Genomic DNA, 71,585 nt, shown 5'->3' with positions numbered 1-71,585 from the left:
GCAGGGCTTTGCTTCAAAATCCTAAGGGTCTATGTTTTGATTCACCAATAGGGGCCTGCCAAAGACTCCAAACAGCATCTCTTTCTGCCCTTGACACTTCAAGCACCGTTGGATCATCCAGATCATATGGCCCAAGTGGCAGAGCAGCTTGCACAGCAGCCTGAATGTGCTGCAGAGTCTTTGCTTGTTTTGGTCCCCACTTGATAAATAGGCTGGAGTAGCACACCGAAATGAGGAATATGTTGCCTCCAAAATCCAAAGAGGCCCACTAAGCACTGTGCCTCCTTTTTAATTCTGGGAGGAGCCAGAGGCAATAACTTATTCTTCACTTTAGAAGGACTATCTTGACATGCCTCACACCACTGGACCCCTAGAAATTTCACTGAGGTAGAAGGTGCCTGAATTTTTGTGAGATTAAATGTTTTCCCAGTCAGTTCATAGTCACTGACACATCTTCCTTACTAGGTCCAATCAACATAATGTCATCACTGTAATGGACCAATGTGACATCTTGTGGAAAGGAAAGGTGATCACGTTTCCTTTGGACTAAATTACGGCATAGGGCTGGAGAGTTGATGTAGCCTTGAGGTAGGCAACTGAAGGTGTATTGTTGGCCTTGCCAGCTGAAGGCAAACTGCTTCTGATGGTCCTTCAAAACAGGTATGGAGAAAAAGCCATTTGCCAGATCAATAGCTGCATACCATGTACCAGGAGATATATTAATTTGCTCAAGCAATGAAACTACATCTGGAACAGCAGCTGCAATTGGAGTCACCATCTGGTTAAGTTTTGATAATCTACTGTCATTCTCCAAGATCCATCTATTTTTTTGCACAGGCCAAATAGGTAAGTTGAATGGTGATGTTTTGGGAATCACCATCCCTGCATCCTTCAAGTCCTTCATGGTGGCAGTAACCTCTGCAATCCCTCCAGGAATGCGGCATTGCTTTTGGTTTACTATTTTCCTAGGTAGGGGCAGTTCCAATGGCTTCCGGTCGGCTTTTCCTACCATAATAGCCCTTACTCCATTTGTCAGAGATCAATGTGGGAGTTGCTGAGTATATCTATTCCAATCATGCATTCTGGAACTAGAGAAATCACTACTATGAATGACCCATATTAATAACCTCAGCCTGATCCATCTTTTTGTTCCTTTCACCATTATCCCACACCCTTAGTAGCCATTCCCACATGTATTCCCCAGGTTTCTGTTTGTACATTTTAGAAAAGTCAAGCACTTCTTTTGGAATGTAGTGTACCTCCTCCTGGGTCACACTTCCTACCTCACCTTTTGGGGCTCGCTGGGACTTCAGTCTAGTTATAGGTCTAGAAGCCAAAATTGGTAGTAGGGAAGTGTTTTGAGAACCTTCATCATAGTCTTGTTAAGCATATGCCTCTGGCAATGCCCAAAGAAATGATTCAGACAAGGCAGCTGGGCTAATCTCATTAGATGGGAGTAGAGGAGCTATTGGTTTTACCTGGCAGGGTGGTTTAGCAGCAAACATGGAGAAATCTCTTCAGATGGGAGTAACAGGGCCAGTTCTGTTGGTGGGAGCAGTTCAAAAGAATTTAGGGGCTCATTGTCTCCAGCTTCCTGATTATTTGCCCATGTATCTGCATCCCATGTTTCAGGATCCCATTTCTTCCCAATCAATGCCCTCACTTTAACTTCAAACACCTCTCTAGATTGGCAATTGAGTTGGCATTGTAATTCAGCCACTTTTACGATAAGACTCCGGATTTCGTTTTTGGCAATATCAGCTCCGTTACTACAAGAAATTAGGCTTTTTTCAAAGCACAAGTGGAAACTTTAAGGTTGTTTATGCAGCACTTGAACTTTGACTCTGAAGCCCTGAGTGCATCTCTTTCTTTCACCAGTTTGCCCAGCGAAAGTAGGACCAACCAACCAGCTTCCTTATGCTTCTCGTTCTGACAAAATTGTAGAAAGGTGTCACACATGCAGTCACACAGAGCCTCGTCTTTCACCAATACCTGATCTATTGGCGGTGATATGTTGCATATTTGAATTGCCACCTCATGCCATGGATTAGCACTTCCCTCTTTACTACTGGAAGGAGAGTCAGCAAAATCTTTAAAACTAACCAAACTTAAGAACAAATTTGGAAAACTCATCCTCACAGTTTTGTTTCCCTAGAACCACTCTTGGTACCAAATGTCTTAGGCTGGGCTCTCTTATATCAAGGAAATGGCTCCCATGATTATAGACGCTGGAACATCCCAAGTCCATGGGTCAGGATAGAGGCCTCTCCTAATGCATGTAGCCACAGGGGCTGGAAAACCCAAGATCAGTAGGTTGAAGAGAAGGGCTCTTGCACACAGGCTGTGAAGATTGATGAATCCCGAAGATCAGCAGACAAGGGCTCATGGAAACTGCTAGCTCAGGTCCCAAGAATAGGAGATCAGATGAACAGGAGCCAGCTGCAGGATCCAGAACAAGCAAAAAGACCCAAGCCTTGCCAGAATATCCACTTACAGTCAATGCAAGCCACACGCCCAAGGAAACTCCCTTTCAGCTGACTGGCTAGTCACAGCAGAGCCCATCATGGAGGTGATGACATAATATTAAATCTCATCATGGAAGTGAACACACCATCATATGCCTATCAAACCACTGAGAATCATGACCCAGCCAAGTTGACACACAACCTAACCCTCACAGACTTGAATAGACATTTCACAATAAAAGATATACAAACAGCCAATAAGCACATGAAAAGATGTTCAATTACTCATTAGAGAAATGTAAAAAAAAAAAAAAAAAAATTTTTTTAAAGCCACGATGAAATACCACTGCACTCACACTGGGATGGCTATTATCAGAAAAATGGAAAACAGTAAGTGTCGGCAAGGACGTAAAGAAATTGGATCCCTCATCCATTGTTGGTGGAAAATGGTGCAGCTGCTGTGGAAAACAGTTCGCAGTCCCTCAAAAAGTTAAACATAGAATTATCACATGATCCAGCAATTCCATTCCTAGGTATATGCCTAGGCTTGAAAGCAATGACATAAACAAATACTGGTATACTCATCAATATTCAATGCAAAGTGTTCACAATAGCCGGAAGGTGGAAATGACCCAAACGTTAATACAGCAACAGATGAATGGATAAACGAAACGTGGTATATACATACACTGGACTTTTATTCAGCCACAAAGAGAAATGAGGTTCTGATACATGCTATAACGTGAATGAACCTTGAAAACATTACCAAGAGTTGCTGTTGAGCCCATTCGAATGCATGGCAACCCCATGTGTGTCAGAATAGAACTGTGCTCCATAGACTGTTCAATGGCTGATTTTTGGGATGTAGATAGCCAGGCCTTTCTTCCAAGGTACCTCTGGGTGGACTTGAACCTCCAACGTTTCAGTTAACAGCCGAGTGTATTAACCATTTGCACCACCCAGGGACTCCTTGAAAACGTAATGCTAAGTGAAGTAAGTCAGACAAAAAGACAAATATTTTATGATCCCACCTATATGAAATATGTATAATAGGCAAATTCATGAAGAACAAAGTTTATTAGTGGTTACCAGGGCAGGTAGGAGGAGGAAAGAGGGAGTCTTCGCTCAGGGGGCATTGAGTTTCTGTTAAAGATGATGAAAAAATATGGAAATGCAAAGTGGTGGTGACTGCACAACATGGAGAGACAGAATTAATATCACTGAATTGTACATGTAAAAATGATTGAAATGGCAAAATTTTTAAAGGTATATTGCATCACAATGAAAAAACTTAAATCACTTGCACATCAAAGGACACTATCAAGAAAGTGAAAAGACAATCACAGAATGGGAGAAAATATTTGTAAATTGTATACCTGGTAAGGGTCTACCATCTAGAATAAGCAAAAAGACAAATAATCCAGTTAAAAGTGGGCAGAAGATTTGAATGGATATTTTTCCACAGAAAATATACTAATGGCCAATAAGAACATGAAAAGATGCTCAACATCATTCATTACTAGGAAAATGTAAATCAAAACCACAATGAGATACCACTAAGGTGACTATATATAAAGTTTTCTAAATTAAAAACATGAAATAACATGTGTTGCTGAGAATTGTAGTAACTGGAACCCTCATACATTGCTAGCAGGAATGTGAAGTGGTGCAGCCACTATAGAAAATAGTTTGATGGCTCCTCAAAAAGTTAAATATAGAATTACCATATGATCCAGCAATTCCACTCCTAGGTATACAGCCAAGAGAGTTGAAAACAACCTCCACACAAAAATTTGCATGCAAATGTTCATTTATAGCAGCACTATTTGTAATAGGCAAAAAGTAGAAACAACCCAGGTGTTCATCAAGTGATGAATGGATAGAGAGATTGCAGTATATTCAAATAATGAGATATTATTCAGCCATAAAAGAGAATGAAGCCCTGACACATGCTACAACACGGATGAATCTTGAAAACATGCTAAACAAAAGAAGCCAAACCCAAAAAATCTTAAATTTTGTCATTCCATTTACATGAAGTGCCCAGAATAAGCAAATCCATAGAAAGAGAAAGTAGATTCAGTGGTTGCCAGGGGCTGGGGGGGCAGAAATGGGAACTGACTGCTTAATGGATATGGGGTTTCTTTCTGGGATGATTTAAATGTTCCAGAATTAGACAGCGGTGATGGTACACAACATTGTCAATGTACTGGAAATCACTGAATTGTACACTTGAAAATAGTTGTTGTTTGTTGTTAGGTGCCATCAATTCGATACTGACTCATAAAAACCTTATGTATGACAGAATGAAACGTTGTCTGGTCCTACGCCATCCTCATAATCATTGCTTTGCTTGAGCCCGTGGTTGCAGTCGCTCTGTCAATCGATCTCGTTGAGGGCCTCCTTCTTTTTCACTGACCCTCTTTTTTACCAAACATCATGCTCATCTCCAGCGATTAGTCCCTCAGATGACATGTCTGAAGTAACCAAGATGAAGACTCACCATCCTCACTTCTAAGAAGCATTCTGGCTGTACTTTCTCCAAGACTGATTTGTTCATTCTTCTGGCACTCCACGATATATTCAATATTCTTTGCCAGCACCACAATTAGAATATTATTCTGTCTTCCTTTTTCATTGCCTAGCTTTCATATGCATATGAGGCTGTTGAGAATTCATCAAAGTGACATCTTTGCTTTTTAAGATTTTAAAGAGGTGTTTTGATGCAGATATCTGCTCAATGCAATACATGGTTTAATTTCTTGATGCTGCTTCCATGGGCATTGACTGTTGATCCAATAGAATAAGACCCTTGACAACTTCAATTTCTTAACCATTTATCATGATGTTGTTTATGGCACCAGTTGTGAGGATTTTTGCTTTCTTCACGTTCAGGTGTAATCCATACTGAAGGCTGTCGTCTCTTACCTTTATCAGTGAGTGCTTCAAGTCATCTTCACTTTTGGCAAACAAGGTTGTGTCATTTGCATATCACAGATGGTTAATGAGTCTTCCTCCAATCCTGACGCTGCTTCTTCTTCATATAGTCAGTTTCTCAGATTATATGCTAAGTATACAGATTGAATAAGTATGCTGAAAGGATACAACCCTGATGTGCACGTTTTCCAATTTTAAACCATGCAGTATCCCTTTGTTGATTTCTGTACAGGTTCTGCATGAATTCAACGAAATGCTCTGGAATTCCCACTCTTCATAATGTTCTACATAATTTGTTATGATCCACACAGTTGAATGCCTTTGAGTGGTAAATAAAACACAGGTATTCTCTGCTTTTGGCCAAGATCCATCTGACATCAGCAATGATATCCCTTGTTCCATGTCCTTTTCTGAATCCGGCTTAAAATTATGGCAGTTGCCTGTTAATGTATGACTGCAGCCAGTTTTTTAATTATTTTCAGCAAAATTTTGCTAGTATGAGATATTAATGGTATTGTTCTATAATTTTCACATTCCATTTAATCACCTTTCTTTGGAATGGGCACAACTATGGATCTCTTCCAGTTGGTTAGCCAAGTAAGCTGTCTTCCAAATTTCTTGACACAGACCAGTAAACAAATGGGGAGTTTTGTCTTATGTGAATTTTACCTCAAAAAAAGTGTGTGTGTGGGGGGAGACAACAGCAACTGAGATATGTCTACAAAAACTGTGAAGCTGGAGAACAGATGAATAAGGGCTAGATGAATTGGTAAAAGGCCAGAGAAAGTAGAGATGTAACTACTTATGGTGAGAGTGGAGAGAAGGGGAGAAAAGTGTGAACAAGAAGCAAGTCCATTAGTCATTCAAACCCAAAAGCAGCTCAGAAATTAGAGGTGCTGGATACTTCTGAAGGCAGGGTTGTAAAGTGGGGCTGAAAATACGAGTCTTGGATGAAAGGATAAGGAGTTAGAGCCTTAAATCTCCTCCCTCAGCCTCTGTAGCCAGATGACTTCCCTCTCCCAACCTGGCAGGAGTTGAGCTGAGAAACTCTGTATTTGAGAACACCAGCCACAGCTAAGAATGGTAGTGATAGACTACTGAAAACAGTGAGATTTATTGAATCACAAGGCCCACTTATCCCACTTCCCCTTCTCAGGTCCCAAAACACTGGCAACCAGGTTTATACCCTTGCACCTAATAGAATATTAGAGGAGTTCTCTATGAGGAAATTAAAAGACCCACAGGTACTGACAGTTGAGGAGTTCCACCTCCATCAATAAAACCACCAGATACCTGGCCAATAACCCTTTAATGAAGCCAAATACTCAACACTCCCCTCTCCTTCACACACACATAGAGCTTTCAATAGGCTTTTTAGTATAAATTGGAAACTGACAGTAGGGATTATCAGACATTTGATGAAAACTTTTCACAGAAAAAAGTAGGGAGCAAAACAAACAGAGGAAATTTCACAGAAAATACAGAATACAGGGAGCAGAAGCAAACTTCAAAATTTTTAATTAATACAAAAACTATTATTAACCACCTCAGAGTAGAACAAAGAAAAAAATTGCATCCATGAAAAAATCACAGGGCTCCACAAAAATTGAACACTTAGGAAACAACAAAAAAAGAGCTCTTAAAAATTAAAATATACATAATACTAAACAAAAAAAAAGTTTTAATCAATAGAAGCATTGGAAGTTCAAGAACTCTCCTAGAAAGCCAAAAGAAACACAAAGAGATTAAAAAAAAAAAAAAAAAAAAAGATAAAAGGAAAGACTAACAGGAGTTCCAGAAAGAAAGAAGAGAGGAAATGGAGGGGAACATTTTCAATGCATGGGTCTCCAGGTTAAAAGACTAAAGACAAAAAATGCAAAGAGTCCCACACCAAGGCACATCATTGAAAAAATTTCATGAAACCCAGGGCAAAGAGCACATTTAATAGCTTCCAGAAAGAGAAAACAAATCACATATAAAGTTCTGTAAATCAAATAATATCAGTCTTCTCAATAGGAATACTGTTGCTAAGAAACAGGAAAGCAGTACCTTAAAAATTCTGAGGGAAAATTATCTGCAATCTATTATTCTATACCCAGCCAAACTATCAACAAAATATGAAAGTAGAATAAAGACAATTTCAGAAGTACAAGGTCTCAAAAATTTTACCCCCCAAGTACCCTTTCTCAGACAACTAAGACATGAAGAATGTGCAACACCATAGTGAGAAAGTAAATCAAAAACCAGGAAGAAATGAGCTACAGAAAACAGGGGATCCAACACAGGAGAGAAGCAAAGGGAATTTCTAGAGTGGTGGTGAAGGGAAGTTGCAGGATTACAATTGTGTAGCAGACAGAGATCAACCAGTTCAGATTGGAGCAGGAAAATAAAGGTCTCCAAGAAGGATGTTTCCAAGAAAAAAAAATGGAACTGTTAGATTACCTGATGTTTGGCCACATCAAGTGATATTTGTAGCTCTGGTGGGAATGTGTAGGGTTAAATTCATAATACATACATAGAAATCTAAGCACAAAGAAAAAAAAGTTTAACTCTGAAAAAATTGTATTCGAAAAGAAATGTATACTACACCATATTCATACAGTGAAAATACTGTAAATGTTAAATATTTATTTAAAAGTTGGACTAATTCTATTGAGAAGATAAGGGAAAACTATGTATGTTGGGGTGGGAAGAGAATTATAAGAGCTACATATTCTTCAATACGAATGGCTAACAAGCACGTGAAAAGATGCTCAGCATCATTAGCCATTTCAAACTCACTTATATAGAGTCAAATTTGACTCATAGCGACCCTATAGGACAGTGTAGAACTGTCCCGCAGATTTTCTAAGGCTGTAATCTTTACGGAAGTAGACTGCCACATCTTTTTCCCTCAGAGCAGCTGGTGGGTTCGAGCCGCCGACATTTTGGTTAGCAGCTGAGTGCAGCTGAGCTGCACCAACAGGGATCCTTCATTAGGAGATACAAATCAAAACTGCAGTGAGATACTTCACCTCCACTAGGATGGCTAAGATTTAAAAAAAAAAAAAAAAGGAAAACAACAAGTATTGGTGAGGATGTAGAGAAACTGGAACCCTTATCCATTTCTGGTGGGAATGCAAAATGGTACAGCCACTATGGAAAAGAGTTTGATGGTTCCTCAAACAGTTAAACACGGAATTACTATATGGACTAGAAATCCCACTCCTAGGTATATACCCAAGAGACCTGAAAGACCAACACAAACAGACACATGTACACCAGTGTTCACTGCAGCACTATCCGCAATTGCCAAAAGGCAGAAACAACTTAAACATCCACCAAAATACTGATGTATAAGCAAAATGTGGTATATACATATAATGGAATACTACTCAGCCATAAAGAAAAATGAAGCTCTGCTATATGCTATGATATGGATGAACCTTGAAAACATTACTCTGAGTGAAGTAAGTCAACCACAAAAGGATAAATATTATATGATCTCTCATATGAAATATCTAGAAGAGCAAATGTATAGAGACCAAAGTTTATTAGTGGTTACCAGGGACAGGAGGGAGGGGAAAAAGGAAAGTCATCGTTTAGGAAGCATTGAGTTTCTGTGTATGGTGATGGAAAATTTGGCAATGGATATTGGTGTTGGTTGTACAACATGATTAATGTAATTGATGTCACTAAATTCTACACATGAGAAATCTGTTCTATATATATACGTATATAGATATTTCCCCCATGTGTCTGTCAGTTTGTGGTACTGTGGGGGCTTGTGTGTTGCTGTGATGCTGGAAGCTATGCCACCAGGATTCAGATACCTGAAGGGTCACCCATGGAGGACAGGTTTCAGTTGAACTTTCAGACTAACACAGACTAGGAAGAAGGACCCGGCAGTCTACTTTGGAAAAGCATTGGCCAGTGAAAACCTTATGAATAGCAGCGGAACATTGTCTGATATAGTGCTGGAAGATGAGCCCCCCAGGTTGGAAGGCACTCAAAAGATGACTGGGGCAGAGCTGCCTCCTCAAACTAGAGTCGACCTTAATGACGTGGATGGAGTAAAGCTTTTGGGACCTTCATTTACTGATGCGGCACGACTCAAAATGAGAAGAAACGGCTGCAAACACCCACTAATAATCAGAAATTGGAATGTACGAAGTATGAATATAGGAAAATCGGAAATCATCAAAAATGAAATGGAACACATAAACATCGGTATCCTAGGCATTAGTGAGCTGAAATGGACTGGTATTGGACATTTTTAATCAGACAATCATATAGTCTACTATGCTGGGAATGACAGCTTGAAGAGGAATGGTGTTGCATTCATCGTCAAAAAGAACGTATTGAGATCTATCCTGAAGTATGATGCTGTCAGTAATAGGATAACATCCATACGCCTACAAGGAAGACCAGTTAATACGACTATTATTCAAACTTACTTGCCAACCACCAGGGCCAAAGATGAAGAAATAGAAGATTTTTATCAGCTCCTGCAGTCTGAAATTGATTGAACATGCAATCAAGATGCATTGATAATTACTGGTGATTGGAATGTGAAAGTTGGAAACAAAGAAGAAGGATCAGTAGTTGGAAAATATGGCCTTGGTGATAGAAATAATGCCCGAGATGAAATGATAGAATTTTGCAAGACCAACGACTTCTTCATTGCAAATACCTTCTTCCACCAACATAAACAGTGACTATACACATGGACCTCGCCAGATGGAACACACAGAAATCAAATTGACTACATCTGTGGAAAGAGGCGATGGAAAAGCTCAATATCATCAGTCAGAACAAGGCCAGGGGTCGGCTGTGGAACAGACCATCAATTGCTCATATGCAAGTTCAAGCTGAAACTGAAGAAAAGCAGAACAAGTCCACGAGAGCCAAAATATGACCTTGAGTATATCCCACCTGAATTTAGAGACCATCTCAAGAATAGATTTGATGCATTGAACACTAGTGACCAAAGACCAGATGAGTTGTGGAATGACATCAAGGACATCATACATGAAGAAAGCAAGAGGTCACTGAAAAAGACAGGAAAGAAAGAAAAGACCGAGATGGTTGTCAGAGGAGACTCTGAAACTTGCTCTTGAGCGTCAAGCAGCTAAAGCTAAAGGAAGGATTCATGAAGCAAAAGAACTGAACAGAAGATTTCAAAGGGCGTCTCAAGAAGACAAAGTAAAGTATTATAATGACATGTGCAAAGAGCTGGAGATGGAAAACCAAAAGGGAAGAACACGCTCAGCATTTCTCAAGCTGAAAGAACTGAAGAAAAAAATTCAAGCCTTGAGTTGCAATAGTGAAGGATTCTATGGGGAAAATGTTAAACAATGCAGGAAGCACCAAACGAAGATGGAAGGAATACACAGAGTCATTATACCAAAAAGAATAAGTCGATGTTCAACCGTTTCAAGAGGTGGCATATGATCAGGAACCAATGGTACTGAACGAAGAAGTCCAAGCTGCTCTGAAGGCATTGGCGAAAAAGAAAGCTCCAGGAACTGATGGAATATCAATTGAGATGTTTCAACAAACAGATGCAGTGCTGGAGGTGATCACTCATCTATGCCAAGAAATATGGACGACAGGTTCCTGGCCAAGTGACTGGAAGAGATCCATATTTATGCCTATTCCCAAGAAAGGTGATCCAACTGAATGTGGAAATTATAGAACAATATCATTAATATCACATGCAAGCAAAATTTTACTGAAGATCATTCAAAACCGGCTGCAGCAGTATATCGACAGGGAACTGCCAGAAATTCAGGCCAGTTTCAGAAGAGGACGTGGAACCAGGGATATCATTGCTAATGTCAGATGGATGCTGGCTGAAAGTAGAGAATACCAGAAGGATGTTTACCTGTGTTTTATGGACTATGCAAAGGCATTCGACTGTGTGGATCATAACAAATTATGGATAACATGGAGAAGAATGAGAATTCCAGGACACTTAATTGTGCTCATGAGGAACCTTTACATAGATCAAGAGGCAGTTGTTCAGACAGAACAAGGGGATACAGATTGGATTAAAGTCAGGAAAGGTGTGCACCAGGGTTGCATTCTTTCACCATAGCTATTCAATCTGTATGCTGAGCAAATAATCCAAGAAGCTGGACTATATGAAGAAGAACAGGGCATCAGAATTGGAGGAAGACTCATTAACAACATGCATTATGCAGATAACACAACCTTGCTTGCTGAAAGTGAAGAGGACTTGAAGCACTTATTGATGAAGATCAAAGACCACAGCCTTAGTATGGATTACACTTCAACATAAAGAAAACAAAAATCCTCACACCTGGACCAATGAGCAACATCATGATAAACGGAGAAAAGATTGAAGTTGTCAAAGATTTCATTTTACTTGGATCCACAATCAACAGCCATGGAAGCAGCAGTCAAGAAATCAAAAGACACATTGCGTTGGGTAAATCTGCTGCAAAGGACCTCTTGAAAGTGTTGAAGAGCAAAGACTTCACCTTGAAGACTAAGGTGCCCTGACCCAAGCCATGGTATTTTCAATTGTATCATGTGCATGTGAAAGCTGGACAATGAATTAGCAAGACCGAGGAAGAATTGACGCCTTTGAATTGTGGAGTTGGCGAAGAATATTGAATATACCATGGACTGCCAAAAGAACAGACAAATCTGTCTTGGAAAAAGTACAACCAGAATGCTCCTTAGAAGCAAGCATGGCAAGACTGCGTCTTACATATCTTGGACATGCTGTCAGGAGGGATCAGTCCCTGGAGAAGGACATCATGCTTGGCAGAGTACAGGGTCAGCAGAAAAGAGGAAGACCCTCAAGAGGTAGATTGACATAGTGGCTGTAACAATGAGCTGAAGCGTAGTAACGATTGTGAGGGTAGCTCAGGACTGGGCAGTGTTTTGTTCTGTTGTTCATAGGGTCGCTATGAGTTGGAACTGACTCGACGGCACCTAACAACAACAACATACGTATTTACAACCATAAAAATAGCTGTATCTTTCCTTCTATTGCAGGATGCCAATAGAAATTTTAAAATCAGAAAAAAAGTAGATTATGCATTTTGGCTAAAATACAGAAATAAATATTAGGAAAAATACAAAACAGCTGAAAGTGTAGTTGCCTTTGGGGGGTAGCAATCAGAGGTAGTAAGGGAAGGGCAGAAGCCTCCTTCTTAATTTTTTTTTTTTTAACCTTGTCATAAGCCTGGGTGATTTTTTTTAAAGTTATGTCCACGTATTATTTGGATTTAAAAATATGTTTTAAGAAGAATGAAGGAAGTTAAAAGCATAGAAAAATTGAGTGTCCCTTGGGTAGCATTTGCTCCCTTGGTGAATTCATCACCATCCTGGATCCAGACATCAGCTCAGAAACCAGAGTTGTTGGTCCTAAAAGCAGCAACATCTCTATGGAACAGACACACATTAACCAGGCTCGGGAGACTGAAATTTCAAATCAGATGCCAATTCATTAATTTATAAGGGGAAGCAGGGCTCTGAAGCAGACAGGATTTTGCCATTCGTTGATGACTGCATTCTCTCCCTGTGGGCAGACCACCAGGGGAAACTGAATGGTTTTCAGCAGGTTGCTTGGTGATCCAGGGCATGGGCAAAGTCGGGAGGGGGGTAAATTGAGTGGTTCCAATGCCAGTGAATGATGCCTCCATCTCTCCTGTTCCCAGATCAGCAACCTTGTCCCCAGACAGTGCCATGATGGACACTGCTGGTGATTGCTTTGGTAACTCTCCTTGGTCTCTGCTTCCTTTGCTGCGCAGACCCCTCCTGACTGGCACCTTATTTCTTTAGCTGCATTAATACCTTTATCAAATTATAGTCTAAACTGGGCCTGAGAGTTATTCTCTCTCCATTAGGTAGGATGGCTCATCTCCACTTTAAAGCATTAGAGGTTTGTGTTCAGTCAAACAGGTAACACATTTACTAAGGGCCATGATGTGCTGGGCTCTGTTCTAAGCCCTGGGGTTACAGCATTGAACAAGACTGGCACTTACCCCTGCTCTCATGGAGTTTACAATCTAGTGTGAGGAAGACAGATATTAAACAAACAAAATTAAAAGTGTGCAAAATGAGGAGCACCCTGATTCCCAGAAGATAATTTCCTTTTTCCTAGTTTTTGGGTGGGAGCAGGCACCTCCTAGTTGCTCTCAGATATCACCTACAGACAATAAAACCAAAAAAGGGGGGAGTTGCTGAGTGAAGGGTCTAGTCTAGATAGAGAAAGAAGGCCCATTTTCCATGCATAGATTCTCAGCCTTCTGTGGTACCTATATCCAAAATTCTTCTAATAACATGATTTTCTGCTTAAATTTATTTAGGGTTGATTTCTGTAGTTTGTAACCAAGAACCCTGCCAGCAAGCATTTCAGACATCTGTGGACCAGAGAATCAATCACCAAGAGGCAGTTCCAATCCCTTTGCCTCAGCGTTGGGACCAAAACTGGAACTTTTCTGATCTGTGCCCGGGATTTAGCACAGAGCAAGAACCACACGCAAGGCTGTCTCAATAAAATCTGGTTGCCTGAATCACTCAGGAAGTCAGTTAACAAGTATCTGCCAGAAACCGTTCTAGGTGCTGCGAATACGAAACAAGTAAGAACTAGTTCCTGCCTTTAAGGGTGTTCCACATGTGCCTCAGACCCAACATGTCCAAAACTGAGGGTATCAACTTCCTTGCCTTCTCTCCCAACCCGTATATCAACTCATACCTTAAGCCCATACTCCAACCACATTGAACTGCTTGCACTTCTCACTTCCCTCTGCTGGGTTTGGTATTCTTAGACCACACGTGTGGGAAGGAAAGAGAGACAGCAAGAAATCAGACTAGAATGCCAGGTGGAACCTTCTAGATGTATTGGCTCCTGTCCCAAATTACTTCCCTTGGGCCTATAACTCAGACTGGTGCTGTAGCTTAGTAGCTTTTCGTCTTTCACCGAAGGTATTTTGCATAGAAGATGACACAAAGGGCTTATGTGTTCATCATTTTGGCCTGAAATGCAGGACCAGCGATGTTCCCGTTTTACAGATGAGCAAACAGAGCTTCAAATGACTTAGTTCCATAGTCAGCATATGGCAAAGCAAGGGCTTGAATGAAGTTTCCAGACTCCAAATGATCATTGTCTTTCCTCTACTGGGACAGCAGCTATAGAGTGTTTTGTGTAGGCGTGGGAAGAAGGAAGGTTTCAGTCCTAGCCTGGGCCCCGAGGGGTTGGGGAGGAGTTCTCCCTCTCTGTTGGCCCCACCACCTTATCCTGTTCTGCTTGTCTCTCCTCCAGGGCCGATACCCTTTGCTGGATGCTCTATTTAAATCCTCACAACAACCCTGTGAGGTAGGTATTAGAACTCCTTCATTTTATATATGAAGCTGAGGCTCAGAAAGATTAAATTTTAGGATCCAAAGCCCGGAGTCTTCGCCACTTCGTTCCTCTGCGGTCCAGCCTTTGGCTACAGCGCTAAGAGACGGGTGATGAAGCGGATGCAGGCAGCCAGCCCGAGCTCACGGCTGAGGGCCGCCAGGTGGCGCTGGTGGAGGCGCAACTGCCCCCCGCGGGCCGGACGCACCTGAACCGAGCGGGGCGCGCCGGAGGAAGCAGGCTCGCGGGGCGGGATGAGGAGCCGCTTTATTCCTCAGCCCACAATAGGCACGGAGTTTTAGTTCAGCCTGCTGGGGACCGCTGTGGTTTCGTTAGAGAGTCCACCAGGCGACCGCCGGGCTGCATCAGCTAGCCGCCTGCTTTGCACTTGCTAGCGCGCAATTAATTTTGGGAAGCAGAGCCCGAGAGAGCGGCCAGGAGGGGTGAGGCCGCGGCTCTGCAGCCCCAACCTGTCGCTGCAGGGAGGGGCGGGACAGGGGGCGGGCCCTGTCCGGCAGGGCCCGCCCCCCTGTCCCCGAGCCCGGGGCGCGCGACCAGATATAAGGCAGCCGGGAAACAATGCTCCTGCAGCTCGCGCTCCCGCGCCGATCCCGGGAGCGTCCGGGCCGCCGTGCGCGAGCGAGGGGGAGTGCGCGCGGGGGGGAGCGCGCTCTTGAGTGTGGGGCGCGCGCTCGGTGGCGCGCATGTTCGTGTTTGCGGACTGCCGGGCTGACCCGAGCCGGCGGGGAGCCGGTCTGCTCCTAGTGGCTGGCCGCCGGAGCGAGGTGAGGCGGCGGGCGGCCCGGGGACCGATCTGGGCGGGGGTGGGGGGGCAGGCTGCCTTCTGGACACAGTGCGCCCCCGCTTGGCCCAGCCCGACCCTGTGAGCTGCGCTCCGGGCGGCGCTGGCAAAGTTTGCTTTGAACTCATTCCCCGCAGCCTGGTCTAAGCGCACTGAGTGGCTTCCCTGGGCGCGCTGACCCAGGGTCTGGCTTCCCAGGACTCCGAGGCAGGGCGCGGGCTGCAAGCCGGTGGGGCTGGGGAAGGACCGGAGCCCGGCGGCCGGCTGTGCTGAGGAACCCAGGGACGCCTCCCTCCCCCGGCCTGCACCCGGGTCAGCACGTCCCCTCTTCCCTCTCGCAGGGAGCGGACATGGACTTCGACTCGTTCCAGCACTATTTCTACGACTATGACTGCGGGGAGGATTTCTACCGCTCCACGGCGCCCAGCGAGGACATCTGGAAGAAATTCGAGCTGGTGCCGTCGCCCCCCACGTCGCCGCCCTGGGGCTTGGGTCCCGGCGCCGGGGACCCGACCCCTGGGATTGGTCTCCTGGATCCGTGGCCCGGAGGGGGAGCTGGGGATGAGGCGGAATACCGGGGCCAGTCAAAAGGTTGGGGCAGGAACTACGCCTCCATCATCCGCCGTGACTGCATGTGGAGCGGCTTCTCGGCCCGGGAACGCCTAGAGAGAGCCGTGAGCGACCGGCTAGCCATCGGCGCGCCCCGCGGGAACACGCCTAAGGCGCCCACCGCCCCGGACTGCGCTCCCAGCCTCGAAGCCGGCAACCCGGCGCCCGCCGCCCAGTGTCCACTGGGCGAGCCCAAGACCCAGGCCTGCTCGGGGTCCGAGAGCCCTAGCGACTCGGGTAAGGATCGCCCCGGGCCACCTAAGAGGGGGCACCCTATGGGTGGCCAAAGTTCTACCGCTGACTGAGGTCAGGCGCTAGGTTTTGGCAAGCCCTTTACCCACCTCCCCTATTCCCTAGCTGAAGCTGCAAGTGTAGCCCCCAGCAGTGTCTGTCTGACACGTGGGTGTGTTAGTAAACAGTTTGGAGAAGTGGTGTGGGAGTCAGCATCCTTTTGATGATGATTGGAGCCCCAGGGGACAAGACAGAGAGTGTTGGCACTTGCAGAGGACTATACTGGTGTTGGACTGTGGGGGATTTCTGTCCTTGGGAGGCTGGAAGGGGTCCCTTAAGGATCACTCCAGGCTTGAAGCATTTTTGTCACTTCCTCTTTTCTCTGGGAAACTCACACCCTCCCTAGGGAGGGAGGAAGCTGAGAAACCTTTTGTGCAAAACTGCCTTCATCCTTTAAAAAAAAAAAGAAAAGAAAAGAAAACTAGGTCTCCAGCCCACTTTATTTAAAAATGCCAATAATGCCCTTCCATGGCACCTCCCACCCCTTACCATGGTCCATCCTCACCACCACCCACCAGACAAGCTGGGGAGGAATGAACACTCCTCATCGACAGATGGAAAAACTGAGGCTTAGAGATAGAGGAGTCCCTAGAAGTGAGCCCCAGCTTCCTGCCGTCTAGATAGCCTTCTTTCCCCAACCCTCCGTCTCAACCAGGCACGTTGATTTTTAGTCTTCGTTGTCACTTACCTGAGAAGGTTGTACCTTGCCTTTTTGCCTTAGCCTGAGGTGGAAAGGTGTCCCAGCTCCCTCCCCATTCATCTGAGGGCTTCAGTTGCTCCCTGGCCTTCAAGCAATGTTCATGGGCCCCTACTTTGTGCCAGTCTCTGAGCTAGGTGCTGAGGCCACAGACGTGGCGCTCCAGTCCTTTGGTGGAAGTGCAAGCCTCACTGAGGGCAGGCTCTGCAGCATCCTGTGCACCAGATGACGTTGTTCTTAGCCCAGCCCCTCAGACTCATGGGAAATACTGGAGAGGATACTTTGGTAGGGTGCAGACCAAGGCTGGCTCAGGTAAATCAGGACCGAAAAAACTCACTGTAGCTTTTAAGAATAATTTTTAAATGACCATTTGAGAGGAAACTGAGGAATGGGGTATGGGAGTTGTCACACACTTGAGGGGAATAAAAAGGACAACCAGAAAAATTAAAATTCACTTTTTTTTTCAGTCCTCTGCTTGCTTTCTATACCAAAAACTTGTGTTTGTTTAATGGCTTGAATAAGAATCCTTGATATCAAGAATCCAATAAAGATGTATCCTGCCAAGCCTGGTGGAGTGGTAGTGTGGAAACGGCATTCTTTGAGGACTCTGGAGATCTCAGTTTGGGATCCAGAACATCACTAAAGTGATGTGTGGACTTGGTTCTGGGCTTCAGTTTCTCTCTTTGTGTGTTAAAGGCCTGTCCTGATGAAGTTCTTATCTGCATAAAGAAGAGTTAGATACTTGCTACTCTGAAAAAGAGAATGGTGTGTTAAATTATTTCTTTCTCAGTCATGGGGTTTAACAGTGAAATATTAAAGATATGGGATCAGGGGAAGCCTCCTGAATCATTTTCTGACCTGCCCTTTAACCTGAACCTGGTTGAGGCTCCTGGTTCACTCACAGGCCACATGGCCCAGAACAAAATGCAACAGATTGCAAACAATGAGGGGGGTGGGCAGAGTGACTGACGGCAGAGCTCAGCCAATAGGGACTAGGGGCTGGTTAAAACAGCATTCCAAACACAGCTTAGCCAGCCAATCACAGGCTTTGGGGCCAGGAGGGATGAATGGTCAGGTTTTATTAATGGAGAAATAATGTGATTGTCCACACAATGGAAGCCTTCCTGACAAAGGGGCTCTAGCATCCTGAGATGCAAAGTAGGCCGAGAACCGAGCTCTTCTGTTGTCAGGCTGAAATGCATTAAGGAGGCCTCCTCTGTGGGGCCTGCAAAATGTGTGGAACACGGAGTGTTTTCTCCCAATTGCCCCTCTCTTGGCTGGGGGTAACCTCAAAGACTCGGGCCAGGAAATGGTGGGGCCGGTTCAGGTGTCTATCCAGGTTCCTGGTGGTTTGGTCCTTGTAGCAGGACATCATCCTGCTGCTCAGTTTCTGCTGTGGTAGCTTTGTGACGTTCCTACAGCTTTCACCGACCTGTGATTACAAATCCAACCCTCTCCTGGTCCAGGGAAGGGGGTGGGGCCGTCGACCTATAAATGATGGATGACTTTAGAAACCCGTTGAACCCAGGAGCAAAATGCTCCTTAGGGAAACCCTATCCCTCCCCTCTGTGGGTGAGGAAGGCTGGGTTGTGGCCCTCCCTTCTCTGAATCTTCAGCTGAAAGGGCTTGCAGAGTAGAGAGGTGGGGGAATAATAGGATTTATAACTTGTGAAAAGTAACAATTCCCCAAGTGCAGGCTGTGCTGGGCAGGAACAAAGGGCAGCTCTGCCCACAGACCCCTCATTTACAATTCTGATGGGGCATGAAAGAGCCCGACTGAGGAAGATCTTTATAACTAAACTTTGTCCCAGGCCGGTAGCTCTTTCTCTCCATCCCCTCAGTGGGGGAGGGTAGAGCCTGTGCAGACTGGGGGCTGTTGGCTTGGGTTTGTCTTTTGTTCTTATCTAAGCCTTGCTGTGCAAAAGGAAATTGGAGAATATTTTCCTTCTTGCTTATTTCCCTTCCTTTGCTTTACACTGCCCTTACCCAATTACGAATGGTTCAGCCGGCCTTCTCCTCACTTCAATTTATTTATATCTAAATTGGGAAAAAGTCACCTCCCTTCCCCAGCTCCAGCATAGAGAGCTCAAGCTGTAGCGTCTGTGTATGTGTTTCTCACGGGGTGTGTTCCTTCTCTTGCTCTCTCTTCTTGGACAGAGGGGGAAGAAATCGATGTTGTGACAGTGGAAAAGAGACAGTCCCTGGGTGTACGGCAGCCGGTCACCATCACAGTGCGCGCAGACCCTTTGGATCCCTGCATGAAACACTTCCACATCTCCATCCATCAGCAGCAACACAACTATGCTGCCCGTTTTCCTCCAGAAAGCTGCTCCCAGGAAGGGGCTCCAGAGAGGGAACCTCAAGAAGGAACTCTGGAGAGACGTGCTCCAGAGGAAAAGGAAGATGAGGAAGAAGAAGAGATTGTGAGCCCTCCACCCGTGGAAAGCGAGGCTCCCCAGTCCTGCCACCCCCGACCTGTCAGTTTTGATACCGAGGATGTGACCAAGAGGAAGAACCACAACTTCCTGGAGCGCAAAAGGCGGAATGACCTCCGGTCTCGGTTCTTGGCCCTGAGGGACCAGGTACCCACCCTCGCCAGCTGCTCCAAGGCCCCCAAAGTAGTGATCCTAAGCAAGGCCTTGGAATACTTGCAAACTCTGGTGGGTGCAGAGAAGAGGATGGCCACGGAGAAGAGGCAGCTCCGATGCCAGCAACAGCAACTGCAGAAAAGAATCGCGTACCTCAGTGGCTACTAACTGACCAAAAAGCCTGACTTCTCTGTCTTACAAAAACACAAATTTATTTTGTATCCTTCCCCCTCCCCCTTAGTAATTTGCACATTTTGTTTACGGCGGGACAGTCTGGACAATAGATCTCAGAATGCATTGTAGCCAGTGCACACAATAAGGGCTTGCATTCTTGGAAACCTTGAAACCCGGCTCTCTCTCTTCCCTGACTGGTTGGAATGCTGTGTCTTCTCTGGCCCTTTGGCTTCTCAGGCAGGCAGCTGACTGTGGAGCCTTGGGGTCTGCCTAGCTCACTAGCTCAGAAGAAAAGCCTGACAGATGCTATGCAACAGGTGGTGGACGTTGTCGAGGGGCTCCAGCCTGCATGAAATCTCACACTCCGGATGAGCTTTAGGCTGGGAAAAGATGCTCCCAGTGGGGTCTCTGGGGTGATGCTAGGACAGCTGGGCCTAGATATTCTTCCTGAGGCTCCTTTTTCCAGGAGACACATGAGCTGTCTTAGATGGAGACAAGCTTGCAGACTTGATCAACACGGACCATTACCTCACTGTCAGACACTTTATAGTAGCTGAGAAGTTGGTAAACCTTTGAGATATATTGGTGTATATATAAACCTTTTACCTAAACTCTCAATGCTGTGACCTTGAGAACTTTTAAAGAGCTTGCCTTCTAGATTCTTTGTCTCAGAGCTCTCTGGGCCCTTTCCTCTGAGGGAAGGACCATTCATTCTGTCCTCACAAGGGACTTTTTTTCTATTTCATTCTACCTTTGTTATGCAATGGAATCTACTGCACTTCTTTCCCACAGGTCAGAAATATTTCCCCAAGACACAGAGAAATTGGTCCTAGCCTGGGTTATTTTCTGAGGGGCCCTTGAGGCTCATGTTGGAATCTTTTCTCCAGGCAGGCGTAAGGCACCTGAGAAGGGAGAACTGTACCACTTCCTCTTTCCCACCTCCCTCTCATTTCAACTCCTGATTGTTAAGTTTGAAGTTCTATGGAACCATGCAAAGCTATCCTCATGCAACCAACTCCAAGGAAAACAGACTGGCTCTGTGGTCACCCTTGGGCCCCCACCAGCCTGCCGTGAGTCAGATTCTTTTCCCAGAACCTGGGCCTTACCGAAGTTCTGGGGAGAGCCACTGAGACTCATCTGGTGGAGCCAGTGCTCCAGAAGGTGGACCTGCTTCCTGGTGGGTTTTAAAGGAGCCTCCAGTAGCTCTGTTTAGCCAACCATGATGTATTTTGTCCCAGCTGGACTCTGTAGCTCCAAGTGGAGTCTGGGTGCAGCCTCCAGCGTAGGAAAAGCACCCAACTCAACAGGTGTCATACAGGCAACCTCAGGAGCCCCTAGGTCTGGTTTGAAAGAAGGACCAGCCCCTCTAGAACTCTGCCCAGTGCAACAGGTGCCTACTGGCAGTGGGATTGAAAGTGGGGGTGGAGGTGGGGTGGGGTGTGGTTGGCAGAGCTCTATCTGTGGCTCTGGAAAACCAGCTGCTGCTCCCAAACCTATTGTCCATGATCTGTTTCTGAGATTGCTTCCTGATCTCAAAGAACCCCAGTGGAAGTTTGCAAATAGTTTCTGTACATTCTGGAGCATGGTTTTCCGGAACCAACTGACCCTTGGAACTGTCTTTGGAGGATAGGTGGGATGTAGGTTACTGATGTCTCACCTGAAAAGCTTGCGTTTTATAAGCTGCTGTTGGGTATTATGCTGGGGGCAGTCTTTTTTTTTTTTTTTTCTTTTATATACTGTATTTTTGTATGACTTTTGCAAAGTGGTGTTAATTGTTTTTGTACAAGAAAAAAACTCTTGGGCAATTCTCCTGTTGCAAGGGTATGATTTATTTTGAAAGACAAGTTTACCTGAAATTTTGTATTTTCTTGTGGTTATCGATGGCCTGATTTTAAATGTTGCCTTCTGGGACACCTCCTTCTAATAAAAGATTTCTCAAACATGTCAGAGTTGGGGCAGCTTATACCATCTGAGTTCCTTAAACCAAGGAGAACTCTTTCAGCGTAGCCACAAGTGATCTACAGGGCTACATTTCCTTAACTATGTTGCTAACCTGGTCATTCCACTCTGGGTTCCTGAAATGCCATTTCAGACATGTCTAAACAATGTAGGCTCAGTACTTGGTGAATGTGAAATTCTCTTGTGAATTGCAGAGTGCTGAATTTGTGCTTTAAAAAACCAAAACCAAACCCACTGCCATTCATAGTGACCCCGTAGGACAGAGTACAGCTGCCCCATAGAGTTTCCAAGGAGCATCTAGTGGATTCAAACTGCCAGCCTTTTGGTTAGCAGCTGAACTCTCAACCACTACGTCCCCAGCTCCACCACTTACCTGTTCTGTGGCTTTTTAGCTTTACCTTTCTGAGCCCTATATCCTTATCTACAAATGGGAGTAACTGCTACTTCACAGAGTTTTTGCAGGTATTAAATGAAGTAATAGACTTTAAACTGCTTTATAAACTATAAAGCCTTATATTCTTTTTTTTTTCATTTTTTAAATTGTGCTTTAAGTGAAAGTTTACAGTTCAAGTTAGTTTCTCATACAAAAATTTATACACACATTGTCATGTGACCCTAGTTGTTCTCCCTATAATGTGACAGCACACTCCTCCTCTCCACCCTGGATTTCCTGTGTCCATTCAACCGGCTCCTGTCCCTTTCTGTGTTTTCATCTCGCCTCTGGACAGGAGCTGCCCATTTAGTCTCATGTATCCATCTGAGCTAAGAAGCACACTCTTCACATGTACCATTTAATGTCTTATACTCCAATCTAATCCTTGTCTGAAGAGTTGGCTTTGGAAATGGCTTTAATTTTGGGCTAACAAAGAGTCTGGGGGTCATGCCTTCTGGGGTCCCTACAGTCTCAGTCAGACCATTACGTCTGGTCTTTTTACTAGAATTTGAGTTCTGCACCCCGCTTTTCTCCTGCTCTGTCAGGGACTCTCTGTTGTATTCCCTGTCAGGGTGGTCACTGGTGGTAACTGGGCACCATCTAGTTTTTCTGGTCTCAGGTTGATAGAGTCCCTGGTTTATGTGGCCCTTTGTTTCTCCTGGGCTTGTATTTTCCTTGTGTGTTTGGTGTTCTAAGCCTTATATTCTTTAGGGTGGCATTGTCCTTATCTTGGTGATATTTTAAAAGTCACCCTGATGTAATGTGATTTTTCTAACAGAAAGGGAGTTTATTTTCTTTCTCCCAGCAGTAATGAAAGAAAATTAAGGCTCTGTTTCCCTCCCATGATTCTCATAAACTTGCCATAAATGTAAGAGGGGAGAATTTAATAGTAGTTATTCCTGATGGGGAGCCCCTGGGTGATACAAATGGTTAACACACTGGGCTGCTAACCGAAAGGTTGGATATTCGAGTCTCCCCAGAGGTGCCTCAGAAGAATCAGCCATTGACAGCCCAGTGGGGCACAGTTCTACTCTGATATCGTGGGGTCTCTGTAAGTTAGGGTCAACTCCACAGCAACTGGTTTGGTTTTTTAGTTGCTGATGGAGCCCTGCCTACCTCTAGGTACTCTGCACCTTTACAAGCATGGGCCAGGGCTACAGAGGAGGAAACCGAGGTTCTGAGAGTGAAACAAGACTGCCCAGGGTCCCACAGCTAGTAAGTAAATGAGTTGGGATTTGAAACCAGCTCTGCCTATCTCTAGAGCCAAAGTCTTAACCACTGCATTGTAATGATCAGCATGTTTTGTTAGCATAGGGTGTGTGAAGGAGGTTAACAGGGGATTCCATCACTTAATTGCTAATTTGAATTCTCTCTCCTTGGGGCCACTGAGCCTGGCATTTGTTGGGATGAATTACAGCGTATGTTCCATGACCAACCTCTCTGCAGCATTTGTGGGCAGAATGGGATAACCTTGCCCCACAGAGGCCTTTTCTGAGACTGTGGAAAGAAAACAGTTGCTGTTTAGAAAGGTCATGAGCATTGAGTCAGGAGAAGGCCGCTTTGCCTCTGCTCATCCCACCTTACATCTAGGACCTGGGGTCGGTGTTGCCTGCCTGCACTCCGATGAAGCCTGCGTAGGGTCAACAAGCTATTCTTAATTTCTTATATTTACAAATGGCCCTCTTAATGACTTTCACCATAGCCTGGGAAGTAAGCAATACCAGCCATATGGTACCGGAGCCAAGAAAGGTCATTTCTCGCTCAAGGTCACACAGCAAGATCAGGATTCCAAGTCCAGTCTCCCATCAGGTGAACTTTCCACTCAGTCTCCACTGCCCTCCGTCACCAAACCCGCTTCACGGGTAGCTGGTTGATAAAACAGACTTGGGTTACGGGAACTCTTAAAACACTTTCTCTCTTTTAGTAATAGCCACCCTGTTTCCCATGTATTCATCCCCCTTTCTTGAGGCCATTTGTCAAGAGGCAAAGGTATAGAACTTTTCTTAACTTACTGGACACTCAGTAAAATGGTAGGTGCTCCTGGGTACAGGCACTAACACTAGCTATTTTACATAACTTAATTTCTCACGATAACTTTGAGAGCAGAGTGGTATCAGCCCCATTTCACAGATGAGCACACTGAAGCTCAGGGACATTTAAATCATTTGTCTAAGCCCACACAGCTAGTTACCAGCTGCCTGACTTCAAGCTTCAGCTCCTTTGAGTCCCTGTTTGCTGAAAAAGGAGTGGGAGAAAAGCTATCTCCTGGGGGAGAGGGGGGTGTTTCTGGAATGTGAGGTATTTTAAGCTCCTTTCTACCTCATTTCTACAGACTCCTACCTCTATCTTTGTCTGAAAATAGCAAAGAGTTTATTCCTGAATTTCAGAGAACAATTTCTACAAATTAGGTTTGCCTCTGAATAGTACACCTAAGGGAATACACATCCAAATCAAGAAAGTAAACAACGACGGGTGGCCGAGAAGGCACACTGATATAAAAAAGAAAGGTCATCTCCCCATTAGATAATTACACGCTAAAGTGGGTACTTAACTCCTGTTCCTACTTTAGGGGACGGAGACAGGTTGAATGATCTATGATGTCTGAATTTGTCTGAAGTACCCCAGGGTAAAGATACTGCAGAATATCCACTTTAGATGGGTGAAAGGGGAGTATCTTTGCTGACCTGGAAGGAGATAGTAGGGAATGAGAGAGGCTCCTTTCCAAGGACGGGAATATCAGTTGGGAAATGACTGATGGCTGGGTACCCTGGGGTAGGGATGTTCTAAATGTCAGCTGAAGTTCCGGTCAGCCTGTTGGTATGTGGGCATTTCTACTTTCAGCCCAGTAGGCAGCTTTTGTTAATGTCTGTTTATTTAGAGCTTCTCCTGCCAAGGGGATCTGTGTTAATTTTACCATTCTCTTGGCGAGGAAATGTAAATATGTTCTTAAAAGTCTCTAATCAGGTGTGTTATTAAATGATTAGGCTCAGTGCCAGAGGTCCAGTAGGTGTCCAGTAAATTTTGGATTGCCTTTAACTTTGAGGGAGTCAGTATGGTTAAGTGGTCAGCCCTACCAAGTAGATCTCAGTTCCAAATCTTGGCTCTGCATTTTTGAGATGCATGACCTTGAGCAAGTTTTTAGCCTCTCCCAGCATCAGTTTCCTCATCATGCAGGTATAAATAATAGCACCTGCAAGAAATAGTAAGTGCTCAGTAAATGGTGGTTGTTAGCTGCCGTCAAGTAGGTCCCAACTCATAGTGACTTCGTGCGGAACAGAACAAAACGCTGCCCAATCCTGGGCCATCCCCGTGATCAGTTGAGGATCAGATCATTGTGATTCATAGAGTTTTTATTAGCTGATTTTTGGAAGTAGATCACCAGGGCCTTCTTCTTAGCCTGTCTTGGTCTTGAAGCTCTGCTGAAACTTGTTCAGCATCATAACCATATGCAAACCTCTACAGACAGATGGGTGGTGACTACACATGAGATGTACTGGATGGGAATTGAACCCAGATCTCCCACATGGGAGGCAAGAATTCCACCATGGAACCACCCCTGCCCCCATTAGTAAATGGTTAGTGTTATATAAACTATGTTAACAAGTCACACCTAAAATGCAGATTAAATAGTCGTAGTTGAAAGGAGGAACAGAAGCAATTGGTAAGAGAAGAACTGCTTCCCAGAAGTACTTAAGGTAATCTGGAGTGCACACGTTGATGCATAAAGAGGCAGTAAATCATCAGGGGGAGAGTAGCCAGGGTTTTGGATGATGGAGATAGGTGGAGGAGGAAGAGAGGGCAAAGACTCAACCCTCTAACTGGTCCAGGCATCCCATAGTGCAGGGGTTGCGTGTCTGTAATGCTGGTATACACATGGGCCCTCCATTTGTCCTCACTGGGCACTGTGGTGCCTTCATACTGAACTGGCGTTGGTACCAGGACTGACTCCATTCAGTCACTAAATACTCTAACGCCTATTTTGTTAAGGCAGTGATTCTCAACCTGAGTGTGTCTTAAGAATCTATTCCCTCCCCTCTCTCTCTTACCTTGCCCCCAGACCCTGCTGCACTAGGTCTGGGCCAAGAATCTACATTGCTAATAAGCTCTGCAGGGATGCAGAATCCTGAGACCACACTCAGAAAAACACTGGTATAAAGTGTTGGAGCCAGATTCTGCAGAGATACAAAAGTATTCACAGAAGGAACTGTGTAATGGTTAAGAACTCTGACTTGGGGTTACTTCCTATGTGATGTTGGGCAAATCACCCAGCCTCTCTGGGTCCTGGAAGTCTTCTTTTGTAAAATGGAGATAATGGTAATACCTAACTCACAGACTGTTGTGAACATTAAATGAGTTATTACATGTAAAGTGTTTAGAGCAGTGTCTGCCATATAGTAACAGCAATATGTTAGCGATGATATATGCCTTCCTTCCAGAGGTTTATGAACGTGCAAACATGATCACAAAATATGGCAGTATGTGTCTTAGACAAGGGCTACAAGCCTCAGAAGAGGAAGAGAAAACTGCAGTCATTCAGAGAGTTCTTGTTGGAGGTACTGTGACTTCAACTGGGACTAGAAATATAGGTGATGTTTGACTAAGTGAAGAGGAAGAAGGTGTTCTAGGCTAAGGGAATAGTTTGGGGAAGAGGGATTGGGGAGGCTGCATCAAATCTGGGGAAAGGGAAGGAATCTGGTCTGATTTGCTGGCTGGAGGGGCTCAAGCAAGGTGGATTACGCTAGACTTCTAAGAGAATCTCTTCAGTAGCAAACATTCTCTGTGATTCTTTGAAATAAGGAAGCTGGGGTAAGAAACTATTGTGGTTTTGGACACAAGAAGACTGAGGTGATGGGGTCATAAAAAGAAGCACCCAACAGGAAGTTGGAAATGTGACACTGATGCTTTGGAAAGGGGTTTGAATGGAAGATACAGGTTTGAGACTCCCCAGAATAGAAAGGTGATAAAGGATCAGAATGCCAGGTGACGGGAAATGGAGGGAGAAGAGAAGTAGAAGAGAGGACTTCAAAGAGCCATGGGATTAGATCTGGAAAGGATTTCTGAGGGCCAGCCTCTTTTCCCCTTTTGCATCAGCCCAGTCCCAATTTTGCAGCCTTTGGGGATCCCCTGTAGGTGTGCAGACCCTCTTAGAGGGCTGAGCAGGCTGTAGCAAACCCTACCACTCAATTTCTGGTGTAACACAAACCCTGTAACATGGTGAGCTCTACTCTGTACTTCCCGTCACTTGTTTTGAGCAATTTTCATGCTCCCAAATTTGACTTGGCCAATCACCAATGAGAACAGCAATGTAAACAGCAAGGCATCCAACCAAAGTAAGGTATTATGATTACTAATAGGCATCAAGTTCATCATGAACTATTTCCTACAGAAAAAAACACTTTTTTTAGAATGTGGTGTCTTAGTAATTTGGTGCTGCTATAACAGAAATACCACAAGTGGATGGCTTTAACAAACAGAAATTTATTCTCCCACATTTTAGGAGGCTAGAAGTCTAATTCAGGTGCCAGCTCTAGGGGAAGGCTTTTTCTCTCTATTGCTCTGGGAGAAGGTCCTTGTCATCAATCTTCCCTTGGTCTAGAAGCTTCTGGGTGGAGGAACCCTGGGTCCAAAGGACATGCTCTGCTCCTGGCTCTTCTTCCTTGGTGGTAGGAGGTCCCTCTACCCTCTGCTCCATTCTCTATTTTATACCTCAAAAGAGATTGACTCAAGATACAACCTAATTCTGTAGATTGAGTTCTGCCTCATTAACATAACTGCCTCTAATTCTTCCTCATTAACATCGTAGAGGTTAGGATTTACAACGTATCGTATAATCACATCAGATCACAAAATGGTGGATAACACAATACTGGGAATCTTGGCCTAGTCAAGTTGACATACATTTCTGGTAGGCACGATTCAATCCATAATATGTGTGATAGCTAAATAGTATTGACAGCTGGGCTCAAAAGGCATCTTGGGTTGTACCAAAAAGCTAGTGTTTGTCTTTAACCCAACTCTTTTCCCTTATATTGGAGATAGCTGCTTCAGACCTTCTTTGGCATGTTCTTCCTTCTATCCTGAATCTCACAGCACCCTCTAGAATTCCATCTTAGACATTCGTGTTTCTGTATGTTCTGCTTGAAATGGCCCTTCCACTGTAATGGTTTCACCTTTCACCTTCTTCTACAATTCTTTCTCTAAATAAATTTTTTAAATGAATTATTTTAAACATATAGAGGACAGGAAATAATATAATAAACACTAAAGAGCCATTGCCCAGATTTTTCTCCCTACCTTTCTGCTGCCCTCTCTTTCTCCTTTTCTGCTATATTCCCATCTGCACCCCACCCCATGGACTGCCCTCAATTTCCTAAAGATGGTGAGGTAGGTGCAGCGGAGCCCCGACCTGACTACATAGCTACCCCAAAGGTGCAACACACCCACGCACCCCTCCTCCCCGCCCACACACATTGGAGTGAGAATTAGCTGGCTGATTGCAGACATTCAGAAGGGTAGGCAAGGAATTACGACCCTCCAAGTAATTTGAATATCCCTATCATCTTTTTTTTTTTTTTTTTATCACCTTACTCTTGCATTTTAGATATGTTCTGCCTACCGACTGAACTTATCCTGGCGTTTTTGCCTTTAAAACTAGATTTCTTTGCCTAAAATAATCTGTAATGACATCTTTTTTTTTTTTTATCACCTTACTCTTGCATTTTAGATATGTTCTGCCTACCGACTGAACTTATCCTGGCGTTTTTGCCTTTAAAACTAGATTTCTTTGCCTAAAATAATCTGTAATGACATCTTTTTTTTTTTTTTTTATCACCTTACTCTTGCATTTTAGATATGTTCTGCCTACCGACTGAACTTATCCTGGCGTTTTTGCCTTTAAAACTAGATTTCTTTGCCTAAAATAATCTGTAATGAGTGTAATATGTCAGAGATGGACTTCTGCAGGCTCCATGCATACACTCTGCTTAAATGAGAGAGTACCTTTCCTCTTCAGCTTCCTTTTCACAATAGATTAGACTACTTTCCACCTGGCCTCATAGAAGGAAGAGAGAGGGATCAGTGTTAATACCTGGGCATGACTACAGAGCAGCTTTTCTGACTCCTTTTTGCCTTCTTTTGTCTCCTTATTACCTTACAAAGCTTCCTACTAGAGTGTTCATAGACTTCAATCTACCAATTTTCCCCTTGAATTTAATGTCTCCAATTAGAATTTTAAGTTATAGATTATCATTCTGGAAATATTTTCAGTACAATTTAGAGTTGAGGATCATTAGGGATACAAGTAAAATAGCTTAAACGTATTTTAAAAAATGTATTTCCAGTTCCTTTTGATAGGACTGGTAGAATAACAAGGAATGGAAATGATACTATGTTTTTCTCACTGCTCCACATTTGTTTTGGACCACAGGCTCCATTTTGATTTAGGAGTCTTTCCTGTTCAGCATTTCAGTGATAATTCTCCCCATGGTCTACAGGATCCCTGTTCTCCTTGTTTCTATAGCAACAGTCCTGTGTTGCTTGGCTAGAAGCAATTTTCTACTGCTGTGGTGAAGCCCCATTTTTTCATTCCTTTCTTTCTCGTTGCCTTGGTAACCAGCCTCTCCCTCTTCTGGTCTCTTGGTGGTAAATTCCAACCCAACTCCCCTCCCTTCAATTTTATTTTGTTTCTCTAGTAACAGTCACCTGCTCATGGCTTGAACAGTGCTTTCCTACCTGTGAGTGTGGGTATTCTGTTATGGTCAGATTGTCATCATGAAATTGGCCTTCCTTTTCCTTTATTTGCATAATTTCTCTGGCCTGCCATCTTTCTGGTGGTTGTCATGGTAACTGTACCCTCTGAAAGTCTCCAGGCCAAGGCTCTACAGTTAACAACCATCATATAAGAGTGTCTGCCAATGTGTGGCCACATATCTCCATTTTAAACCCAGCTCCAGGCGGGTGCCACAAATTGACAGAATAGAGCTTTCGATCAAAGCAAGCTGAACTGAGAAAAGGACTTACTCACAGGGGAGCCAAAACTGGAAACTGGTGTTCTCCAAATAATATATGTGGCTACATAGTTTAGGCTGGGTCTGTAAGAGCAGCCATTAGTCATTATGCCAACCTGTGATCCAACTGATTGAGAAATGTACTGGCAGTGATTTCAGGCAGGACCTTCATATGCTCTAAACTTCCAGTGTGGACTTCTCTGGCACAAGGGGTCCTGGTGATATGACCCGAGAGTTAGGCAGAGTCAGGTAATCTCAGGGAGAAAGCAATTACGACTCTTAGGTTGGTTAACAAGGGCTACCAGAATGGGTATTTAGGCACTTTCACATGTACTGAAAATTTCTCTGCCCTTAGACTGCTGCTTTTACTTCTTTAGTGAGGCAGGTGGGGTATTACTATTATAATAATACAAAGTTTTCAACAAATGGTGGTTGTTATGTGCCAGGGCATTGTAGCAGGCAGTTTTCAGACATTACTTCCTTTTGACCACATGGCAATCCTGGCAGGTATTTAAAGATAAGAAAACCAAGACTAAGAGGTGAAGCAAATTGCAGGAGATCACACAGCTGATCAGTGAACCCTGTCTGTCTGATTCCAAAGACCTTTCTTAAAGGTTGTGGAGTCTCCAAAATTTTGGTCCTTCTGGCCCTACTCTTCCCGACCCCCACTTTAATCTGAGGGTTGCTACCCGCTTTATCCTCTTTTTCCCTAGTTATATTTTGCAGGTTGTTTGATTGTTTTTCTCTGTTCTCACCCCATCTCTTGCATCCTTTGGTAAAGGAGTTGGAAAGTCTTGTCCTGCCTTTTGGTTGCTTCTGAGCTTGTATTCTGAGATAAAAACAGAGTAGCTGCCCTTGCCTGAGAGCTGGGCAGACCTGATCCTGGAGAACACTGGCTCACTGGCTCCAGGACTACATAGGCAAGCCACTCTCCTCTCTATATATAAACAATTACTAGGGGTCTATTAGGTACCAAAGGAGCCCTGGTGGTGCAGTGGTTAAAGTGCTTGGCTACTAACCAAAAGGTTGGCAGTTCGAACCCATCAGCTTCGCAGGAGAAAGATGTGGTAGTCTGCTTCCTTAAAGATTTAAGGAAGCCTTGGAAACCCTGTGGGAGCAGTTCTACCTTGTCCTATAACGTCGCTTTGAGTCGGAATTGACTCCACAGCAGTGGGCTTGGGGTTTGGGATATTCGGTACCAGGTACTCTGCTAGGTACTGGAGAAAGCTATGACCTAGGCAGACTTCGTCCCTTGCCTTTATGGAACCAACGACCTGGAGTAGAAGTCAAACAAACAATTCGTAAGTCCTAACTGGGTTTTTGGGTATGAAGAAAAAGAACCAGGTGCATAAAAGAGAGAGTAATAGGGACAGATCTATTTTATATGGGGCTGCCATCCCCCATTTAACAGAGGAGATAGTTGAGGCTCGGACACCAGTTATCGATCATAGTCACGCTGGGAGCCTCTTAAGATTGGAGACCTAACCTTTTACGTTCTCCCTACAGAGCCAGAACGGACTCGACCGCAACGGGTTACAGAGCCCAAAGCCCACGCAGGCGTACTGACGGTTGCCATGGGAACAGCTGCTTCGGCGCATGCGCAGAAGTATTCAAGATGGCGGCGGTGGCGGGCGCGCGAGCTGTTTCTGTGGGTTCTGGCCTCCGGGGCCTGCGACGGACACTGCCTCTTGTAGTGATTCTCGGGGCCACTGGCACCGGCAAATCCACTCTGGCGTTGCAGCTAGGGCAGCAGCTTGGTGGCGAGATCGTGAGCGCTGACTCCATGCAGGTATGGCAGTGCGGCTGGCCCCGGGCCTATGAAATCCAGAGGCCGCGTGCAGGCCTCCGACGGGGTTAATTCTCTGTCGCGTAGTCGTGTTGAGTGAACCCCGAGGCTTGTGAGGGTGGAGGGGGCAGGTGAAAGGAACTCATAATGACTGGGTGCCCACCATGTGCCAGATAAAGTCCTGGGTGTGTCACATTTATCATCTCGTTTACTTCTGATGACATTATTATTTGGTAGGTACTACTATTCTCTTCGAGGAGCCTTGGTGGCGCAGTGGTTAAGAGCTCGGCTGGTAACCGAAAGGTCGGCGGTTCGAAGCCACCAGCCGTTCTGCGGGAGAAAGGTGTGGCAGTCTACTTCTATAAAGATTACAGCCTCGAAACCCCTATGGGGTTGTCCTATAGGGTCTTTAAGAGTCCGAATCCAGTAGACGGCAATGGGTTGGGTTAGTGTCTTCATTTGTGGATGTGGAATTGGGGCCTAGGGAGAGACATGAAGTGACTTTGTGTCACATAGCGAGTAAGTGAGAGACTGTATTTTAACCTAGGTTTGCCCGAAGCCTAATACAAGGCTTTCGTATAGGCGTCCAATAAATATCTTTTGAATGGAAATTACTTTAGAGGTTTTGGTATTTAGAGTGATCCAGCGAGATCAGGGTAAATTGGTTACCATCTCTGAGTGTCTGCTGGCGAATGGAATAGGGTGGATAGTCAGGAGACAGGGCTTCTAGTTCCAAATCTGCCACTGGCTGTGTGTCCTCGGGTTAATAATTTCGTTTACTTGGACGTTATTTTTTTTACCTGTAAAGTGGAGAAAATGCCACCTACCTCACAGAGCTGTAGTGCTTAATAAATAAGATCGTGAGCGTTAGGGTGAAGAGCAGGGTGGCCTGACCTGGGCAAGACCAAGCCCTTGGTAAATGGTTGTTGCAACTGAGGTTTTTAACCGTGCTTAGCTTGATCAGGGAAATCCTGGTGGTGTAGTGGTTAAGAGCTACAGCTGCTAACCAAAAGGCTGGCAGTTTGAATCTACCAGGACTCCTTGGAAACTCTATGGGGCAGTTCTGCTCTGTCCTATAGGGTCGCTTTGAGTTGGAATGGACTCTTTGGCAACGGGTTTTTTTTTTTTTTTTTCCAGCTTGATCAGAGTCGAGGGGGACTTTGTCCTGTTCTTTTAGCCAGGGAGAGACCCAGAGAGGTATAGTACTTACCACTCCTGGAGGCGTTTGTGCTGGACTGAGAGTGGTAAATCTCTGGGTGAATTTGGAATAAGTGCCTGATGGAAGAATTGCGATAGCTATTTGTTGAAGAGAATTGACAGTTATGAATGTTCACAGAGTAAATGAGATGCTAGAAATGAAATGCCTGGTACGAACCTAGCACCTGATGGGTACTCAGCCAAGAGTCCTTGCCCCTACTCTACCCAATAAACCTCCTGGCATGGTTTCTGCTCTCAGTAGTTCATTTGGGGTGAGAAGATCGTCAGTACACATGAAATGATTAGGATAGTTTCAACAAAGACTTGTTCAGAACCTACTTTATGCCAGCTTCAGGAGACAGACTTTGGCTCAAATCTGAGCCCTGCGTTTTCCAAGATATGTGACTTAAGCCTGACTTCTTCGTGCCTTCGTTTTTTTTCGTGTAAAATAGGAAGAATATCAGTGACACAATGTTATTGTGATGATTTGATTAGATAAAGTATGTAAAAAAAAAAAAAAAACAGTTGCTGTCAGTTGATTCCATAATGTGTTAGAGTATGGTTGTGCTCCGTAGGGTTTCAAGGGTTGGCTTTTCGCAGGTAGATCTCCAGGCCTTTCTTCAGAGGTGCCTCTGGGTGGATACAATACAAAATATGGCAGAGTAAGTGCTAAAAGTGTGGTAGCTGTTGTTTTCTGTAAGGCCCTGTGGGAGAGACAAAACCATAATCCCTGTCTTCAAGGAGTTTTAGTTCAGCTAACTATGAAACAAGGCAGAGTTAGTGTGAACAGAGCTATTAATGGTGCTTTGCAAGGTGGAGGGGTTGGGGAAGAGAGATTTTATGAAAAACTATTAAGTACAATAGAATTCTGAAAAGGAGAAATCAGGGAAGGTTGGTGTAGTCATGAAAAGTTCTCTGAAAAAAGGCTTGAAAGAGATGTAGTTTGAATAGATGAGAAAGAAAGGAAGGCAAATCAAAAGAAGGAACATGAATGAAGATTTAGAGGGTGAAATGGACTTAGTGTGTAGGGAGGACAGTGAAGAAAGACTGTTCAATAGAGAGCTATTGTAGGTATTGTAGAGTGGGAGATGAGTAACATGATGAAGGCAGTGTGTAGGGAGCATTCATCTGTGAGCAGTATGCATTGTGAACTGGACTGGGAAAGTGGGAAGGGAAGGCAACCTCAGTATAGCTTTTTGGCCTGATACTTCAGGTACTTGAGTAATATGGACTTCAGTAAGATAGAATTACACTGATGATATCAAAGGTCCATTCCAGTCTTAATGTTCTATAACTTCTATAATTCTGGGTTTGTGTGGCATTAGTGGGAATGGTAGGAAAGAGAAATATGTAACATTTTCAAGGTATTACGATGTTACAATATGAGTTGATCACTGGAGAAAGACGAAAATAATACAAAGTGGTGCAGGATTCAGGTTTAGGTGCCTCGGAGAGTACTGTGAACCTGGAAGTCAGAGAGATCTGACTGAGTCACAGCAGGAGTGGCAACAGGACATCTAAGTGGAAGTCTAGTGGATATATGGAGAACACAGCAGGTGTGAGCCCACTTAGGACTCTTGGACTTGCTCCTCTGCCTGGAACGTATGGCCCATGCATACCACATAGCTCTCTCCCTGTCTTTGTCTCGATCTTTACTCAGCTGTAACCTTACTGAGGCCTTCTCTGACCATAGTATTTAAAATGACACACCATTGCCTCCCCCTTTCCCCTACACGCATCCCACACATAGTCCCTGTAAGGAAAATGTTCTCAATAAATCATCTTAATTTTACATCTATTTATAAGTAAGTTAGTGGTTTCTGGCAGTGAAGGTTGAGTATAGCTCTGTAATGGCTATCATCCATTTCTCAGAAATATTTCTTTGCTTGGGGCTCATAGCTGTGTACCGTAAGGCTGAAAGGTTGCTAGAGGTCTTGCTGGCCCGTGCCAGTGGGATACTTTGTGCCTCGTATACCATTGATGGTATGGTGGGTCCTTAATATTTGATAAACTATTTGTTAAACTGCCTTATTAAAACGGCACATCTCAACCCGATCAGATTCTTCCTGGGATTTTAAGTAACTAGAATATGAAAATTAAATTCTTTCATCCAAAGATGCCATGAGGATTGATTAATACATGAAAAACATTTTCAAGATTGCCAAGCTTTCTAAACTGGCTATAGGTTGTGTTTATGGTTATTATACTTTGGATATTCATAACATTTGCTCTTGGTCTCCATTGGAAACCTTTGATCTTTGATTTTACTTTTCAGCCCAAATAATGAAAGAAAGCATCCTTGTTCCATTTACTATGGGTATACACAAGTCTTCATTTCTGCCCATGCTCCCCATCCTGTCCTAGGGTAGTGCTGTTCTGCTTGATTTTTAGCCATTGGAAGGAGAGGCTGCTTTTCAGTAACTTGAAGGGGGCTCAAAAAATATTTCATAAGCAGGTGAACAAAATGACATTTTTAATGTTGGATCACCAACTCCTTGAGAGAATATTTTGAATTTTAAATAAATCCACAGGTAGAATATATAACTTAAATTTGTATGTTGTTGTTGCTGCTAGATGCTGTGGAGTCAGTTCTGACTCCTAGAGACTCTGTGCACAACAGAACAAAACACTGCCTGGCCCTGCACCATTCTCACAATCATTGTTATGCTTGGGTTCATTGATGCAGCCACTATGTCAGTCCACCTCGTTGAGGGTCTTCTGCTTTTCCGCTGACCCTGTACTTTGACAAGCATGGTGTCCTTCTTCAGGGACTGATCCCTCCTGTGAACATGTCCAAGGTATGTAAGACGCAGTCTTGCCATCCTTGCTTCTAAGGAGCATTCTGGTTGTACTTCTCCCAAGACAGATTTGTTCGTTCTTTTGGCAGTCCACGGTGTATTCAGTATTCTTCGCCAACACCGTAATTCAAAGGCGTCAGTTCTTCAGTCTTCCTTATTCGTTGTCCAGCTTTCACGTGCATATGATGCAATTGAAAATACCATGGCTTGGGTCAGGCGCACCTTAGTCTTCAAGGTGACATCTTTGTTTTTCAACACTTCAAAGAGGTCGTTTGCAGCAGATTTGCCCAGTGCAATGCATCTTTTGATTTCTTGACTGCTGCTTCCATGGCTGTTGATTGTAGATCCAAGTAAAATGAAATCCTTGACAACTTCAGTCTTTTCTCTGTTTACCATGATGTTGCTCATTGGGCCAGTTGTCTTCTTTATGTTAAGGTGCAGTCCATACTGAAGGCTGTCTGTGGTCTTTGATCTTCATTAGTAAGTGCTTCAAGTCCTTTTCGCTTGCAGCAAGCAGCCTAACGCAGGTTGGTAATGAGTCTTCCTCTAATCCTGAAGTCCCGTTCCTGTTCATATAGTCCAGCTTCTTGTATTATTTGCTCAACATACAGATTGAATAGGTATGGTGAAAGGATACAACCCTGACACACACCTTCCCTGACTTTAAACCAATCAGTATCCCCTTGTTCTGTCCGAATAACTGCCTCTTGATCTCTGTAAAAGTTCCTCATGAGCACAATTAAGTGTTCTGGAATTCCCATTCTTCTCCATGTTATCCATAATTTGTTATGATCCACACAGTCGAATGCCTTTGCATAGTCAATAAAACACAGGTAAACATCCTTCTGGTATTCTCTGCTTTCAGCCAGGATCCATCTGACATCAGTAATGATATCCCTGGTTCTGTGTCCTCTTCTGAAACTGGCCTGAATTTCTGGCAGTTCCTTGTCGATACACTGCTGCAGCTGTTTTTGAATGATCTTCAGCAAAATTTTGTTTGTGTGTGACATTAATGATATTGCTCTATAATTTCCGCATTTGGTTGGATCACCTTTCTTGGGAATAGGCATAAATATGGATCTTTTCCAGTCAGTAGGCCAGGAAGCTGTCTTCCATCTTTCTTGGCATGGACGAATGAGCACCTTCAGCATTGCATCTGTTTGTTGAAACATCTCAGTTGATATTCCGTCAATTCCGGGAGCCTTGTTTTTCGACAATGCTTTCAGAGCAGCTTGGACTTCTTCCTTCAAGTACCATCGGTTCCTGATCATATGCTGCCTCTCGAAATGGTTGAACATCGACTAATTCTTTTTGGTATAATGACTGTGTATTCCTTCCATCTTCTTTGGATGCTTTCTGCATTGTTTGATATTTTCCCCATAGAATCCTTCACTATTGCAACTCAAGGCTTGAATTTTTTCTTCAGTTCTTTCAGCTTGAGAAACGCTGAGAGTTTTCTTCCCTTTTGGTTTTCCATCTCCAGCTCTTTCCACATGTCATTGTAATACTTCACTTCGTCTTCTAGAGACGCCCTTTGAAATCTTCTGTTCAGTTCTTTTACATCATCATTTCTTCCTTTTGCCCTAGCTGCTGGACATTCATGAGCAAGTTTTAGAGTCTCCTCTGACATCCATCTTGGTCTTTTCTTTCTTTCCTGTCTTTTCAATGCCCTCTTGCTTTCTTCATGTCTGATGTCCTTGATGTCATTCCACAACTCGTCTGTATATTTTTTATTTGTATATTACAGTTTATAGAATGCTTACATGTGCTTTTTTATCCTTACAGTCCTGTATTTTACGCAAATAATGCGCATCTTTTATGTTTGTTTGCCGACCACGACCCCCGCCCAGCGAGGTATTTTCCTAAGCATGCTATGCTAATTTTTTACAGCAACATGTAAAAAAAAATTGGCCTAACAGCACTTCTGAAAATACCTCCCGTAGGGGGGAGGGCATGGTTGGCACACATAGAAGGCACGTGCTATTTGCGTAAAAATATGGTAATTTCATAAGGTAGATAATATCATTTCATAGGTAAAGAACTGAGACCCAAGGTCTCACAGTAAGTAGCTGACCTGGAATTAGACATAGGTCTCTATTTCCCATGCCCAGTGCCTTGCCCTCCACATAAAGCCATCTCTTTTAGATGAGGCAGGAGCTGAGGATTCAGTCATGAGAGTGATTCAGCTTGTATGCCACTCAGTCTTCATAGGAGTGTACTGCTTTTTGATCAGGGTGTAAAGTGTAAGATTCTTATTGTTATAGTGATGTCTTATCAGGCAGAGTGCTGAGTTGAGTGGCCACCTGATGCATTGTTTGAGGGAATAAAACTTGCTGCAGCTCAGAGGTATAATTTAATGTCAAGTTGGCACCAAAGAGGGAGAGCATGTTTACTGGAACAAAGGGAAACTTGGCCCGGTGGAGAGCCTAGACAGAGCAGTAAACTACTCTGTTGTAAACAATCACACGGACCAAAGGGTGAGCAAATGGAAAGTGTGATAATTAGGGAGTTTTTTCAAGTTTCCAAATTGAATTTTGTAAAAACCAGTATTTGCATTTTAATAACCCCTTTTAGTGTGCTGCATAGAATTTTGTATTCAAAAGTGTGCCAGTAACTCAAAAAGGATTGTAAACTCCCTTAACTCCCTTAAATCTTAAAATGTCTTGTATCTCATACTTCAGTGGTCACCCCTTTGTCCTACTATAACTGTAGGGTCACCCCAAAGCAACCCCTACTAGTGCAGGTCCCACCCAGGGAAAATACTTGTTTTTGTAAACCTTGAATGAGTAAGTGCTTTAAGTATTGAGGTAGCTTCTTTGAGGTAAAACCATAAAAAAAAAAATTAAAACCATAACGGGGTGTTAAAGGTAGTGTGTCTAGGGTGATAACGTCACCATGGATCCTGTTATACAATGACTTGCTTCAATAGCCACCTAGCATCTGAAGGTACCGTCTGGCCGCTTGCTTCCCATTATTCTTATGTACGTGATTTGTTGAGTGGGAGGTCAAAACTACTTTCCAAAGGATTACTTGCTTAGGGGCTCCTACAGAGCAGAACTGTGGATTTCTGCATGGCAGTTCTGACAGAAGTGAGAAACAACATTTGTGCTTGCTTTTCTGAGTTTTCCAAACCCCAGTTGTTTCACACATTATAGAAACAAATACTCTTATTACGCAGCTAAGAGTCTGAATTCAAGGAGGGACAGGAAACATAATCCCTGTTTTCCACGGTAGAAAACCTGAGGTGTACTGAAAGATAAAAGAACAGACTAGAGATCACACTGCAAGACACTTGCATACCTGGGAACTGGATCTGGGTCCTCTAACTCATCTGCAGTGTCTGATACGTTTCAGGAAGATGATACTGAAGGTCTTCCTTTCAGTCTGAGCCTTTTTCTTGGCATGTGCATTTCAAGGTACAGTGCATTGCCTTCAGTGACTAGATGAAACGTTGTACTGAGAAGCTTGAAGGTATTTGCCAAAAGATGTACAATGGCTGCCTGTAAATACAGACTACCAACTGTATGCTAAGAGAAAGTAAAGTATTCTGTTTGAGTTTATAGAGAGGATGTATCTCTAAGGCCTTAGTTCTGCAAGTCCTGTGGAGAAGCAGTAGTCATACATGGGAGCACAGTTCCCTTTGTGTTTGCATAAACCTATAAGAGGAGAAGCCAATGATTTTTGGCAGCCTGATGAGTAAACAGGCTTTGTGTCATCTAATAGTTTTGTGTTCTTTTTGTCTGCTTTGGGACATAATTCAGGAGCAGTATTTTGTACCAAAGGACTGTCTTAGAGTGCTCAAGGTGGGGATCTGGGATGCATGGGGGAGGGATATGAAAGCAGAAGTGGGATGGGGGATAGCAGTGGCTTTTTAGGACCTGAAATAAAAAGCATGGAGACCAGTAACGAGGAGAGATGGTGGCTATCCTAAGCTGTTTGCCACAACTGACAGAGCAATCTTTTAAAAGAGCTGAGCCTGATGAGGCTGAGAAGGAAATCTCAGTTTTTGGCCTAATAATAATATATATGCTGGGTGGGTTGTACATATATGGTGACTTTTTTGCAATTACAGGGAGAACTTTGGAGTCAAACATCCTTTGTCGTGTAAGGAAAGGGAAGTGACTACTGGCCAAATGGGGAAGCACAGGAGAGTACAGATGGGGCTTCCAGATTCAGATTCATAAGGATGAGGTGCTCCAGTGCCTGGGGCAGAGTGTTGAAGCACCTCCATTTCAAAAAGAAATGTATGTTTGAGGGATAAAATTTATTTGGAGTGTACAGAAATTCACAGATATGCTCTGTATGTGCAGTAGTGTGGCTTAACTGAATTGGTCTTGGTTTCTTGGTTAGGTAAATTTCAGTCAGACCAGAGTCCTGATTGTCTGCTTACCCTCCTGGTCCTGCTTCTGAGCTGGAGTCTCAGCACTCCTCCTTCCTCTTTGTGGCAGACAGAGTCCAAGCCCTTACCACTGCACTAAACCAAAAAAAAAAACCCCAAACCCATTGCCGTTGAGTCGATTCCCACTCATAGCGACCCTATAGGACAGAGTAGAACTGCCCCATACGGTTTCCAAGGAGTGCCTGGTGGATTCGAACTGCTGGCCTTTTGGTTAGCAGACATAGCTCTTAACCACTATCCTACCAGGGTTTCCACCACTGCACTATGAACCTGTTAAAACCTGTTGCTGTTGAGCGATTCCGACTCACAGCGACTATACGATAGAGTAAAACTGCCCCATAGGGTTTCCAAGGAGTGCTTATAGGATAGAGTAGAACTGCCCCATAGGGTTTCCAAGGAGTGCCTGCTGAATTCGTACTGCAGACCTTCTTGGTTAGCAACCAAACTCTTAACAACTACGCCACCAGGGCTTCCGCACAATGAACAGTCATAATTATACTGAAAATAATAGCAATGATACATGCCAGACACTGTTCTAAGGGTTTGATGTATTATCTCATTTAGTAGCCTCACTACAACCTTATGAGGTAGGCACTATTATTATTTCGCCCCTACCAAAAATTACTTTCTCGATCCCTTATCTCCTTGCCATTCTGTATTTTTCCCTCTCTGTTGTTAGTTGCCGTCGAGTCGATTCTGACTCCTGGTAATCATATGTGTGCAGAGTAGAACTACTCCATAGGGTTTTCAAGGCTATGACCTTTTGGAAGCACATTGCCAGGCCTGTCTTCCCAGGTGCCTCTGAGTGGGTTTGAACCACCAACCTTTTGGCTAGTAGTAGAGTGCTTAACTATTTGCACTACCCAGGGACTCCTTTTTCCCTCTAGTGCCTCCTATTTATTTATCCATTCATTCTTCCTCCTGTTCTTTTCCTTTGTACCACTGTGTGTATTCTATCAGGTAGAGAGGAGGGAAGAAGGATATTCCTAACAAAAGAACAGCATGAACACAGTCAAGGAAGAGTACAAGTTCATGGTATGTTTTCAAGGAATGACCAGCAACTATTTCACATAGAGGATACTTGCAGTGGTAGGAGGTGAACTAAAAATACAGATAATGAGAGCAAATTGTAGAGGCCCTTGAAAGCCATGCCTTGAGGTTTGGGATTTTAAACAGGGAACTGATGTAAATATATTTCATGAAGTAACATGGCTGGGTGGAGAGTAGATTCTTAGCAAGGGAGAAACAATTTAGGATTGTTAGATAAACCTGGGTAAGAGGGCTGCGGCTGTACTTAGTTCCCCAGACATTCTGGTTATTTAAAAAAAAATTTGCATACAGTAAAATGCAGTCTTTGTTGTATACAGTGTTATAGGTCTTGACAGATGCATAGAATCAGATATCTACCGCCACAGTACTATGGCCTAACACTTCCATCAGCTTAAAAAATGCCCTTGTGTGGCCTGTTTGTAGTCAACCCCCTCTAGTTCCCCCAGCGTCTGGCAACCACTGATCTGTTTTTTATCTCTCTAGTTTTGCTTTTCTAGAATGTCATATACATGGAATCATACGGTATGTAGCCTTTGGGGTCTAGCTTTTTTCACTTAGCAAAATACATTTAAAAATCTTCCATGTCGTTGTGGGAATCATTAGCCCATTAGTCTTTTTTTTTTTTTTAAAGATTATTTATTTTGTTGTTGGGAATATACACTGCAAAACATACACCAATTCAACAGTTACTACATATATAATTCAGGAACATTGATTACAACATCCTGGAGTTGTGCAACCATTCTTAACCCTCCTTTTCTGAGTTGTTCCACCTCCATTTACATAAACTCACCGCCACCTGAGTCTCCTATCTAATCTTTCCAGTTGCTGTTGTCAATTTGATCCCATAGTTCATTACTCTTTATTGTTGGGTAGTTTCCATTGTATGAATGTATCATAGTTCATGTATTTGCCTGTTAAAGGGTATCTGGATTGTTTCCAGTTTTTAGTGGTTATAAAAAAAGCTATTATATATGTTCATGTACAGGTTTTTGTTTGAGCTTAAGTTTTTATTTCACTTGGGTAAATACCTAGGGGTGGGATTGCTAGATTTTATGATAAGTGTATATTTAACTTTATAGGAACTACCAAACTATTTTCCAAAACGACTGTACCATTTTGCATTCCCACTGGTGATGGATGAGAATTTCTGCTCCCTTGTATTCTCTCCAGCATTTGGTAATGTCAGTTAAAAAAAATTTTTTTTTCCATCAATTCTAATAGGTGTGTACAGGTATCTCATTGTGGTTTTAATTTACATTCCCTGACAACAAATGATGTTGAGTATCTTTTCATATTTGCCACCTGTATATCTTTGGTAAATTGCCTATTTGGATCTTTTGCTCATTTTTTTGGGTGAGTGTGTTTTCTTATTGTTGGATTTTGAGAGTTCTTTATATATTCAGGGAACAAATGCTTTATCAGATATGTTATTTGCAAATGTTTTCTTCCAGATTGTGACTTGTCTTCATTCTCTTAACAATGACTTTCACAGAGCAAAAGTTACAAATTTTCATAAAGTCCAATTTATGACTTTTTTTTTCCTTTTACGGAGTGTATTTTTGGTGTTGCATCTTAAAAACTCATAGCCAAACCTAGAGTCATGCACATTTTCTCCCATTTTTATTTTTGTAAGTTTTATAGTTTTGCACTTTACATTAAGGTCTGTGATCTATTTTGAGTTAATTTTTGTATAAGATATGAATGGACACCCAATTGAACTAGCACTGTTTTTGAAAGATTATCATTTCTTCATTAATTGCCCTTGTGCCTTTGTCAAAAACCAGTTGACTATATTTGTATGGCTCTATTTCTGGGATCTCTATTCTGTTTCATTGATCTATATGTCTCTTCCTTCACCACTATCATAGCATCTTGATTACTGTAACTAAGTCTTGAAATTGGGTACTGTAAGTTCTCCAGCGTTCTACATCATTGTTGTTAATCCCCATGTAGTATTCCATTTTATAGCTGTGTCATAATTTACTTAGCCAGGTTTCTACTGAAGGGCATTTAGAGTGTTTAGTTTCTTGCCCGTTATAAATGATGTGGAGGTGAACATTTTTGCACATATATCCGTTATTTCTTTTGCCCTTGTGTGATTCTCTCTTCAGGGTCCATTCCTGAAGAGGATTGTTAGATGAGAGGATGCACATGTTGTATTCACGTCCCCCCTCTAACTCCCCTCCTTTCTCCAAGAGCTTTATTAGATTATCTGTTTATTTAATTGAGGTGAAATTCACATAACAAAATTAACCATTCTAAAGTGCACAACTCAGTGGTGCCTAGTACATTTCACAGTGTTACGCAACTAACCTGCTGCCGTTGAGTCTATTCCGACTCATAGCGACCCTATAGGACAGAGTAGAACAGCCCCATAGAGTTTCCAAGGAGTGCCTGGTGGATTTGAACTGCCTACGTCTTGGTTAAGCAGCCATAGCACTTAACCACTACGCTACCGGGGTTTCCGTTATGCAACTACTACCTCTAATTCCAAAACATTTTCATCACCCAAAAAGGAAACCCCACACCTATTAAGTAGTTACTCCCTGTTGCCCTGGCAACTAGCAGCTTGCTTTCTGTCTCTGTGGATATACCTATTGTATAAATGGAATCATAACAATATGTGACCTTTTGTGTCCGGCTTCTTTCACTTAACGTTAGTTGTCGTATGTATCAGGACTTCATTCCTTCTTATGGTTAAATTTTTTTTTTTTTATTCATCCATTGATGGACATTTGAGTTGTTTCCACCATTAGGCTATTGTGAATAGTGCTGCTGTGAACATGTGTGTACATGTATTGTTTGAATACCAGTTTTCAATTCTTTCGAGTATTCACCTAGGAGTGGAATTGCTGGCTACATGGTAATTCTATGTTTAACTTTCTGAGGAACCACCAAACTGTTTTCCACAGCTGCTGAGCCATTTTAATAGCCACTATTTTACATGGGCCAGTCTCGAGGCTATAAAGATGACCACAGAATGGAAACTTTATTATTAACTTTATTTTCTCTCTTAAATGAGCCCTTTTGTTTCTGTCCCAGCATTATAGTCACACAGCATTGTACGTGTGTTTCCAGCTTTCTCTCTTGCTCACTTTTGAGAATCTTAAAGGAGTTCAGTGTATGGTAGCTGTCTTCTCAGCTTCTGGAATTTAATTTACTTCAGTGGGAATTCATTACTATATACAAGTGAACAGACCAGAGTCAGATGGAAATAAAAATTCTACTAGTAAGAGGCAGCAGAAACAGCTTGAGTTATAGGCAGAGCATCCAGGCTTTAGTCCTGTCTCTACTACCAGCCAATTGCATGGCCAGGAGAGCTGTTGAGCCTTAGTGTTCTCAAGCGCAAAATTCAGGGGATTGGACTGGATGGGTAATCTTTGAAGTTTCTTTATATTCATGTGTCTTCAGTGTTTGTAGATGGACTTCCAAGCAGCCGCTGCAAAGGCTCTGTATTACAGAGCTTCTCACATTTTAATTTAAAAGTTTGTGCCGATTTTGAATTCTCTGCCCTGGTCTGTCTACATTTAGTTAAATATAAACATGTTTCACTTTTTTTTTTTTTTTTTTACCACTTAGTAATATTGATTCTCTGGAAGCATGCATCACCTACCCGCTATGCACTTCTCAGTTTGAGAAGCATGGCCTTATATGATTCTACTCTCTTCTCCCTTAAGTAGAGAGACAGCTGTGGAAGAATAAAAGCCAAGATCTGCACTGTAAATTCCAGTCTACTACTCTCTCCAGACTGACTGAACAGGGCAGATACAGGTTCTTCCACTTTCTGAGCATCTTTATCTCTCTATTCAGTTGGTCTGCAGTTGAATTTCTGCCAGACAAAGCCAAAAGGAGTAATTGCCTGCTGTGATGTTCTTGGGTACAGTTAATTCATTCTTTCTAATCTAGTAAAGTTTTAAAAAAGTTAGTTTCTTTTTACTACGGAAGAAAAGTTTATCAAAAGACTGACCATTTTCCTACTGTTCAGCATCTCTTTAGTTGAATTCTGACTAAAGAAAAATTGACTTTCTGGTAAGTGCCAACATCCTTTAAAAATATATATTTTTTTAAATGCAAAACTCTCTTTTCCTGAAGCTTAGACTTATAACTTGGAGTGACATTAGATAAGAGAAACTTGAGGTTCTAGGAGAGAAAGTGACTTCCCAAAGTCACAAAGCTAATTTGTATAAAACAGGGATTCGCAACATAGTGGGAAAAGAACACTGACCCTGGAGTCAGAAGACATGGATTTGAAGTCTCCTGCTGCCACTAACTAGCTTTGTGACATTGGGCAGCTTACCTAATGTATCTGAGTTTTCGTTTCCTCATTAGAAAAATGAGGATAAAATTACCTCATAGGTTGTGAAACCACTTAGCCTAGAGTCTGGTACTCTGTACCTCTTAGAGGATTTAGTTAGTATTTATGTATTAGGTGGTGTGCTAGGTGCTGGAACTAGAGATAAAATATACAATTTCTTCCCTCAGAACTTGTAGTCTAGTGAGGGAGACAAATATTTTATAGTTGTATACAGTAAGTTTTGTGATAGAGGTAAATACAGGGTGTTAGGGGAACTCAGAGGACAAGCACAGATGAGGGAGGAGTTGGGAGAGGTCTCACGGAAGTCTTAAAGAGTAATGCTAATAAGTTTGAGGCTGGATGAGATCAGATTTTCATTTTAGAGAGATCACTGGTTGTAGTGTGGATGTAAATTGGAGGGGTCACTATGAGTTGGAATTGACACAGTGGCACACAACAACAGCAACAGTACCTTAAAGATAGGAAGGTCAGTGAGGAAGCTGTTTGAATAGTTGAGAGTTCACGAGGCCTTCAGTTGATATAATGGGTGGCAGTAAACTTTGAGATGATTTTAGGAACTGGCATGGATAGAACTTGGGACAGATTGGAAATGGGGAGGAAGGGGGAGAGAGAGATAAAGAAAGGATTCTAGGAACACTACCAATTATGGACACATCAAGTTTTAGGTGCCTTTTTGGGATGGTGGTGATGATGATGATGACTGCTAACATTTAGTGGTCACTTCCTGTATGGCAAGCCCTATTCTACATGCTTTGCATGTGTTAGTCATTTAATCTTCACAGTAATCCTTTGAGATTAGATTTTAAGATTATCTCCACTTTAGATGAGGAATCTGAGGCACAGAGAAGTTAAAATAACTTGTCCGAAGGTACTTAGCTAGTAAATGGTGGAGCAAGGATTTAAATCCAGGCAACCTGGCTCCAGAGACCTTATTAGTAACCACGTCGCTGTACTGTATTGCCTCTCAGTGATGATGGGGATGTTCAGTAGGCAGCTGAATATGTAGGTCTGGCACCCAGAACAGAGAGATACAGATACAGATTTGGGCTGTTAACTGCACAAAAATGGTCATAGAAACCATGGATGTCTCCCAGCAAAAGCTTATAGTTTAGAAATGGTAGGTTGATGCAATAAAGATTGCCAGTGCTCATTGTTTCCGTGGCAGACATTACTAATAGGTCATTGTCTGGCCTCAGTAAAGAAGACCGAGGAGCCAGTGAGATAGGAAGAGAACCAGGAGAGAATGGTGCTGTTGAAGCCCCAAAGAAGTGATTTATGAAGCAAGGAGAGCTCAATAGTATCAGATTATTGCTTCTTCCATGACTTGCTCTGAGAAAAGTATTTGGCAATCAGGATTCATTAGTGATCACAGTGAATGAGATATCCACGGAGTAGTCGGGGCAGCCAGCAAAGAAGGTAAATGGTTGTATTAATCCAAGGTTGTGGTTTTCAGATCAAGTGTAATCCAGAGGCAAGAAAACGACTGAAGGACTTCAGGATCTCATTTGGATTGGTTAAGTCAAGAAGGGGAAGATAACTTGGGAGGAGGAACCTGAGCTAGGGGTTGGCTTCCTGGCAGACTGCTGTGTTGGAATACGTATCCTAACTAGCCAGCAGCCAGCACTCAGGACAGGACTCCAGAGTCTGACCAGTGCCAAGGACACCACTAATTTGCACATTCCACGGCACGGTAGCCACAAAGAATTGGAACCTTAAATGAGCTGAATCTTTGACTGTGCACTGAAAGATTTTTTGGGGGAAATTTCTTTCAATCCGAGTTTCTCAGCCTCAGAATTGTTCGCATGTTTGAGCAGGATAATACTTGGTTTGGGGAGGGGGACCGTCCTGTGCACTGGAGAATGTTTAGCAGCATCCTTGGCTTCTACCCACTAGATGCCAGTAGTGCACCCTCTTCCTCGCGCCCCCCCCCCCGTTGTGACAATCAGAAGTGTTTCCAGACATTGCCAGACGTCCCCTGATTGGCAAAATCACTTCTAGTTGCTCTAGATTCCGCTGGTTTTCCATTAGGTCTGTGTTGTAGACTTCTCCCACCTTCATTTGCTCCTCTGGGCATTTCAGCTCTGTGGATTTGCAGATTTCCGATTATTTCAGCCTTGTGGTCTTTTCCCCAAAATTTCTTTAATTTGGAAATAAATCTGCCACAGATATGAGACAAAGAGGTATATTTTCCTGTAGTATCCAGTTCAATGCTTAATCACTGTTTAATGATTACGATATTTAAAGAAGACGGTATAGTCAAACTTTAACATCTCTTATAAACTTCTGTCTCACATATCTCGTTATATTACAGTTATTTGTATCTATATTCCTGCTAGCCTGAACTCCTTGAGGATAGAAACCCTTTCTCAATTTTCTTTGCATGCCTAATGTCTTGCAGAGTACCTGGCACATAGTAGGCTCTCAACAAATGTTTGCTGAGATGAGTCATTTATGTTAGATAATTGACTAAGTGGGTTAAACCTATAATTTTTCAGAGTACTTCAGTCATCAGGCTTCATAAAGAGGTCACAATTCCCTTGTTGTTGTTAGGTGCCATCAAGTTGGTTCCGACTCATAGCGACCCTATGTACAACAGAACGAAAGGCTGCCCAGTCTTGTGCCATCCTCACAACTGTTGCTATGCTTGAGCCCATTGTTGCAGCCACCGTGTCAGTCCATCCCGTTGAGGGTGTTCCTCTTTTTTCTGACCCTGTGCTCTACCAAGCATGATGTCCTTCTCCAGGAACTGGTCCCTCCTGATAACATGTCCAAAGTATGTGAGACATAGCCTCACCATCCTTGGTTCTAAGAAGCAGTCTAGCTATACTTCTTCCAAGACAGATTTGTTCGTTCTTTTGGCAGTCCATGATATATTCAGTATTCTTCTCCAACACCACAATTCAAAGGAGTCAGTTCTTCTTCAGTCTTTGTTATTCATTTTCCAGCTTTGGCATGCATACGAGGCTATTGAAAATATCATGGCTTGGTTCAGGCGCACCTGAGTCTTCAAGGTGACATCTTTGCTTTTTAACTCTTCAAAGAGGTCGTCTACAGCAGATTTGCCCAATGGATTTTATCCTATCACTGACAGCGTTGTACTTCAGGATAGATTTTGAAATGTTCTTTTTGACAATGAATGCAATGTCATTCCTCTTCAAATTGTCATTCCTGGCATAGTAGACCATATAGATTGTCTGATTCAAAATGGTCAACACAAGTCCATTTCAGCTCAGTAATACCTAGGATATCGATGTTTATGCATTCCATTCCATTTTTGACGATTTCCTAGGTTCATACTTGGTACGTTCCAGGTTCTGATTATTAATGGATGTTTGCAGATGTTTCTTCTCATTTTGGGCTGTGCCACCTTAGCGTATGAAGGTCCCGAAAGCTTGACTCCATCCTCATCATTAAGGTCGACTCTACTTTGCTGAGGCAGCTCTTCCCCAGTCATCTTTTGAGTGCCATCCAACCTGAGGGGCTCATCTTCTGACACTGTATCAGTGTTTTGCTGCTATTCATAAAGTTTTCACTGGCCAATTCTTTTCAGAAGTAGACCACTGGGTCCTTATTCCTGGTCTTTCTTAGCTTGGAAGCTCAGCTGAAACCTGTCCACTATGGGTGACCCTGCTGGCACTTGCATACCAGCAGCATAGCTTCCAGCATCACGGCAACAAGCAAGCTCCCACAATATGACAGACTGACAGATGCTTGGGGGATAATTCCCTTAGTATTGGCATAATCTGATTTGTGCAGAGAGGAGCATTTTATCCAAATTCATTTCTATGTACACAGACCACAGGTGTCTTTTGGGAATCTGGGAACTGGAACATAGTGGCATGCTGCTTTTAAAAAGATGGCACAGATCCTTTTAGTTCTGTTCCCAGCACTCAGTGCTGGCTGTTCTGTGCCAGATTCTATATGTGGAGTCACACTGAAACTATAATTGAGGCCGAAAAAGAGGGGAAATGTAATCATTCAGCTATACGACTAATGTGTCCTGGTGAAACAATGTTTTTCTAGGCACTTAATAAAATTATAAGCCTGATTGTGGCATTTACCATATGAATGCCACCTACCTGGGCCAAATGTGACATTTACAAAATTGATTGGTTTCTAGGTTTGTTTAGATATTTATCCTTAGTGCATATGTGTAAAATTTTGCTGTGTTTTTTTGCTTTATAGCTGTGGGGTATAATTTTCTAAAAGATTTAGATTGATAAATAATGTATACCCATGTTGTTGTTGTTAGTTGTCATTGAGTCGATGCTGACTCATAAAAATGTACAGTTCATAACTATATTTAAATAGATTGTCCAGGACTAAAAATAGCTGTGTCGCCACAGTTCAGCTCAAGAAGTAGAGCCTTATAACCCCTTTCAAAAATTTTGAAAAATATACTTTATTGCTGATATTCTCTGGTGTCTTCTTGTGCGTAAACACTATCATCCCAATCTTTTTAAATGAACTTTTTGTTATGGAAAATTTCCTATATATATTTCTAATGTATAGAAAAATAAGAGCCAATAGTAGATTGAACTCCCATGTATCCATTGTCTAGCTTCAATGGTTATGAAGCTAATCTCGTAACAGGTATATTCTGTCTCCTCCATTATTGCAGTATAAATCCACATTAACATGTATTTTCATCTTATATACTTCAGTAAAGTTAAGGAATCTTTGTATTTTTTAAACATAATCATAAGACCATTGTTGCACTTAAAAATTAACAGTAATTCTTTTATCTTTACGTATCTGGAAACCCTGGTGGTGCAGTGGTTAAGTGCTACGGCTGCTAACCAAAGAGTTGGCAGTTCGAATCCTCCAGGTGCTCCTTGGAAACTCTGTGGGGCAGTTCTACTCTGTCCTGTAGGGTTGCTATGAGTCGGAATCGACTCAGCGGCACTGGGTTTGGTTTTACGTATCTAGTCAGTATCACCCATATCTTAATGCCCAGTTTCTTTTAATCTGAAGGTATGGGGGGGGAATCCCTGCCATCAAGTCAATTCCAACTCATAGTGACCCTGTAGGACAAAGTAGATCTGCCCCACAGGGTTTCCAAGGAGCGGCTGTTGGATTCGAACTGCCGACCTTTTGATTAGCCGCTGAGCTCTTAACCACTCTGCCATCAGGGCTCCATAGGAGGGAAAGGGTTAGCAAATCACTTAAATATGAGAATTTGCATTGGTAACCACGATTTGGAAACCCTGGTGGCGTAGTGGTTAAGTGCTACGGCTGCGAACCAAAGGGTTGGCGGTTTGAATCCACCAGGCGCTCCTTGGAAACTCTATGGGGCAGTTCTACTCTGTCCTGTAGGGTCGCTATGAGTCAGAATTGACTCGATGGCACTGGGTTTGGTTTTTTTTTTGGTTTTAACCACAATTTAGTACTTTCACATGAGTTACAGTTTTTAGTTTAACTGTTTATATGAACAAGAGCTTTACTTTCTTTAAACCATTAACACTCTTCTTTTTTCTCTTGTTTGTTGGATTTTTAATGCCATAAACAGCACTTTGACAGTAGGCCTCTTTCTTCAGTAAATAAGTTAACGCTAATTCTGCGGTTATCTTTTGTTTGATTATGTGGTGGTTTAAAATAATTTGTTTTTGTTGTTGAGCGTATATACAGCAAAAACATTCACCAATTCCAGTTTCTACATGTACAGTTCAGTGACACTGATTACATTCTTCTAGTTATGCAACCATGCTCACCCTTCTTTTTCTAAGTAGTTCTACCTCCATTAACATAAATTCACAGCCTTGTAAGGTTCCTGTCTAATCTTTCGAGTTGGTGTTGTCAATATGTTCCCATATAGATGGTTCTTAAAAGAGTGTAATGCTCAAGGCAGACACTCTTTACTAGTTAAGCTAAACTAGTATTTGGTTTTAAGAAGACTTCAGGGATTATTTCCTCAGGGCAGTAGTTTCAGGGGTGTATCTAGCCCCCATGGCTTCAGAAAGTCTGGAATCCAGGAGAATTTGAAATTTTGTTCCACATTTTCCCCTTTTTGATCCGGACTCTTCTATAGAATCTTTGACCAAAATGTTCAGCAATAGTAGCTGGGCACCATCTAGTTCTTCTGGTCTCAGGGCAAAGGTAATGTGTTTTTTTTAACTCGTTAATATAGGGGCAGCTAGAAGATATGCTTAAAGGCATATTACAGGTTGAAAGTTTATCTAGCCTTCTTGGGCCTCTGATAGAACATGTTGGTAGAGGTATTTAAAATTTGGCTTTGGGGGGAGTTGTTGTATATTTGCAATTATAAATTTCCTTAACTTTAATCTCAGTGTTAGAGATGAGAATCCTCTTTACTGTGCATTACTTATCAGAGTTCAGAAACCCTTGACTGGCAAAATCAAGTTGTTGCTATAAGTTCTTTAATATCAGGTAATTTGGAATTCTAACCCACAACAGAGCCAACTAAGGGCTCTGGGAAATGAAGGAGAGAGAGGAACTCACAGTTATTCACTCCTTTTTCCCTTTAGTTTCCTTAATTTGCACAGTAGAAGGTACCAGTATATGGTATTCCCTACGGCACTTTTATAAAAGCAGAAGGAAGTCTTGTTCAAGCTACACAGAAAAGAACAGCCTATGATTTAAGTTTCCGTTAATGTTCAGGTATAAGAATGCAGTTCTACTGTCAGGCGCAGAATAATGTGTTGAAGGCAGAGCTGATTCTTTGCCTATGACTCTACTTACATCACTGTTTTTTCTGTACACTGTTTTACTACTTAACAGTTTTATTTTGTTGATAGCTTATATCTTGCTGAGTAGGTAAACTCATAGCTAAGAGCCCAAAGGCTTCAGAGTGATGAATAATGACACTAAAATTATTTTTCTTTCTCTTCGTGTTGTTGTTTTGGTAGCGGTAGTGGTAATGGTAATAATATAATGGCCTTTATCTAGCATTTACAGTGTGCCAGGCAAAAAAAAAAAAAAAAGTAAGTGCTTTACTACATGTATTGTTAACTCATTTACGCAATCCTCACTCAGCCCTGTGAGATAGATATTATCCCCGTTTTACTAAGGAGAAATTGAAGCACGGAGAGGTTAAGTAACTAACTACTCAAAGTAGTAATAACTAGTAAGTGACAGAGCTAGGAATTGATCTGAGGCAGCCTGGCGCCAGGGTCCTTCCTCTTAACCATTATACTGTACTATATTTATTTGACACCCATATAAGTAAAGGGAAATGTGAGATAAAAAATGCTTTTAAAATCTTTGTGGGCTCCATGGAACTTATTATTTGTTCACTTAGTGCTCTGTGTAGAATCAGTGATTACAGAGAGAACATTTAATCTCAAAGCATTCATTCCTATTTTCAAACCAGTATTTTCAGATCTGTTCTCCATTTAAGACCTTACATTTAGAAAAAATACAGTTGAACTTTTTAGTTGAATTGGCAGATCAAGAGCTTACAGATAGGATATTGCATGTGAGTATTTAGATTGTATGTGCTGACCCCTCGAAGCAGTAATTTGGATAGATCATAATGTTTCCACCAGAGTGCAGCAGCATTAGGAGTTCTGACTTCAAAGTGTTTATGTATTTTATATGTATCTTGGTAGACAGGCCACTTCACAAACTCACCAATCTTATACAAATTCTAAAAACCTTTTAGAGCCATTGAAATCCAAGAAATTTCTAAGCGTTTTGAGGTAGAACTATCAGCACTGTGAACTGTTACCTTTCTGGAGACTTGTGATAAGTAGAATAAATAAAACAACCTGCCCATTTTTAATTAAGCTTAAAATTAAGGTCTAATGAAGCTCCTTTAATCTTGCAGAATTAGCTCTTACTTGGGCATAGATTTGCATACCCTCTTACCTTTTTAAGTCTGAACTAATAGACACTATTTTTTTTTCCTTTCATTTTTTAAAAATTGCAGTGAAAATATGTGTAACAACATTTGCTGGTTCAACAGTGTTTGCATGTACAATTCAGTGACATTGATTATACTCATCATGTTGTACAGCCATCACCACTATTCTTTTCCAAATTGTTCTGCCACCATTAACAGAAACTCAGCGCCTCTGAAGCAATGACTCCCCCTCCCTTTCACCTCTGGTAACGACTAATAAGCTTTGGTCTCTATATATTTGCATATTTCATATAAGTTGGATCATGGAATATTCTTTTGTGACTGACTTGTTTAACTCAGTGTAATATTTTCAAGGCTTATGTTGTAGCATGAATCAAGACTTCATTTATCTTTACGGCTGAGTAATAGTCCATCGTATGTATGTACCACATTTTATTTATCCATTCGTCTGTTGACAGACTTTTGTTTCTACCTTTTGCCTGTTGTGACTAGTGTTACAATGAATGCTGGCGTACTAATAGCTACTATTTAATAAAAAAGCCAATGGCTCGATTTTCTTCTACTTCCTGTCTTCTTAGGTTTTGTGGACCTGGCCTTGCTCTCAGTACTTGTATTAGAACACACCTACCCTGGCGCTTTGGCTTGGTCAAGTGTGTGGCAGGAGGGATGGCTAGGTCACTAGTCCACCCATCAAGTGTGCATTTTATAGAGGTGGATGACTTTCTCACGTTCATTTTCTTTCCCTTAGGTCTATGAAGGCTTGGACATCATCACCAACAAAGTTTCTACCCAAGATCAGAGAATCTGCCAGCACCACATGATCAGCTTTGTGGATCCTCTTGTGACAGATTACACGGTGGTGGACTTCAGGAACAAGGCGACTGCTCTGATATCCTTGAGAAAGCCAGCGACTAGGCTTGGTGGGTGCAAGGCAGCCCAAACCAAGCAAGAAGTTTCATTTTTCTAGGGATAATTTTTTCTAAGCAGGGGCGTTCAAGACCTAACTACCAAGAGGGAGCATCCCTGTCAGAACTGCGTGAATTGAAACAGTGCCTTGCTACTCAAACTATGGTCCTTGAAAGACGGCATTTCCTAGGAGTTTGTTAGAAATGCTTGATCTTGGGTCCCACCTCAGACCTACCTTTATCATAATCTACATTTTAACAGGAGTCCCATGTGATTCATATGCACATTAGAATTTGAGAAGCACTGGCTTAGTAGGGAGAACACTGATTTAGGGATCAGAACATCTGTGTACTAGCCCTAGAACTTCCTCTTTACCATGTGAACTTTATTGGGGAATGCATTTAATGAACTCCTTTGAGCTTCAGCTTCCTACTCTTTAAATGGGGATACCAAATTAATTTATAAATATATTGAAGTTACAATTAGAATTTCAAAGTAGTTGTTGGGTGCGGGAGGACTGGGAAAAAAATAGGTCTGGATGAGACTAAGACGTTTTTGAAAAAGAATAAGGGGGGCTTGCACTGCCAGATATTAAAACATTGAAAAGGCATAATAATTAGAATAACGTGGAACTTAACATTGTTGTTGTTAGGTCCCATCAGGTCAGTTCCAATGCATAATGACCCTATATACAGCAGAATGAAACACTGCCCAGTCCTGCGCCATCTTCACAATCGTTGTTAATGTTTGTGCCCATTGTTGAAGAAGCCACAGTGTCAGTCCATCTTGTTGAGTGTCTTCCTTTTCTTCACTGACCCTGTACTTGACCAAACATCATGTCCTTCCAGGGACTGGTGCCTCCTGATAACATGTCCAAAGTACGTGAGATGAAGTCTTGCCATTCTCACTTCTAAGTAGGATTCTGGTTGTACTTCTTCCAAGACAGGTTCGTTTGTTCTGGGTGACCATGGTATATTCAGTATTCTTTGCCAGCACCATAATTCAAAGGCATCAATTCTTTGGTCTTCCTTATTCATTGGCCAGCTTTCGTATGCATATGAGGCAGTTGAAAATACCATAACTACATAATCCTAGAAAAATTTATACCATAGAATAGAAAGCCCGTATACAAACTCAAATGTATGTGTATATTTAGCTTGTTATGAAGTTGGTGTTTTTAAACAATGGAGAAATGAGGTAGTTAATAATTGTTCCTGGGACAGTTAATTCTTTTGGAAAAAAATAAGATCAGATCCTCATATATGACACAGTAATAAATTCTAGATAGATTTTAGAGTTGAATATTTAGTGCCACTTTAAAACAAATGGGAGAACTTACAATTGGGTACTTACATGATTTATATTAGGAAAGCGCTTTGTAAATATAATTTTTTTTAAAAAAAAGGAAAATAGCTAGATTTGAATACGTAAGAATTAGGAATTTGTATTGGTGAGAAGTGTATCAAGCAGAACTCCTGGACATATTAAAAAAAAAATTTTTTTTTTTTATATGATACCCTAGAGAAATTCCTGTGCAGTATACAGGAGATGATGTGGTAAATCTTTCTCATAATAGCATTGCTCTTAATAGCAAAAACATGCAGACACCCAGATTCCCACTTCCAGAAGAGTGTGTGAGATTTGCTGTATTCATATAGATAAGTACTTTCCAGCAGTGAAATAGCAGCTGAATAAATTGTAGCTACATATATCAACACATATGTAGGAATCTTGGAAACAATTTTAAGTGGAGAAAAATACAGAAGGATGTATACATGTTGATACTATCTATTATTAAGGTTAAAAAGCAAGCAAAAGTAATACATTGTTTAGGAATACATACCAGCATTGATACAAAGAAAAGCAACAGAATGATGAAAAACAAAACAATTCAGCTTAGTCGTTCCCTCTGAGAGGTTAAGTAGGAGGTTGGGATGGGAAGGAAGGAATACACAAGAGGTTTCAAAGGAATTGGTAATAGTCCATTCCTTACATTGGGTTCATGAGTATTTGTTTTATTATTAGGCTTCATAATTTACATATGTTACATATATTCTTTTGTATGTATTGAATATTTTATGATTAAAAGAAAGGAAAACAGCCCGCTATAAACAACATTTGAAAAGCAGACTACAAACCAGAGGGAATATATTTGTAACATATGAAAGGCAAATGGTTAATATTCTTAACATAGGAAGAATTCTTACAAATCAATGAGAAAAATACATAAAGGGTATGAGCAGTAATTTACAAAGGAAAACATACAAGTGGTGATAAATATGAAAAAGGTTTTACCCTTGCTGTTAATCAGGGACGTGCAAATCAAAATAATGAGTTTTTTTTTTTTTAACCTATGTAATGGCTAGAGATTAAAATGCAGATAACAGTTCCTGCCCTACCTGCTTTACAAGGCTGTTGTATCAGATGACATAATGCATATGTTAAGCCTTTGCAAATTAAAATAAATACCACGTAGTAAGAAAGTTGGGTTGTTTAGAAAGGACTGATATAAAATGAATAACCAATTAAGATTTTCACAGGGCAGCAACAATAGGGAATGACTTATCAGATCACTTATAGGTTAGGATATTTGTAAAGTTAGGGAAGAGCTTAGAATCAGAGTATCAGAATGTCAGCCTTCTTGATTTGACAGATAAAGGTACTAGATACTGAGGTCCAGACAGGAGAAGGGTTTTAGGAAGATCAGTTTTTTCATGGTTTTGAGCAAAGAAATTAAGCCTTTTCCCACCATATATCTCCTGTTCCATCTCCCCCCTCTTCTCTACTTGCTGTCCTTCTAATATCTCACCATTTCCCTGTCCCCTTTTTGTTTTCTTGCTCCCTTTCCCTTTGTTAATTATATTACTTAGTTGAAGTTTTGTTTTACCATATGCTCCCTATAATTAATTTAAAGGGTATAATAGAGAATTTGTTTCTCTTTGTAAAACAAATTGGCAGTGATTATTCTTTATGATCCTTGATTGGTAACATCTTTCTCCTCACCCACCCCAACCTCTTACAGGTTATTGAGCTTCTGATAGAAGAGGTTATCTATCTCTGTGCTCATAGACTGGCTAGTGAGGGAAAGAAGTATGTAAATGGTTCTGGAGGTATTGAAAGTAATTTTTACCAGTTATCCTCAGAAGCAAAGTCCTTCTTAAAGCAGATAATTTTATGTTCAACAGAGATTCTAAAGAGAAGAATTCAAAGTAGCAGAGAGATAAAAAATAGTGGCTAAAGTAAATTGAGTAAATATTTTCCAGGCATTGTGGTAGGGGGATTTATGTGCATTGTCACATATAATGCTCATAAAAACTCATGAGAATCTTACAGGTGAGAAAACTGGAGCTCAGACAGGTTAACTTGCATAAGACTACTTGTTTCCAGAGCCTGTGCTTTGTAGTTTATTTGGTGAGGTCTCAAGTAGCAAAAAACATGTACACTACTGCGTGATGGTGGAGACTGACTGAGTCTAAGAACCATGGCTTAGAAAAGCCATCTTGTGTTTTGCCTTAGAAGGCAAAGTCACACAACGGGTGTTACCTTGATGGCTTTTGAGTAGCAGACACTTGGTTCCATGAGAGTCCTTGGGCATGTGCTCCTTATACTGATTTGGAATACCAACAAAACTGAATTTTAGCAGCAAGGTCTAGGAAATTCTAGAACTGGAAGGAATTACCATCATGCATTTGTCTGGTTTATGTAAGTTCCTTCAGAACTGATTGGAAATGATTCTGAGAATTCATGAGAAACACTGAAGACTGATACCAATTCATCTTGGTTTATACCCTTTCTCCTCTGCTCTGAAGACAAATGAATGTGGTTTCTTGCTAATACCTTCCTTCCCAAGTGAGTCAGGAGTTTCTTCTTGATATAAAATATTGTGATGTCTTTCTTAATGTTCACATTGAAGATATATTTGCCCGAGACAAAATTCCTATTGTCGTGGGAGGAACAAATTATTACGTTGAGTCTCTGCTCTGGAAAGTTCTTGTCAATACCAAGGTATGTTTAGTTCACTTGTAACTCACTAAAAAAAAAACAGGTTCCATTTTCTTACCAGCGAATTTTAGTGGAAGGTTGACTTTTGCCTCTTACACACAGCAACTGTAATTTTCCTACTTGATATTCTGAAGCATATGCTACTTCTATATGTGAAGTGTGCTCCTCTAGGCTGGCCTAAAGGCAGGGGTTGTGTGTGGGAAAAATGCTCCTCTGGGGCTTAATTAGTATCTCCACATAAGTAAACAGTATATTAGTCTAACGCAGCATTTCCTGGCTGGCAACAGAGTCCACATGTCAAGGACATTTCCAACACTCATCTTCCCTGCAGAGGTACTATTGCATGGGTTAAGATTTTTGCAAACTATTATGGTGTTATGTTGATTCTGATCCACTCTTTAGTCACCTTTGCTAAGAAGACTGGATTCCTGGATATGTTAAGATAGATGTGGTAGCCCTGGTTCTTGTGTGCACTTCTGACCAGGAAGCAGGGCACCTGAGTCCTCCCCTAGGCAGTAAGTCCTGCTTCCTTTTTGCTTGTTGTGGCCTCACAGCACTTAAAGCCACTGTGTATTAGAATTCTGTTTATGATGTCTCTCACTGTGTGGCAAGATCTTCCGATTCATCTCTAGTCTGTATTCCTAACTCTTAGCAAAGTGTCTGGCACATACTTGGTCTCAATGTTTATTGAATAGTTGAGTTAAGTTTACTTATAGACCTTCATTTAATAGCCCCAGGAGATGGACACTATGAAAGTGATGGACCGGAAAGTAGAACTTGAGAAGGAGGATGGCCATGCACTTCATAAACGCCTGAGCCAGGTGGATCCAGAAATGGCTGCCAAGCTGCACCCACATGACAAGCGCAAAGTGGCCAGGTAAGAAAGCCTGGGCCTGCTGACCCCGAATTCCTTTAGAGTTGAAGGGCAGTCAGTTCTTCAGTTTGCCTGGGCAAGGAGAGAGGTTTGGTAACATCAGCTAGTGGAGATTGACATGTTCTAGCTCAGCAGGTTAGGAGGCCCTGAGTTAATGCCTCAGTCCAACTACCTCAATAAATAGTTGCACTCTACTTTGTTGTTACATTTAGAATGTATAGTACAATGTAGTCTTTGCCTAGGGCCTATGTAATCTTGCTTCATTTTCTATTTGATCTTTGCTTATATAACAGTTTTCATATAAATTTCTTTCTGGCATGCAGTCCATTTACATTGTGATTTGGGTTTCATAATTGATTGTGCAATGCTGAGTTCTGCCCTAGCAGCTTTCCCTGTGGGTGGTGGATTTTATAAACTGTCTCACAGATCAGTTCACCTTTATACATGGGACTTTCTGTAGGAAGAGAGGTAGTGAATGAACTTATAAGGTCATGTTTTCTTAGGTTGTTTTGGTGTTGCAGCTCCTTGTGTTAGGTTTATTTTTTTAGTGTTGGGAATGACTTCACATCTGATATAGTAGAGGACCTAATGAAGAGCCTAAAATATAGATGATTATACAAATTAAATATTAGAGTAACACCTAGTATTGGTAGGGGTTATGAAGTATCCTACTCAAATGTATTTTCTAGATCAATGTTTCTTAATCCTTTTTTTTTTTTGCCCCACCCACCCCAGGATCCTTTTTAGAAAATCTTTTTCCTAACTTTGCTACCTTTCCCATGAAATTTATCACTAAAGAATAAGATTTTCAGGTAGGATTATACTTTGATGGGCCACAAACCGTTGTAATATTTAAGTTTTTTTGCCTCATTGAGGGCAGTATCACCCTGGTGACAATGCCTTTTCTAGACAAATGAATTTGATACTTAAAAGTATCTAGGTGTTTTATTTTAAACATTTTAATAGAAATTTTTCAAAAAAATTATGAAAACTCAGGAACACTATGATGAACACTTTCATTTTTATATTGTTTCATTATATGGTTTTAGAGCTTGATCATTATTATTCTCTCCTTTTACTAATCAGTTCTTCCTTCTCATCTCTCCTCATTTTGCTACTTCTAAACTAGTAATGGGAGGAGCCCTGGTGGTGCAATGGTTAAAGCACTCAGCTGCCAACCAGAAGTTTGGCAGCGTGCAGCGACCAGTGGCTCTGCAGGAGAAAAAAACCTGACAATCTTCTCTAGTGAAGATTACAGCGTAGGAAATCCTGTGGGACATTTCTGTTCTGCCCTGTAGGGTTGCTATGAGTTGGAATTGACTCAGTGGCATGCAACAACAACATCTAGTAATGAGTTTGAGAATTGTGTCTTAGTAAGAGTTATTGGTTCTTAGCAAGAACTCAAGGGTCTCTTCTATAGAAAGGATTGGAGGACTTTTTTCATCTTTCTTTGGGTTCGAGGCTTGTATTCTAACTTCTAGATAATTGAGATATCTATCCCAGGTGGTCCCTGGGTTAGGGATGTGTTCTGTTCCAAAGCTTGCACGTAAATTGGAATAGTTTAAATACAGGTAGTGTCCAGTGTCAGTCAAGTATCTGTCTTAGTATATAGTATTTAGTGTACCTTTCTGTGCATAAAAACCATTAAAGAAACGTCCAGATACACTAAAACATCTTTAACATAATCATACAGTAATAATAATAATAATGGTTTGATATGCATCACAAAGTAACACCCATTTGTTATTATGACCCATTGTATGTACTTTTAATTTTTACTATAATATGCATTATGGGGGTTTGTTCTTAACTGTGGGTTGTATGTATGTTAGAAGTTCATAACCCGATGACTGCCTGTACTATATTTTTTTCTCATAGATTATCTTTGAGCAACCACAGATACAGAAAAAACAAGGGATTTCTAATCTTGCATTAGGGTTTCAGGAAGTGGAATTGGGTCAGGAAGGGAAGGATCACTTTTAAGCTGATAAGTTACAGTCACCCAGAGTGGTAGAGTATAGATTTGGGAGTTAAATTATCTTGGTGCTGCGTAGCATAATAGTTACAGACGGAAGCGGATGGTGGGTTAAGAATAAGAATGTGAGTTCTTTGTTCAGTGATCTTTGTACCAGTAGATCCCTGAATTAGCCAGGAGCATTCTTCATTACTTTTAGGCATATTTAAAAAGAAAGTTGATGTACTGGATATATGACATACTTTTGTACTGTGGGAAAGGCTCTCCAGCGAGACTAGACTTGTTGGCTTGTAATGAAATGTCCCAAACAAGCTCTTTTACTGCTTACCTGAAGGTGAAGTAAGTCCCATTCTATTTGTGTAGAAGAAACCTATTGTTTCTGAACCTATCTAACTGATTTCAGAGAAATTTATGTGTGTTTAGGAGAATAGTATTATTTCTTCCTTTACAGTGTTTAGGAGAATAGTATTATTTCTTCCTTTACATTAAGTTTTATTTAGGACCTTTTCTGAGTAGCTATAGGATTGGAGAAACACTGGACCTTCATGTCTTCAGGGGCTTATGCAATGAGAATAAGAATGAAGCTTTCTGTAATGAACAGCCTCTTTCCTTGTATCACTTGAGAATGAATATTTCCTAATGGTTTTTATGGGTATGTCCCCTCTACCCTCCACCTCACCCCTGCTTTTTAAAATGATTTAGGAGCTTGCAAGTATTTGAAGAAACAGGAATCTCTCATAGTGAATTTCTTCATCGACAACATGCAGAGGAGGGTGGTGGCCCCCTTGGAGGCCCTCTGAAGTTCCCTAACCCTTGCATCCTTTGGCTTCATGCTGACCAGACAGGTAAAGGCCCTTTGATGCCCTGTATAGTCCATCTACAAATTTTACACACACATGTGTATTTGTATGTATGTATGTATGTTAACTATATATGAAATGCTTAAAACAGTCTGGCTCATAATAAGCACTAAAGAAATGGAGTGTTATTTAATTTTGTTGTCATTATTCATTGACTTAGTAAGGTGCGGTGCCATTCCCCATCCTAGGTAAATGTAAATATCTGGAAAGGGAGGCAGGACAACCCTGGGCCAGGATAAGATACAAGGAGTGAAATAGGGTGGGATGGGAAAGAGACTACCACCTAGGGAAAGTCTAAAGGAGAAAGAGAAGGAATGCTCCTGTGGGAGGATGTCTGACCCCCTGGGATGGCTGGATCACCGATTTTTCTAGAAGCAGCAGGTCTGAGAAGTGGGTATGATTGTTAGCTAGCTAGCCTGGTGGGGTATTTGTTACTCAAGTATAGTAATGCTCTGTGATAGGAGTATTCAGCCAGCATTAAGTGAGCATTCAAGGGAATGTAGAGTATGCTGTGTGGTACTTGGTTTCAGAGATGAATAAGAGGCAGTGCCTGCTCTTAAGGAACTCCCAGTCTAATAGTGGGGTGAAAAACGAGATAAGTACTATAGTGCAATAAATGCTGGCCTCGAGATGTAGTCAGAGTGCCGCGGGGGCACAGAGAAGGGATGATGAGGTTCTCCTGGAGAGTCAGGGACCGATCCATAAAGATAACCTGTGAGCTAGGTCTGGGAGGATGAGGAGGTTAATCATGTGAGGACGCGGTATAGTCTAGTGATAAGCACGGGCTCTGAGCCAGACTCTCTGGATTTAAATTCTTGCTCCACCATCCTCCAGCTGTGTGAGTTTAAGACAAATTTCATAGTTTACCTCTCTGTGCCCCAGTTGCCTCTTAAAATGAAGAAAATAGTGCATATCTCATAGCTTGACTGAGGATGAGATGAATTAATACATACAAAGTGCTCAGAATGTGCCTGACACATAAAGCCTACAAAAAATGCAAACTTTACAGGGTGATAGGAAGAAAGGTTACTATCATTGCAGACCGAGAAATAGCAATGGAAGAGATATAAAAGAGCATAACTGAAATGGTGAAGAATTGATGTTAAATTAATCTCAGCTACAAATTTATAGAAAAAGGTAATTTTTTTTTAATGAAATTTTTGTCAATAAAAATGTGTACTACAATTCCAGCATAAAATGGTGTCTGATTCATAATAAAGGTGTGTTTGGCCATCAGTTTGGAATGATAATAACCTCTTGCTCTTTGCACTTTTGTCTGGCTCTGTGCCTCGAGATATACCTCGGATGGCTTAGATTAAAGTTCCTCATTTCTACCCAAGTTGTGTCATTTGAGAGTCCTTAAATGTGAAATAACAAAAGGTTAGAGTAAACAAATATAATGAAGGAAAAATAAGGAGGGTGTCCCAGGAGGCCCTCAGCAGCCTCTAAAAACATAATGGATAGACATTCCATACGAGAATAAAATACTTATCCATCATAAAAATAGCTGTTAAGTGTATGCTTTTTCTTTATATAGTCAGAAGGCATATGCTTCATTCATACCGATTTTTTTTTTTTTTGAGTTACAGTCTTAAATGTGACCAAATATAAGCTGAATTATTACCTAAACTTTGAAATCTGAATCCTCTCTCCCATTTGTACGAATTTTCCTGTTTGTATTGCCTGTCTGCTCATCATGTAGATGTATAGTAAACACCTACAGTATGCTTGCTGGTTGATGGGCTAATGTGATTCAAGTTCTAGATAAGCGCTTGGATAAGAGGGTAGATGACATGGTTGCTGCTGGGCTCCTGGAGGAACTAAGACATTTTCACAGACACTACAATCAGAAGAAAGTAGCTGAAAATAGGTGAGGATTTGCCTGTTACTTTTACCTACTGTCCATCGCTTGTCGATGTTCTCAAAAGACAGTAGACGTAACACCGGCTTTGGATCTACTTGTTTATTAGCCTTTGTCCTTGGCATTAACAAGGCTTGTTGGAAGGAGGTTTGTTGTACTTGTTACAATTGCAATTTCTAAAACCTTTCAGACATTGCCAGGAAATAATTTTCAAGGGAAGTAACCTGGGAGCTTGTGGGGGCGGGGGAGGATTTCAGAGAGGCAGTAAGTGCTCAGGATCTCAATTTCCTCATCTGTAAAATGAACTGGCTCAGTTCTATCATCTCAAGGCCACTGGTAGCCCTCAGATGAAATGGCTCATCTGCTGATGTTTTCCTGTTCCCAGCCAGGACTATCAACATGGTATCTTCCAGTCAATTGGCTTCAAGGAATTTCACGAGTTCCTGACCACTGAGGGAAAGTGCACACCAGAGACCAGTAACCAGCTCCTAAAGAAAGGTGTGAATTCCTTCATCTAATCTAGCCTTGGACATCCTTGGGTGGCAGAGTACCCTAACTGGTATGCTCTGAGAAAGCTGAGGCTAGAAGAGCCTCAAATGAACTTCAGTTCAGAGTTGAGATTTTTCTGTCCCCAAGTCTAAGAGTTGCTACTGTAGGCTGATTTTCTTTTCTGCTGGGCTGGGAGGGGCTGTCGTTTAGCAAGGTAAAAAGTACTTACCTAGATATTCTTACAGCTACTTTATCTTTCAGGTATTGAGGCTCTGAAACAAGTGACTAAGAGATACGCTAGGAAGCAAAACCGATGGGTTAAAAACCGTTTCTTGAGCAGTAAGTCTCTTGTGTTTACTTAACCCCTGGGTCTGTTTTCAGTAGGACTGTAGATGTCCTAAGTTCACCCAGAAAATTAACTCTAAGATTTGTGACCTGACCTGGGGGAGGGTCTGTTGCATGAATGATTGTCCAGGGATATTTTTCTCGTGATGTCTTAAGAAAAATTAAGTCTTTCCTTTGAGAAGTTGATCCTATGCCTTAAACAGATGGGTACTGCAAATAGGTAAGAGCAAAATAGCAACATTTTCCTCAGCAGAGGTGGTGCTCAGGGCTGGTTTTAGCTTCACGTTTGGTACCTGAACCAAATGTTCAGGGAGGCTCTCCTGATTAAAAATAGTTCTTGGGCCAGATGACCGGTATGAACAGTCTTCACCATTCTTCCGGCATCTCTTTTGTGTTCAGATACATGGTGCTTCAGGCTACTTCACTTTAGCTTTAGTCAAACAAGCTCTGTTAAGGTAAAGGGAAGGAAATTCTCATTCATTTGACTCTGTCCTATATCCTTGGCACTAAATTTGGTGCTAGACATTTATTATTGAGTCTTTGAGGTAGATGTTGTTCTTTTCTATTTATAGATGAGGAAATGGGGACCCAGAGAGGTTGACTAACTTGCCAAAGCTAGTAAGTGGTGGAATATTGAATGCAGTCCAGCACACTTTGCCTTATGCCCCTCTTCTTGTTTCTTTTACCTGTAACTTCAGCCAGACAGTGTTAGTATTGGGCCTCAGGTGGCAAATTGCATGTTATAAGCTAAAAGAAGATTAAGCATAAGTAAAATCCCAGTTTTACTTTGTGGGCCCTTTTTAAATATGTTTGTGACTAACCCCATGTTTACCTTTTGCCATTAGTCTTGTGTTTTCAGTTACAGATAAGGACAGCCGAGGCGTCCACCTCAGAGCTGATCCCTTTGAATGTATATCCCTGATCCATGCTGTTGACCAGGAGATTGCTGAAGTTCTCTTCCAGTTCTGCTCTGCTGGAGCTCTCCAGTGTAGTTCTGGTGCCAGGAGGCTCTTTACGCCTTCTTCTACTCACCCTGTTTTTTCTGCATGTCCTGTTAGATAGGAGAAGTATTAGCATCAGATGAAATTGAAGTTCAGTACTACAGACTTCTGATGCACCCCTCCCCAGGGCTGACACTCAGTCTGAAACAAAAGACATTTTTGGTAATGATTTGGAACTTCCTCCTGTGGTAAAGCCACAACAGCCGCCATCTCTGAGGCAGGCGGGGTTGACGGTGCAGCTTGTCATAAGCCCGTTCCTTATTCGTGTGTGTGCCGGCACAGTCCTGGTGCTAGAGTGAAAGGCACAGCTGCCCTGTAAATCAGGAGCTGCCTGTGATTGGCCAGGGCTGATCTGTGGGATATGGTTCTGGCAAGAAGCCAGAGGGACTTCCCCACCCCAGCTTGGCCTTGGACCCATGCCAGAAGCAGCAGCTGGGAGCCGAGAACTTGTTGAAAGGTGCTTAGACAGGGCACAGAAGCCCAACAAAGGACTTAGAGGAGAAAGGAAAATGTAGAGTGGCCTGGAAACAGGTGCAGAGCTTAGCCAAGGCCAGGTGTGCTATGGATGTTGCCTGGACCCTCCCAGTCTCACCTTTCTGTGTGGTGGCAGGTGCAGCCCAGTCCAGTTTATGAACAATCTTATTTGTGGTTGGCGCAGTCAAAAGGCCAGCACCTGCCAGTCGTTGGCATCCTGAGGCTTTGATGTTTTTGTCCATGGGGTGATGCTCTTTGCCTGTAGGCAGCTGACTTAACCTAGCTGTGGAAGGCACGTTAGCATGTAAGCTTGGGGAGCTACCAGCAGAGACTAAACTTTTGCAAGGTGGTTGGCTCAGATGGGTAAAAGGCCTGTGGCTGTCCTCTTTGCTACCTTTAGTCTCGGTTGTATTCACCAGAGCATATTTCTTGAATCTAGGTCTGTTTCCTAAAAGAAGGGGCTCAACTAGGTCAGTTCTAAAGCTGCTTTCTAGTTATTGAATTAGTGGCTCGTTGGCTGATACCATTCTATTCCCAGCCTGTCATTATCAGCATGGTATCAAGAAGTTTCATGAACGCCAGACTGCTGAAGGGATATACAAACCTGAGACTAGCGTCTGCTCCTAAGGAAACCTGTGAGCTCTCCTGTCACGGAGTGACATCACTGTTTGATGATACGGAACTTAGAACAGGCATTTAAAGCTGATAGTTTGTTTCCTCCTAGGATGTGCTGTCTTTAAATTGTAGTCCACACAGTAGTCAGTAGAGCCGTTACTCTATTCTGTGCTCCTGACTGACCTAGAAGATCCTGCACTTGTGTCTCTGGATCATACAGCTGGACTTACTGGCTTCAGACCAGCCAACCTTCTAGGTCTTTCTTGGATGGTCTGTAGCTGTTTGGTTCATGTGTCTATTTAGAGTGAATAGCATGGTCAGCATGTTTGTTTCCTTGGCCCTAGGTGTTTCCCTTGAGGATTTTGGAGTCCTGGGAGCAGAATGGTTTGAGCCTTTGAGGCTGACCTCTCAACTTTTCTTTGTCATCATTAGGACCTGGTCCCAGTGTCCCTCCGGTGTATGGCTTAGAGGTATCTGATGTCTCGAAGTGGGAGGAGTCTGTTCTTGAACCTGCTCTTGAAATCGTGCAAAGTTTTATCCAGGTGATTATTAATCATGGTACAGTCTCTTGTTTGGTTTTCAGAGAACTTTCTGTAGCTGACACCTTTGTTGCTCTGTCGGGGAACCAAGCCTTCTTTCCCATGAAATAAAGCAGAAGGGCTGGCTGCTTTTAGATCCCTGGAGGCTGTATTTCTTCTTTCACATTTAGAAAGGTTGTTGCTAAAATCTGTTCACAGCCCACCTGCTCTTTGGGATGAGAAAAATCGTGGGGAAATCCCATTCCCCTTGATATCAGAGAATGATACCCAAATCTGTTTGAATCAAATGCTTTTCTGCCCTGCTTGTTCTTTCAGGGCCATAAGCCTGCAACCGCTCCGATAAAGATGCCGTGCAGTGAAACTGAGAACAAGAGAAGTTATCATATGTGTGACCTCTGTGATCGAATTATCATTGGGGACCGAGAATGGGCAGGTACAGTCGGCAGAAAGGCACAGGGAAATCTGTAAGGGTGGGGTCACATTGACTTCATGAAATTTAAGATCTTTGGTAGGTTGAAGGATGGAGTCTGCTTATTGTAAAGGGATGGCTAGATTCCTTTAAGAGCCTGTGCTCAAATTTCTTGGAGTCTTTCCAGAATTAGGGAGCTGTCTCTGTATTCTGAATTTCAAAGGAAGACCGTATGCCCTCCAGCTTTAGCTGGGGTAGGTGTTTTGTACTGAGAGGTCTGCAGTAACTTCCTAGAGCTCCTTTGACCTAATGATCCTGCCCTACAGAAGTTGTTTGCCCTTTGATGTTTAGAACTCAGTGGGGTGAGAAAGCATTGGAAGGGAAGCCAGGCAACTCCTCCAAGAGACACAAAGAAGCAGAAGCATAGGTGGGAGGGAGCAGGAAGTGCTGTTAAAACTCCTCCTGAATACATTCTTCAAAAGTGGTGTCTTCAGTAACTTTTAAGGCAATATGTTGAAATAGTGGTGGTGGTTAAAACTGTGATGAAAAGATGTTAAGAGAAACTGTGTGAAAGCAAGACCATCATATGTGTATGAATGGAAGGTATCCAAGGGGCTATGTCTTTACCCTCCACCAATCAAGGATCATCCCTGTCCTCAGGCATTATCTCTCTGACTTTAGAGCCTGGTTCTGCCTCTACCATGAAGCCACCTTGTACTGCCCTGTCAGATTTCTGTAGTCATCTAGTCAAAGACCAGAGAGTCCTTGCCTCCAAGCCTTGAATTTCCATCGTATTTAGAAACACGTTTATGGCTCACTCTTTTTAGGCACAGTGGGGCTTGTAGTTTACCCAGTGGCTGGAATCCTTCTGTTGAGAGTACTGTTTTGCATGGCATCCTCATAGAAGTAGATTTTTCTCCCCATACCAACCAGTAGAATGATTAGTTCTATTAACTGGTAACTGGCAAAATGAACTTAATTGTCAGAGACAGGACGACTGTGATTGCCCAAGTAGCAGAAGAAGCCTCGATTGTCATTGGCTTATGAAAGGGGAAAGAGAAAGAGAGTATCTGATTGTTTTTTCTAAAAGAAACTTAGTGGTTCAATTTGTAGACTGTCCTTTAGGGATAGCCTCAGAGAAGCAACATTTGTGAGCCTTTGTGAGCTTAGCTTGTGTAAGCCCTTCTATAGTGCCATCTGTCGAGTCCTTGCTCCCATCTCCTGCTGCCATGGAGAGCCCAGCCAGAAACCCGCTTTTTGCCTTAGGCTCTAGCTGGAGGACAAAGCTGACTTTTTTCCCAAGTTAACTTTTCTTTGATTTCTAACCTCTTCCTTCTTATTTTTGATTCATACCCCTTAGAAATGACCTATTTTTAATATGTATGCAAGAGAGTTTAATCTACTAGTCTCTCTCTTTAAAAAAAACCATAGGTATTCCCAAATGAGATTTCCTTTTAAAAGCACAAGGCAGTAAAAATGAACCTTATGAGTTAGTCAGATGGTGGGAACTGTCTTAGGGGTGAGAAATCAGAAACTAATATCAGGCGACAGAGGCCTTTCAGCTTTATTACTGCTCCTTTGGACCTTCGGATGAGGTTGGCAGAAAAGAATGCTGCTTGTTACCTCTTTGGAGCATTGTGTGCTAGGAGAATGTGAACCTTGTGGGTTAGTCATTGGGTGGTCAGACCAGGAGGGGCTTCCTGGCAGCAGGGAAGAAGTGGGAAGTGCAGCTCTGGTGGTCACATCTCTGTGGGGTGGGTGCTGCGGACAGGCAGGGCATCTGTAGTCCTCCAGCACATCTCTTTGTAATGCAGATGAGGATTTGAGTTTGTAACTTTTTAACCTTGCAAGTTGAAGTGCATCTGTAACTGGAGGCCTTATACCACAGAGCCCTGATTCTGGAAAGCGGGGTCTCTTTTTGGAGCTATAGGTAAGCAGAAGAGCTTACCTGCTGTGCAACCTTGGATGAAATGTAAGACCACTTTAGCTTCAGTTTCCCCATGTATAGAATGAGCAGAATGGTACCATCCTGTAAGATTGTTGTTGTTCGGTGATTTTCGACTCTTAGCGACCCCTTTTGACAGAGTAGAAATGCCCTATGGGGCTTCCCAGCCTGTAGTCTGTACAGGAACAGATTTCTGTGTGGTTTTGAACTGAACCGCCAACCCTTTGGTTAGGAGCCCAGCACTCAACCATTGCACCCTGCAATGTAAAATAAGCACCTAGCAGGGTGCCGGGCACTCTCAGGGGTACTAGGTAGCTCTGGCTCTCTCTAATTTGCAAGCTAGCTGGTCATACAACTTACTCCTCCCCTAAAAATGCTAAGCAGCTGTACCAATACATGTGTTGATCTTGTTATTGTTAAAAGGATTGTGTAGTTAATTTTATTTGCCTCTAGGACTAATTCAGGAAAATCCTAATGAGTTTCTTGTTTTGTTTTTATTTTACCAGCACATATGAAATCCAAATCCCACTTGTACCAGCTGAAGAAAAGAAGCAGATTGGACTCAGATGCCCTCACCACCTTAGGAAGTCAGAGTATTTCCCGAGAGCATGACAAAGAGCTTAAAGAGAAGGGATCCTCAGAGCAAAATGATCAAGAGCTGAAGTCCAGCATTTAAGAGACATGTCCAGTGCCTTTGCAAAGGTGGAGGGGATCCACTTCAGAAGGGAGAGGTACGCGTGTCTCCCAGTCTGGGCTGAGCAGTGCTACACAGAAAACTACCACCATTTTCTTCCATTCAGATGGTGTGGTTTTAAAGTCTCATGTTCTCTGTCATGGGGACAGCAGGTGCTTGTCGCTTCTTTTGTGATTGATGTGTCTGGTAATGATGTAGTTCTGGAAAGGATTTTTTTTTTTCTTTGAATCTTAAAGGTTTTATTTTTAAAAGAGGCATAGATTGCACTTTTTTACACTTGAGGATTTTTTCAGTGGTGAATATCAGGATTCACTGCATCCCTAAAAGAAGTTTTATGTCCCTGGCTTTGGCTAAAAATACCAAATTTCCAGACACTTTTATAGGTGACTGAAGTATTGTGAGCTACACATCAGGAGTTCTGGATTTGAGTGAATGGCAGGAAAGATCCAGCCCCCGTGAGATGATTAAGTGAACCAAAGTAGTTCTTGGAATTTCTACAGAAAAGTCAGGACTCAGACCAAGGCGATTGTGGACATGGGGCTTGACGACTAAAGACTTTGAAATTTGTTCAACAGTTCCTGTGTGATAATCACTATCACAACGATCTATTGAGTAAAGAATCTATATTTTTATTGAAAGTTAAATAAAGGAAAAGTTTATAAGAGCCTGTTCAGTCATATATATATATATCTCCATGTATGTTTTATACATAATGCGGTCTGTTGTCAATACGATAGCCTTTTCTCAAATTTTACGTCTTCATATGTAAATATGTGTTTGTTGAGCACCTAGTATATTTCTGAAAGATATCCGAAGAGGGGTTTTATTAGAGATTTGGTTATTTCCAGTTGAAGTCCTTTTTCTGGAGTGTCCTGAATTGCCAGCAGTGTTAAGTATATTTTATGTG

At 42.3% G+C, this 71,585-nt stretch overlaps 2 protein-coding genes across 3 annotated transcripts; both read left to right on the top strand.

Annotated features, from left to right (window-relative positions):
• The first annotated feature begins 15,378 nt into the window (after nt 1-15,378).
• Nucleotides 15,379-21,801, top strand: MYCL (MYCL proto-oncogene, bHLH transcription factor). Its single transcript, XM_049878888.1, has 3 exons — nt 15,379-15,545; nt 15,904-16,408; nt 19,317-21,801. The coding sequence occupies exons 1-3, from the start codon at nt 15,465-15,467 to the stop codon at nt 19,913-19,915; spliced, it is 1,185 nt and encodes a 394-aa protein (XP_049734845.1). The 5' UTR covers nt 15,379-15,464; the 3' UTR covers nt 19,916-21,801.
• A 10,133-nt stretch (nt 21,802-31,934) lies between these two features.
• TRIT1 (tRNA isopentenyltransferase 1) lies at nt 31,935-71,365 on the top strand. Of its 2 annotated transcripts, XM_049878885.1 has the most exons (11): nt 31,935-32,108; nt 54,438-54,580; nt 58,504-58,600; nt 59,329-59,474; nt 62,149-62,291; nt 64,065-64,176; nt 64,553-64,665; nt 64,918-64,995; nt 67,524-67,633; nt 67,946-68,063; nt 70,491-71,365. In XM_049878885.1, exons 1-11 carry the CDS (start codon nt 31,935-31,937, stop codon nt 70,658-70,660), a joined length of 1,404 nt encoding a protein of 467 aa, XP_049734842.1. In that variant the 3' UTR covers nt 70,661-71,365. The 2 variants fall into 2 exon arrangements, with proteins under 2 accessions (XP_049734842.1, XP_049734843.1); XM_049878886.1 differs by lacking the exons at nt 67,524-67,633; nt 70,491-71,365 and having other exon boundaries at nt 67,946-68,031.
• Nucleotides 71,366-71,585: the final 220 nt, after the last annotated feature.

Source organism: Elephas maximus, chromosome 3 (genome assembly GCF_024166365.1).
Source record: "Elephas maximus indicus isolate mEleMax1 chromosome 3, mEleMax1 primary haplotype, whole genome shotgun sequence".
Lineage (NCBI taxonomy): Eukaryota > Metazoa > Chordata > Mammalia > Proboscidea > Elephantidae > Elephas > Elephas maximus.
Note: the sequence above shows the minus strand (reverse complement) of the source record. Positions and strands in the feature narration are given on the sequence as shown.

Excerpts from the sequence above, each read along its gene's own strand:
- MYCL (XM_049878888.1), top strand. The coding sequence starts at position 15,465 with ATGTTCGTGTTTGCGGACTGCCGGGCTGACCCGAGCCGGCGGGGAGCC. Across the intron at positions 15,546-15,903 it reads TGGCTGGCCGCCGGAGCGAG|GGAGCGGACATGGACTTCGA; the intron begins GTGAGGCGGCGG and ends TCCCTCTCGCAG. Across the intron at positions 16,409-19,316 it reads CGAGAGCCCTAGCGACTCGG|AGGGGGAAGAAATCGATGTT; the intron begins GTAAGGATCGCC and ends CTTCTTGGACAG.
- TRIT1 (XM_049878885.1), top strand. The coding sequence starts at position 31,935 with ATGGCGGCGGTGGCGGGCGCGCGAGCTGTTTCTGTGGGTTCTGGCCTC. Across the intron at positions 32,109-54,437 it reads TGAGCGCTGACTCCATGCAG|GTCTATGAAGGCTTGGACAT; the intron begins GTATGGCAGTGC and ends TCTTTCCCTTAG. Across the intron at positions 62,292-64,064 it reads GCTTCATGCTGACCAGACAG|TTCTAGATAAGCGCTTGGAT; the intron begins GTAAAGGCCCTT and ends ATGTGATTCAAG.